The sequence below is a fragment of the Podarcis tiliguerta genome, assembly GCF_965153285.1.
Source record: "Podarcis tiliguerta genome assembly, chromosome: 11".
NCBI classification, from domain to species: Eukaryota; Metazoa; Chordata; class Lepidosauria; order Squamata; family Lacertidae; genus Podarcis; species Podarcis tiliguerta.
The window spans coordinates 43,275,857-43,332,806 of record NC_139544.1 but is presented as its reverse complement, the minus strand read 5'-3'; the positions used below and the strand labels follow the sequence as shown (position 1 = coordinate 43,332,806).

Below are 56,950 nucleotides of genomic sequence, written 5' to 3'. Positions count from 1 at the left end.
GATTGTGTCTCCCCAGCCAAAAAACAACAACAACCCAAAAATCCCCACCCCTGTTCAATGAACTCTAAGCATGCACAGTGGTTATATACCAGTGAACCCTCAGGTTCTTGGAAACATTTCTTTTGTTTTCATGTATATATCTGTATATTTATACAAGAATGGGAACGATAGACAAGATCAGATAGGCATTACACTACAAATCAGTGACAAAGTCATCACCAATGTATATCTATCTGTCATCTATTTCAATATAGATATACACAATTTCAAAATCTATATTCACTTCATGATTTTGACTTAGACTACCAATGTGTGTTTAGTTTAGCCCTATTCACCGGGGAATTGCTTCTAACTGATTCAGTCACTTTACAGGTTCAGTTCCTTCAGTGGGGAATGGCTATATGTCTAGAAGTACATGCTTCACAAATCAGAAGATCAATCCCTGGCATCTCCGGAAAGGGCTGGGAAAAACTCATGCCTGAAACCTTGGAGAGCCACTGCCAATCATTGTAGACAACAGTGAGCTACACTGATCAATGGTCTGACTTGATAGAAGCCAGTTTCCAATTTTCCTACTGCTGTAATATCTGTACACAGGAAATCTGTGATGTGCGAATTATGTAGGTTCTGTTAGGATATTTCTGTTCCACCTTAAAAGGGAGCAGGAGGTTTGTGTCACAGCCTGTGCATTTCCTGTTTCACGGGATGTTTCTGTTGTGTCTTTGTTTCCGTCTCTCTGCCGGAACATTGAAGCAGGCAGTCATGTTTTTCTTTGTTCTGATCAACACAGAAATAAAGTTGTAAATATGCTCTCCTGAGTGCATCTTTCGCTGTGTGCATTATCTGCTAATAGAGCGTGCACGGCTCTGGAATGTGGCAAGCTATTTCTGGAGCTCGTGTCGCTAATTGCTGATATTGCGTGTCTACGGGAGATCGATGGACGTCCGGAGACAACGTGGAGTCATGATGGACTTTGTCTCCCTGGCAGTATCCCAACAGGTTCATCCCATGCCAACCTTCTCTGGAAGCTTGTGGTCCCTAGAAATATATCAAGGATTCCTCAATAATAAAATCAAGGGTGGCAGACAAGCTATCTTGAAAACCAGCTTGCTCAAAATGGCTGATCTTTGCAATATGCAAGGGCATACTGAGCATATTAGATGTACATGCACACCCCCCCCATTCATTTGGAGTGACAATATATTTGTTGTTCTAAATAAATATATCCCAGTTTCTGTTTTTTCATACCATTTGCTTGCAAAGTGAAGCAGAAACTCAGTGTCGGTTCACACAAGCACTTTCAGCAGTAGCTGACTTTGGGCTCTCAAATTTCAGTGGTTTCAGTGGCAATGCCCACCCCCACCTCTCACCTTCCATTTTACATCATTTTGGAGTGCTCCCTGTGATGCCCTCTTGCCTCGACACCCAGTGCGAGCAAATCGCTTCTGCTTTCAAGGTTGTGGTTGCAGTGTGCAATGTTGATTGATTTTGTTCCATGGATTGCATTGCTGCCAGTGGCAAATTTTGAAGTTCAGGGGCTCATCTTGACAGCCCCCATCACTATGCCCCCAAGAAGTGTCCAAAAATACAGCCAGCTGTGTTGATGCATTGTTATACACACACACACAAAGGAGGAAGAAGCGGTGGTACATTGATTAATGCACAATTTATTAGAACCAGCAATCTATGCATGGTGTCCTGGGAATAAGCTCCCTTGAACATAGCGATGCTTGCTTCTGACTGCATAGGCTCAACTTGTAAAACATACTAATGTTTAACAAAAGAACTTCAACCAGTTCATCTCAGAATGCATCATACCAGATGCCAAGATAGCTGGAATGCTAAGATCAAAAGCGGCGCTCTGGCCTCTGGTCACAGTTGGAAACAAGACTAGCAATTCCGAACTGGAAAAACAGTAGAGAAATTCCAGGGAGGAGAATCTTGGAAATATATGTAAACTGATAGAATATTTACAGCAGCGCTTATCAATCTGACACCCATGGGTGTCATGGCGCATGCAAAAGCATGGTTGTCAGTGGCTCCACCGCCTGTCAATCAGCGTGCTCAGCCTTCATGAGGCATTTTTGCGAGGGGGTTTCCCCTTTAAGCTGCTTCTTGGGAGAAAAGCAATGACAAACCTAGACAGCATCTTAAAAAGCAGAGACATCACCTTGCCAACAAAGGTCCGTATAGTTAAAGCTATGGTTTTCCCAGCAGTGATGTATGGGAAAGTGAGAGCTGGACCATAAAGAAGGCTGATCGCCGAAGAATTGATGCTTTTGAATTATGGTGCTGGAGGAGACTCTTGAGAGTCCCATGGACTGCAAGAAGATCAAAGCTATCCATTCTGAAGGAAATCAGCCCTGAGTGCTCACTGGAAGAACAGGTCCTGAAGCTGAGGCTCCAATACTCTGGCCACCTCATTTTTAGAGAAGACTCCCTGGAAAAGACCCTGATGTTGGGAAAGATGGAGGGCACAAGGAGAAGGGGATGACAGAGGATGAGATGGTTGGACAGTGTTCTCTTTTATTTATTTATTTTTATTTTATTTTTTTAAATAATTTTTATTAACAGGCCAATCACATCACATTGTTCAAATCACATTAGTTCCAGATTATACAGCCAAATTTTAAAATTTTTGGGGGTACCCATACATCAAGCTCCGCACGAGTCCAAAATTCCAGATGACTCCAGACATCACTTATTTGCTGCTTTTATTAAACAGTTCCATCCAGTTCGATTCGGATAGATCTTTATTACTTTCTTTCTCTTCTTGTTGTTATCATTTATTCCTTTCTTTGCGATCTCTGATGATTTTCACAAACAGATTGAAGATTTGGCGTCTCTGTGTGGGTTTTGTGCTCTTCCAAGCTCATATTATTCAGGAACGACCTCTGTTAAATACTTCCATAAACAAAGTTAATCTTCGGTCGGTCCATTATTTTTCCTCAGGCTAGCCCAATAAATCAGACAAATCAGGGGGCTCTGTCAGGTCAAACTTGCATTCCAACCTTCCTTCTCTTTCAAGTAGTCCTGAATCTCCTCCCCCTGTTTCTGTTCTCCTGCCAGCCTGTCTTGGGGAGACACCATATTTTTTTAACTGCGTCATAGGAATTTCCCTCCTTCTTGCCATTCGATCTTCTCATATTGTAATCATTTCCCCCACACAGTTTTAAAGTTCTGTTTATGGTTATTAAAACGTGACGATCTTATTTCTTTCTAGGGTGGAGGATTATTATAGTCATATCATGCAAAGGAAATAGAGAGAGTTTTTTCCTCCACCCCCCCCCCTTCGTTCCACCATTCTCATGGTGGTAATTCATCAAAAGATTTACTTATCCATCCGTCACTCCCGATCACAGAGATGCATTAATCAGCAGACTTTATCGTCGAGCTTCACTTGATATATGTGCTTCAGCCTTCTTTCCGATCCGTTATTTCCAATTAGTTCCAATTATAATTCCAAGCTGAAGCAACCAGCACGCGCTGATTGGAATCGGCGCCGGGAAGATCTGATCCCATCGAGGGCTTGTGCCAAGTATTCCACACCCCCGTCTCTCGGATCAGGGGGTGCATTATGAACACCGCTGGCAGGGCAGTCCCCCCCATACCCTTGGGGGGGCCAGGAAGGCTGCCAACTTCCCATAGCAGCCCTTTAATACCTCGTATGGGTCAGAGAGATGTTATTGTCGGCCATCTTCCAACGCGCCACCTAGTGGCCCCCCGGTTGGACAGTGTTCTCGAAGCTACGGACATGAGTTTGACCAAACTGCAGGAGGCAGTGGAAGACAGGAGTGCCTGGCGTGCTTTGGTCCATGGGGTCATGAAGAGTCAGACACGACTAAACGACTAAACAACAACAGCTCCTGCAAACCTTGGCATTACAGAAGCTCTTATACATGTCTGATGCCATTTGGGCTACAAAGGTGACAATCACAGTCTGCACACAGGAAACAGAGGGTATGATGCTTGTTCATTACTCACATTTCAGCCTAATTTTGTTTCTTACAATCTGAGTGTGGTCTGAAAGAAACCATCTTCAGACTGGGACCCAGCACTAAAAAACTAACAGCAGTCAGCAAGATCGTACAATGAGTGCATTTCCATGTAAGTGGGGCTCATGAATAATTTCAGCTGGCTTCTGTGTGATTCATCAGTGATTCTTATCCAATACGTAGCGAGAGATAGCATCTTTAAGCAAGCAAAATGCTATCTATCCCCAAAGTCCAGCTTCCAAAGCAAGGGCAGCTAAAAATAAACTCAGTAGAAGTCAGAACCATTCCCACTATTGTATCTGAATTACACAATCTGTCTGGGTGAGGAGCTGTTTCGGTGTGTATTGTGTATTTTATGACTGGAGTCAGTGTGTAGCAGTTGTGAGACTCCTGGGGAATTGGCTCAAAGCCACTACTATTTTTGATATTAAAGAAATTGATGCAGTAGCTAATCCGGACACTGGTAAGATCTTACAGCTCAGCCATTGTATACACAGGTGCACAGACTACACTTGTTGAGTGCTATACAAGGATAAGTGTACAAGCATACAACTCAACTATTTGTCTACACGTGTGGACAGATTGCACACCTTAAATGTAACATGTGAACACCCCTCAGATAAATTATGTTTTTGATGATCTGCTTTATGGATAGTTTTATGATTATCCCAATTATGGTTATTTTTTTCAGGTCCTCCACATTTCTTCGTTTCCACAACATCCTACATTTCTACACAATTGGAGATTGACTCTCCCTACTCCACAGTCCAGTTAACTTAGTTCTGATCAGAGCGCTTCAGTTCACTGTAGGAATGTCTTGCCCTAATGAGATGGGAGACTTCTCTCCCTAGACTGCTGCAAAGACTGCTGATTAAGCCCAGCAGTCACTTTCCCCAGTTAGTACAAAAAGAAGTGCACTTTCCCCCTGATATCAGCAACTTCTTTAACACAGCTGTATGGATGTGGTCAGCTCAACTCCTTTTTATTTAACTACTTCCTGCCTGACAACAGGGATAATGTATGCCTTGTTAGATACAAAGAGAAGTGAATTGTCAATGTGTCCAACTCCCGCTTGCCAGTTTTGCTGCACTGCCTTTAAGAACATAAATACCTGTTTATTAAACCCATTTAGGCTTCAGTCCTATACACACTTGATTGTAATATACAGTTACTGACTCGCACTTGTGTGCATGAAAGGATTAACTGGAGCGCTGAGCTCAAGTTGCCAGTGGGTGTGGCTTAGCCCCCCTTCTTTTCTCTTCAGGCTTTCTGAAACAAGTGACCTGAATCTCTCTAAAATGTAGTTTTATAGTCTGCATTTTTGCTAACCCAAATATTGCATGGTCCTTTTTGTAAAGAAACCACGTTCTTTCTTTTAAGTCATTTGGAAACATTTTTCATCTTTATTTTACTGCCAGCAAATGGAGATTTGTTTGATGTAACTTCTGGAAACTCTGTGAGTAACATCTTCACTTTTTTGTAAAACTCAGTGTCTGTGATTTATTCTAGCCTAAGTATTTTTGTATGAAACGTTTGTTTAAAGGTGGATGTGGGCAGTTGACAATCTATCTAAGTTTGAATGTGTTTGGAGCAATCACTGCTGTGCTTAATTCTGTTACAAAAGAGTAAGGATCTGTCTCCCAAACCTCTTTCTCCAAAACATTTTTCTGAGAGCAAACCCCCATTGGACTAAGTGGTGGCGCTTCCAGGCTGCCATTATTTTTTAGGTGGGATTCAATTGCACACTGGAGCAGTTTGCACAAGTAACACTGTTTGTGAGGTTTTGCACACCAAACCTGGCTCCCCAAAAGATCAGACCCTTTGAGATAAGGAAACTGGCATGGCAATGTACTGTATAGCGTAGGCTAGCATTTGCCTTGATGCAACATCACCTAGCCTCTCCATGATCAAATCATAGTGAATACTGACATTATTATGTAGCTGGCATCATCTGACCTCCTTGCAAACAAATCAGAATGAATGCTCAATAAACAGGCCATCTGGAAGCACCATGGGACTCCCCGCTCCCCCCTTGAGTAGGCACATCTTGGATTATGCTGTTAGTCATCCAGTTTCATCTTAGTGTCGTATGTGTTGGTTTAGCACACTTACACTGCAAATAATGTTGTTATGTAACTCCATTTCCTGCATCATTTTCTCTTCTTTCATTTTTCAAGAATGCAGACAGTGCAGTGAAGAGAAAGGAAGCTTTAGGACCGAGTTCTTCTGCATCAGGCAATTATGGTGGCAGGAATGTTCAATCTATCAAGAATAACGTGCCACTTTTGTCACTATTAAGCTTGCTCATGTTTAGGTGTATGCCAGGTGGTGCACCATAAGAGAGGTGGTGATTTAAAGTGTTTTGATTGATGCTCAGACCCTTAATGGTAGGAGTGGCTAACCTGTGACGTTCTAGACACTGTTGGACCATGACACCTCTCTCCCCTGTCCATTTGTCATGCTGCCTGGGGCTGCTTGTGAGTTAGAGTCCAATAACAACTGGGGAGTTATAGGTTCCTCCTAGATTTAGACCTTCACCTTCCCTTCTCTTCCCTCGTCTCCTCCCACCCCAGTGAAGGATCCTGCTCCTGCAGGTGTGCTATGTCTGCACAAATGGGTGTCCAGATTATTTGGAGACCCTACATATCCACAGGTGCTCTCAAGTAGTGACTATATTCCAGACATTTGCATTCACTGTAGAGACCGTAGGCATGGACATAGCCCCCCAACTCTTGCTCCTACTCATGATTGCCCTGCATGTGAGTAATGCATAAACAGGTAATTGTTATGGCAGAGTAATTTGTGGGAATGGTGCAATGGTAACACAGCAGATTCAACAGTGCAAATATTTGGCATTCTTTTCTACTGCAACCTGTTGGCTGGCTCTGATGTTACCTGTTGATCCACCAGTTCCCTGCAGCAGATGGGCAGATGATTTAATTTATGTTGGTTTTTTAAAAGTTATTGTCACCTTGGTGGAAGCTCAGTAGTTTTAAAAGGAATTCTGAGCCTCACGCTGGTCTGAGCACCTGCTCAGAAGCAGACTGTGTTACGTCACCAACTGGGAAATAGCGTCCGTGCAACAGCCTCGGTAAACATTGCTGCAACAGTGGGACCACAGACGTGTGACCCAGACATTTTATGGAAGAATAATTCCATAAAATCACAGGCATGTGCTTGTTGTTTTTTGGTTGTTTGTTTGTTTACTGAATTTGTCATCTGTTGCATTTTACCTTAGTTTATTTTACTATGCAGTTTGGTAATTTGGCTGGTAAAGCAGTACAGTCATACCTTGGTTCTCAAACGCCTTGTGACTTGAACATTTTGGCTCCTGAACGCCTAAAGCGAGTGTTCCGGTTTGCAAACGTTTTTTGGAAGCTGAATGTCCGACACAGCTTCTGTGGCTTCTGATTGAGTGCAGGAAGCTCCTGCAGCCAATCAAAAGCCGTGCTTGGTTTCTGAAGGTTTTTGGAAGTTGGGTGGACTTCCAGAATGGATTCCGTTTGATAACCAAGGTACGACTGTATGTTGTAATGGATAGAAGACTAAGACTAGGACCTGGAAGATCAGGGTTCAAATCCTCACTCAGTTGTGATACTCACTGGGTGGCCCTGGGCCAGTCAATGTTTCTCAGCCTAACCTACCTCACAGGGTTGTTGTGAGGATAAAAGGGGGAGACAAGGGCCATATCTCAGTGGTAGGACATCTGCCTTGCATGCTGAAGGTCCGAAGTTTAATCCCGATATCTCCAGGTGGGGCTGGAGAGACTCCTGCATGAAACCCTAGAGAGCAGCGGCTAGTCAGGATAGACAATACTGAGAAAGATGAATCAATGGTCTGACTCAGTATAAGGCAACTTCATATGCTCCAGGGAAAAGGTGGCATTGTTGTTGTTGTTGTTTAGTTGTTTAGTCGTGTCCGACTCTTCATGACCCCATGGACCAGAGCACGCCAGGCACTTCTGTCTTCCACTGCCTCCCGCAGTTTAGTCAAACACATGCTGGTAGCTTCGAGAACACTGTCCAACCATCTCATCCTCTGTCGTCCCCTTCTTCTTGTGCCCTCAATCTTTCCCAACATCAGGGTCTTTTCCAGGGAGTCTTCTCTTCTCATGAGGTGGCCAAAGTATTGGAGCCTCAGCTTCACAATCTGTCCTTCCAGTGAGCACTCAGGGCTGATTTCCTTAAGAATGGAGAGGTTTGATCTTCTTGCAGTCCATGGGACTCTCAAGAGTCTCCTCCAGCACCGTAATTCAAAAGCATCAATTCCTCGGCGATCAGCCTTCTTTATGGTCCAGCTCTCACTTCCATACATCACTACTGGGAAAACCATAGCTTTTACTATACGGACCTTTGTTGGCAAGGTGAAGTCTCTACTTTTTAAGATGCTTTTAAGATGGCATATAAATGTATTAAATAAATAAATCTGCAAATAAGTAAGTAAATTCTCCTCCCCCCTCCACCGTGAAAAGGCTGTTTCCTTCAACGCTTTACAAACGCTGAAGTAGGTTCACATAAATCAGTGTGCCAGCATTTTAAAAAAGAACAACTGGCAACCTTACTTACCAGAGTTCAGTGCATAGATCAGTTTTATCGCACGGTTGATGTAGGCCAGAGCAGATTGCCAAATACAGTGTATATGGCTGAATCAGTGGGCAATATAAATCTCACTTGTAACGTAATACAAATAGGCAGCGGAGTGGTGACTGATCGCCCTCCTGGGGCAGAAACAACGCTGTTTCTGAAGCAGATGCTGTGGGAGAATTTCTCTTTGGAAATCCATGCCCAAAGGCTGGGCATGAGGCACCCTGCATGCCACAAACTAAGATCCTCACTCTATCTAAACACATGTAAATGAAAGAGACCTGTTCTTTGGCAAGTTCGAAGTGTAGACACATTTGCTTGACTGCGGTGGGATTTGTGAGAGAAAGTCCGGCCACTTTGACATAATCCTTTAACGTGGAATTAAGAAAAATGTGCTGCCTCAAAGCTTTCGCAGCTCAGAGCTGTCACACAGTCCTAACACAGACCTAAGAATTTCCTCCCTCTGACCACATTTCAAGGTAGGAATAATGAATAGATCATGGTATTGAATGTAGGCTATATTACATGAAATGGTTAAGATACCTGGGGTTTGGGGTGACTTCTTGTTTACCTTGTGACAATGGACATGCCAGGTTCTCAAATTTGTGGGCTTGTTACTGCTGAGCCAAAGCAGAGAGCAACACAACTAGGGCTTAGCAGAATTGGGGTGGGGTGGGGTGATTACTTTTTTCAAGCATGTTTGGTGGGATTGAAAAGCACCCTTTCCTTTGAGGGCTCACATACAATAATCATTGTCACAATAATCATTGGATCTTAAATTAATATACAGTGGTGCCCCACAAGACGAATGCCTCGCAAGACGGAAAACCCGCTAGACAAAAGGGTTTTCCGTTTTGGAGGTGCTTCGCAGGACGAATTTCTCTATGGGCTTGCTTCGCAAGATGAAAATGTATTGCGATTCCTGGGGGTTTTTTTCCGCTCCCCACCCCCTTTTTCTAAGGCACCAAACTGCTAATAGCCTTTTAGCAGCTAATCTGCTAATCCCTTAAGCCTTTAATAGCCACTAATAGCCGCTAAACCGCTAACAGCGCTAATCCGCTAATCCACTAATGGGCTTGATTCGCAAGACGAAAAAACCGCTAGACGAAGAGACTCACGGAACGGATTCTTTTTGTCTTGCGAGGCACCACTGTATATGTATATTAATTACATCACTCCCCAAGCAAAAGCATTTTCTTAAACTTGAAAAATCTGCTCACAAAGCCGTCTTTTTTATCATGTGACTGCCAGCTGGCTAGTATTGTATAGAAGATGCACATGTAGTAGCCTGGAGGAAGGGGGAAAATGCTGCCAAAGCAGGAACTGAGTGGGGAAACACTGATAGCATACAGAAACATCATTGCAATATAAGGGCTCCAAAAGAAGTATATCAACCCCCGCTCCCTGCACTTGGCTTAGATCAGAGAGACCCAGGTTCCAATCCCTTAATATAAGAAGAACCTGTTGGATCAGGCCAATCTATAGTCCAGCATCTGGTTCTCACAGTGGCCAACCAGATAGGAAGCCTGAAAGCAGGACCTACTCCTGCTGTTTCCAGCAAATGGTACTCAGAAAGACACTGTCTCCGGCCAGGGAGGCAATAGATAGTCATTGCTGCACAGTGACCAAGCTTACTGGGTTATCTTGACCCAGCCACTATCTCTCAGTATAACATACCTTGTAGGGTATGGGCACCAAATTGTGCATCCTGATTTAGAATAAAGGTAAGATATATTAGTAGATTTCTTAAAATGAGTATTCAGGAGGTTTTTGTTGTGTGCGGACTTCTTTCTTTCTTTCTTTCTTTCTTTCTTTCTTTCTTTCTTTTTCTTTCTTTCTTTCTTAACACAACCTCCATGATGCGCATGGTAAGGTAAAGGTAAAGGTACCCCTGCCCGTACGGGCCAGTCTTGACAGACTCTAGGGTTGTGCGCCCATCTCACTCAAGAGGCCGGGGGCCAGCGCTGTCCGGAGACACTTCCGGGTCACGTGGCCAGCGTGACATTGCTGCTCTGGTGAGCCAGAGCCGCACACGGAAATGCCGTTTACCTTCCCACTAGTAAGCGGTCCCTATTTATCTACTTGCACCCGGGAGTGCTTTCGAACTGCTAGGTTGGCAGGCGCTGGGATCGAACAACGGGAGCGCACCCCGCCGTGGGGATTTGAACCACAGACCTTTCGATCGGCAAGCCCTAGGCGCTGAGGCTTTTACCCACAGCGCCACCCGCGTCCCCTTGATGGTTTCTTTCTTAACACAACCTCCATGATGCACATGGTATCTGATGCCAATTTTTACATTTGTGCCCAAGCAAAGTGAAACAAGAATCAGCAGAGGTCCAAAAGGGCATGCCAGAATGTTTATTTAAAATGTTCACTGCAAAGCCAAAAAACACATAAATTGTACCACTTTCCGAGCTCATAAGGAAAACATTGCAAACGTCAAATATCAACAGCAAGGGCGGGGGGACTTCATCTAGCTTCAGATTCAGCTTTGCTGAAGAATATATTTGCTTCAAAATATGTTTTCATTGAATTTCTGCATAGCATTATAAAAACACACGCAGAAGTATTTAAGGTACAAGTTTCAAAAGTGAGGAAAGAGAGAAAACAAACAACATTTGTTCTTCGGTTACTTTTAATAGATATGCTATGTTGATGAAAAGTCTGTTTACCGGAAGGCAAACACAATATGTTTTAGCCAGTGCTGGATTTACGTATAAGGTAAACAAGCTATATCTTAGGGCCCCATTCTCTTGGGAGCCCCAAAAAAATTTAAAGGGGGGAAAAACTGGATGTACATTTCCAAAATATAAGATAAAAAACAAATAAAATAAAACCTACATACAGCAACAGTGTTTTGTGTTGTGCAGGCTCCTATGATGTAAGTAATGGGCCCCCAATCATTTTAAGTTAGAGCTTAATAATTATTTCACTGTTAATAAACAAGTGTGGTGTAGTGGTTAAGAGCGGTAGTCTTGTAATCTGGGGAACCGGGTTCGCGTCTCCGCTCCTCCACATGCAGCTACTGGGTGACCTTGGGCCAGTCACACTTCTCTGAAGTCACTCAGCCCCACTCACCTCACAGAGTGTTTGTTGTGGGGGAGGAAGGGAAAGGAGAATGTTAGCCGCTTTGAGACTCCTTCGGGTAATGATAAAGCGGGATATCAAATCCAAACTCTTCTTCTTCTTCTTCTTAATTGTATTTCAGCTCAGCAATTACTTTGATAAAATACATATTTTGTTGCGTGTCGAGGTCCCCAATCCACCCCCCAAATAACTCACAACAGACACGTAATTTTTGTTTAAGATTTTTGGCATGATTTTGGCCACAACTTTATTCAAATACAAACTGTGAGTGGTTGTTTAGGCATTGGTTAAGACTATCTGTCCCCCCGCCTGGGGACAGAACTGACTTCCGGGCACCACCGAAAGACAGTGCGGGGGAAAGCAAGTCGGGGAGGAATTGGAGCTGAGACACAGACCCTCAACTCTCACCCGCCTGCTCCCCGAAGGGATTGGACGAAAAGATGGCAAGCCCCAGGATTCCTTTAACGGAATTCCCTTTCCGCAGCAACCATGGAGGGGCAGGCACAGCCTATCCTAACCCCTCCTCCACCAATTTATAACCAATGCCTAACCACAACCTTACAAGTTGTGACGATTTGCTATGCAGTAGGCAAAAACCACCCAGCCAGCCAATTTGCCAGGTGGAAAAATTCCTACCAGGCCCCTGCTCAAAGGCAGACGACCCCATGACAGGCAATAGCAAGGTCAACGCAACAACCCCTTACTCTAGGGCGGGTGGGTGGGTGATCCGTTGCACGCAGCAAAAGAGAAAGTACAAGGCTGCGTGCAGAGTATTAAAACCTTTTACCCCTCCCACCAAAATTGCAACATAACTTTTACCCCAGCAACCCAGTGAACCAATCACTGCCCCAGGCCATCTTTAGAGACCCTGCCTGGTAACAGAGGGGTGGCTCAGTAGACCCCACCGCAACACGTGCTCTCCCTGAAGGAGAACACGCTTTATGTGCAAATGGCTTTTGATACCTATTAGGTCCATAAAGTACCATATACCATATTCACCACAAAAAAGCGACAGTTTGTTGTTGACAAAGGACAGCTGGACAAATAAAGGGCCCCATTATCTTCAGTAGCTTAGGACCTCATCAAACCTAAATCCGGCCCTGGTTTTAGCCCATGTTAGAAGTGAAACATTAAAATGAGAGGGATAAATTTTCTGACTTTAAGTGGTCTGCCAAGAACCTCCACAATTTTGAAGTGCTAGATGGCAGGTGGGAAACTGGGGAACCACTGTCCTACACCATGCTGGTTCATCTAAGAAAGGGAGCCCTCCAGCTCTTGCTGGATTACTACTCCCTGACCTTTGGGCCATGGTGGCTGGGGCTGCTAGGAGTTGCAGTCCAACAAGATCTGATGGACCACAGATTCCAGATCCCTCACTTAACAGATTAATTTCTGCCTCCCCACCCCACCACCACCAATGGCAAAATGTGACATGGATTACACCTAAGGAGCCTTTCTGCACTCCTAAATATGGTAAATGGCAGCAGAGACATGGTCTCTAATGTGATAACTTATGCCCTAAAACTACTCATCCTAAAGTTCCCTTCCATTTTATTAATATCAGCGCTCACAGAGCATAAAAGCTCCTTCGTGCTATGTATGAGAAATGGGGGATAATAACAAAATGTCATCTTGCTTTTGAAGGGCCCATATATTTCTTTCAAACAGAATGAGAGGCATAAGCTGCAACTGCAGATAATAAAAGTCTGCCGCCCTTGGGTGTTTGCAGAAGAATTTATTATCAGAGGGAAATTGGTACCTTGTCAGCTGATGGTGATGGCAGCCAAGCTGTTGTGGAATGTGAGTTTCTTTGGAAGCAATCAAATTCCATCAGGATTTTCCCTCTTAACTAATTAAAGACTTTGTTTTGGTTCCTGTTAACTGTAAGAAGACTGATTTGATGACCCAGTTGCTCTTAAGGGTAGAAGAGAGATAGTTGGAGAACAGCCTTTATCAAAGGTGGCGTGGCCTTGGAGAAACGTGCTAATTGGAAAGAACATTTGGCAAACCCTCACCATGATCAAGGGACGCGGATGGCACTGTGGGTAAAAGCCTCAGCGCCTAGGGCTTGCCGATCGAAAGGTCGGCGGTTCGAATCCCCGCGGCGGGGTGCGCTCCCGTTGTTCGGTCCCAGCGCCTGCCAACCTAGCAGTTCGAAAGCACTCCCGGGTGCAAGTAGATAAATAGGGACCGCTTACTAGCGGGAAGGTAAACGGCGTTTCCGTGTGCGACTCTGGCTCGCCAGAGCAGCGATGTCACGCTGGCCACGTGACCCGGAAGTGTCTCCGGACAGCGCTGGCCCCCGGCCTCTTGAGTGAGATGGGCGCACAACCCTAGAGTCTGTCAAGACTGGCCCGTATGGGCAGGGGTATCTTTACCTTTACCTTTACACCATGATCAACTCCCACCTGGAAACCTATGTCCCCACTGTGGAAGAACATGTGGATCCAGAATTGGCCTCCACAGTCCCCTATAGACACACCGTTAAGACTGTGTTCATGGAAGACAATCTTACTCGACCATGAGTGATCACCAAAGAAGATAATGAAACATGTGGCCCACTTTTACATGTCTATTAACTGAAGAGGGTTATAAACAGATAACGGACCCCTGACAGTTAAGTCCAGTCGTGAACGACTCTGGGGTTGCGGCTCTCATCTCGCTTTACTGGCCGAGGGAGCCGGCGTTTGTCCGCAGACAGTTTTTCTGAGTCATGTGGCCAGAATGACTAAGCCGCTTCTGGTGAAACCAGAGCAGCGCATAGAAATGCCGCTTACCTTCCCGCCGAAACGGTACCTATTTATCTACTTGCACTTTGATGTGCTTTCGAGCTGATAGGTTGGCAGTCTAGGACTGAGCAACGGGAGCTCACCCCGTCGCGGGGATTCAAACTGCTGACCTTCTGATCGGCAAGCCTTAGGCTCTGTGGTTTAGGTCACAGCGCCAGCTGCGTCCCAGAAGAGGGCTATACCATATGTTAACCATGGGGTATGTGTGGAATAGATTCTACCGCATATATCTAACCACAGAAATGGGTGACTGAGGTATCAGAGAGCAGGTAATCAACAACAGGTTTTGTTTTGTTTTTGTTCTTAAATCAAACTTTCCTCCCCACAGTCTCCTCCTCTCCAGAGTTTTCTCCCAAGCAATTGGTGACTGTGTCAGCACATCACCAATCTTTCCTCCTCCCTTTTTATGCCTCTTCTGGTTCTGAGAGGCAATGGGGGAATTGGAGCATGTCACAGCAGGTGGGGGAGACACCTGTGACTTTTCACTAGCCTGGCTCATCTCTGCCTCTAGGCCTTTCTCCTCCCACCCTTCTGCTTCTGCCTCTGATTCTGGACTACTCTCTGCCACAGACTCTCCCTGCACACTAAGCCCTGTTACTTCCTCAGCTTCTGATACCTTCTCCTCACAGTCTTCTCCTTCTGACCAGTCATTGTTGTCCCACCACCACTGCCTGGGTTCTGAACCTTCTTCCATTGGTGGTTCCCTAGCTGGTTCCTCCCACTATTCCTTTGTGTCCAACCAGTCCATGACACATGCACATGATTCCACTTGACTGAGAATCTTAAGCCAATGGGGGTTCTCATTTGTAAGGAAGGGTTGAGCATCTGACCACCAGACTCCATGCCAAGGGGGGACATCAGTGTTTTGGAGAGTGGCCTTTAGGAGTGATTCATATGGTATTCATATGCATTTGGTATCCATATAGAGAAGGGGAAAGCTGGGACAATTTCTGAGTCAGGAAAGGTACCACGTTGTCCTGTGAGCCTTGTTCAATTGAATTCCATTTATTCAACTGATGCTGCACTTAACAGTCCCAAAGCAATTTACAAGGACAACAGCATACAAAATATACCATCAAAATCCACTAAAAAGAAACAAATATACTAAAAGCATTCATCCACAAAAATCACCCAACAACAACATAGCTTCGAGTCTAAACAATGTGCAGGCCTGCCACAGAATGATGACTTTGCCCCACATCATTCTAATGTGCAGAATAACTTCAGTTCTTATGAAATTCCTGTTCTTTTAGCATCCTAAATACAGCCCAAACCCTCCAAACACTTTCTGTAAAAAAGAATTCCCACCTACTACATAAATGTGACGCATTTATGTAAATACCAAATACAAATGGCAAATAATGGGGCCATTGGGCCTAATTTAGCAATGTTTTGAAACCCTGCGGTGCTTTATCCTCAAGCAAAAATAATTTCTTATTATGTTCCTTGTACTGTTCCAATAACTGTCTCTGCTTGGAGAGTTGAAGCAGCAGGAATTAGACTTGCAGAATGCGAAGATTTACTGCCCCCAGGCGTCCATGCAGGGATTTATTAGATTAAAAGAGACAATTTCCTTTTTGGTTGCCCAAGGGGAAAACAAAACAAAACAAAACAAAACAAAATATCCCCTTAAAAAACTGTTCCTTTGCCATCCTTTGCTTTTATTTGAGGCATCTAAATCTGTTTAACTTTGTTTTTAAATGTGTGGCACAGATGGCATAATTAAGAATCACGTTGCTACTCTGTTCTTTGACATTTAGAAAAGGCACCTTCTCCATTGTTTTGGCACTGGCAAATCTTCTGAATAGAGATCTTTATCCCAGTTGGTATAGACATATTACCAAGCCTTGTGGTCAGTGCGCACATAAAGCTGTTGTCTTGCTGCTTCATCCCACCCGAGAGGAAATTCCTTCTTTGCCAAATGATTAAACAACTTCATTGGAAGCAGCATTAACCATGGTTTAAATCATGTGGCCACCCAGATGGTGCTGGACTACTTGCCTATCATATTTGGCCATTGGCTATGCTTGCTGGGGCTGATGGGAGTTGGAGTTCAACAATGTTTGGAGGGCCAAGGGCCGAGGTTCTCCAACCCTGGTTTAAACAAACCAGGGTTTCCTTTTCACATGGTTGGAAATTCATTTCGAACCACGGCTTTCGTGGTTTCAAATCGTGGTTTCGTTCGTTTCAAATCAAGGCTTAATGTGGGGAACTGTCCAGCTGATGGGTGCTGAATTTAAACCTGCTTTCTATAAGGAAATCATCTGCACAGCCAATCCAGCTGTTTCTCTGCCAGCCCCACACTTGATGTGGCATATAATGTCAAGTGTGGGGCAGGTGGGCCTGGTTTGGTGAAAAATGACCTTGGATGAAACAGAGAAGGAAAACGTCGCCCTTGTTTCACCACATGCTTTTCTTCTCCACCCCCACTTTCGTGTTCCATTTCACACACACACCCCTTGCTTCACCACACCATTTCTTCTCCCCATTTCATGGCATCTTCCTTTCCTTGCCTCTATTAAACCACAAACACACAAGAGTCCTGTTCAGGTACCACACTGTGCGTGCATCTGCCTTCTGATAGGCAGGCTCCCAGCTTTGCAAGAGAGCAGCTTCAGTCTCCAGCCATGGTGCAAAGGTGACAGAGAGCTCTGTCGGAAAGAGGAGTCTTGTTTGTGGGGTGATGAAGAAGAGGAGTGAGATGAGCCCTCTCCCACCACCATAGTACCTCTTTTCCATTCAAAGGCGCATTTCAGTCCTTCAAACATACTCAAAGAGGGTGCAAGGCAGAAGTGCAGAGCCTTGGCTGAGAGGCCTGGAGACTGCATTTGGTCCCTAAGAATGATATTCCCTATCCAAGCACAAACTACAATTCCCATGACTCCCAACAGAGGGACATCATTTTCTGATTCACCTCAGGCAGCAAAATGTCTTGGGCCGGCCCTGCACTGAACCATCGTTCAGTGTTCAAGGGCATCCCAAGTACAGATGAATGTGGTGTCTGGCCAGCTCAGATACGACTTTCTGTCAGTGGGGGGAAGGAGAGAACTTGCTTACTCTCTCACCCTTGTAATCCAGTCACCAAACACTAATAGGAATAGGGGATACAGACTGAAATGTCTCATGCAATCCTTCTAATAACACTTTTGAACCAACATTATGATACGCAGCAGAGGCCTTTTGAGGTATAAGTCACCGGAGCTCATTATAATCAATGAAAGTGGTATGTACCATGATAAGGTCACCAGAAGGCCTTTAATCATCGTCCAAATTCTTTTTCCTCGGGAACCAAACAATGACCCAAAGTCAATGAAGATGATCTAAGCCGGCAAGTAACTCCAGATTCCTTTCAATAAATCACCCTCCTGTAATTGCCAGTGAGAGCGACAAAATATTAATTGGCTTATCAGGGTGGGCAGACACAGAAGAGCCATCCAAAACATTTGCATGCAAGATTCTAGGCTGCTTTGCAAAGGGACATTGTTCAGAGCTTCTGGGCAAATGGGATAAGACAGCAGAAATTAAAGTGATTTCTTTAGTTAAGTCAGCTGAAAGAGGTGGCTTACAGGATGAGCATAAATTCCTATCCTGCCTTCAGGTCTGTCAGCTAAAATTAATGGCTCACTCGAAAATGACAAAGGCCTGTTGTGGGTCGCTTGCCATCAGACAGAAGAAAAGTCTTATAAGTTTACGGAGAATGTTTGTGTGTGCAGTGTATACTTCATAAATCTGTGGCTAGACTATTGAAAAGGACTGTGCAAAGGTTGATCATAGACACTCAGCAAAGACAAAGCAGGATTTGATTTTTTAAAAAAGATAACAGAAAAGTTTTCATTTATGCAACCAAATTTTTGCCCTCTAAAACAGTCAGCATCTTTTAAACTCAAAAGAACTAGGTTCTCTTCAGTGCTGGTTGAAAACCCTTTAAAAGATAAAGGGACCCCTGACCGGTAAAGGTCCAGTCGTGACCGACTCTGGGGTTGCGTCACTCATCTCGCTTTATTGGCCAAGGGAGCTGGCATTTGTCTGCAGACAGCTTCCGGGTCATGTGGCCAGCATGACTAAGCTGCTTCTGGCGAACCAGAGCAGCACACAAAAACGCCGTTTACCTTCCCTCTGGAGTGGTACCTATTTATCTCCTTGCACTTTGTCGTGCTTTCAAACTGCTAGGTTGGCAGGAGCAGGGACCGAGCAACGGGAGCTCGCCCAGTCACAGGGATTCGAACCACCAACCTTCTGATCAGCAAGTCCTAGGCTCTGTGGTTTAACCCACAGTGCCACCTGTGTCCCATTATATATATGCTAAATGCCTGGTGTGATGTCTGCAGAAATCTGAATTAGTTTTCAGAGAGAAAATGCCCATCAATTTTTTTTGTAAAGGAAAATCCCCGCCCCCGCCACCTCCATCAGCCTAAAACACTAATTAGCAGTAATATGTTAATAACAAGGCTGCAGTGCTCAGTAGATCAAGGCTATAGCTAGCACAATCACTTGGGAGCAGGGGTGACTTGGTGGAGATTTTGGGTGCTCCCTGAAAATGTTTGCTGCTATTTTTAACCAAGGCTGAAAGTTAAGTTGCAGTTGATCCCAACCTAATCTGCTGTGATCTTTGCCTAGGACAAGGGTGGGGAAGTTCAAGACTTCTGTGCCTGGCCATTGGGATTCTCCCCATACCACTCCTTTTCTCCCCAAACTATATCCCTCACTGCCTTTGTGTCACATACTTCTTCACTGTTTTGGGGATATATTCATTATATTTCTTTTGGCAATTTATATGCCGCTTAATCGCAGTCACCTCTAAGCAGTGTACAAGTAAGTCAACACAAAAGTTAAAAACCAGGTAGAACTATAAAATCAGAATAAAGTCGTGCTGGAATAATAAAACAAAATTCCCCCTGTAGGCAGTGAGAGGGGGCCATGCTAGTAGCTTATTTTCAATGCATCCTGATTCAATGATGCCCCTATTTCTGTGCCTTAAAAACAAATCAACAAAACCCAAAAGAGAAGGGGTACCTGCCGCCTAGCATGTAGAGTCCATTGCTTCCACTACATCCAGTATCCTTCTCCCAGGATCACAAATCAACAACACTGGTAAGGCAGTAAGGCTTCACCCTTAGGAGAGCAAACACCCCAAAAAGTCAATTCGTTTGCGCTTTGAGACCCCAAGCCCTTCCCCTCTAAATAACTTCACACTGACACATAATTTTTGTTTAAGTTACTGGGCAAAATTTAGGCCACAACTTTATTAATTACAGCAAAGTGAGCGGTATTGGCTTAGGCATTGGCAGCAGACTATAACTGACTCCTGCCTCTCTGGCTGGTAGTCTGAAAGGTTAAACACCAAACGAGGGAGCAACATCGATGAAGATCAACTGAAGTTTATCCTGGGGTTCCTGTGGTCCTGGCATGGTCCTCAAGCAGACTTTAGATGAGATCCACGACCCCCAGATTCTATAGGCCCCGGGAATCACGCCACTCGCCCTGATTGGCCAAAACAGCCTTGCGTGATCCCAGGGCCTTACGGTTAAGGCTTGGGCCACACCTAGCAACAACCCACCCCACGGGCCCGAGCGCAACCAGGACCCTCATTAAGGAGGATCCCATTTGAGTAATCCTCCACTTTGCCCATTCCACTTTTGGATATGACACAGACATGAATGAGAACACACAGAGTCATTTATTTACAGACCAACTCAATTGAAGTGACTTAAAAGCCTGATTTTTTTTTGTTTTGTTTAAATTAAAAATCCAGCCAGCATGCATGTTCACCTCTGGTTATAATATTTATAGACATTCATTGCAGTTATCTATTTTTGACACTTCTTGATTTTTTTTTTAGTGTAGCAGCATTCCCTGCCTGTTGATATCAGGCAGCTGCTTTCACTGTACTCTTTTCTCCAAATATTACAGTGGAACCTCAGGTTAAGAACTTAATTTGTTCTGGAAGTCTGTTCTTAACCTGAAACTGTTCTTAACCTGAGGCACCACTTTAGCTAATGGGGCCTCCTATGCCGCCACTGCGCGATTTCTGTTCTCATCCTGAAGCAAAGTTCTTAACCTGAGGTACTATTTCTGGGTTAGCGGAGTCTGTAACCTGAAGCGTCTGTAACCCGAGGTACCACTGTATTGTTTAGACAAGCCTACCCAGATGTTTAGAATGCTGGTGTGAGTTTTAATCTGTTCTTAGTCTATTCTTACGTTAGCTTTTTGAAACTCTTAAATTATTTGTTGTTAATTTTTCTTAATAATTGATTATTTTCTTGATAATTTTATCCTTTTATCTTTTTGTAAACTGCTTTGAGCTTTTCTTTTTCAAAAAACCAACCAACCAACCAAGCAAGCAGTGTATAAATTTTATGAAATATAGAAACATACTTACTTCCCTTTCTTTTAAAAGGAAACCATTCAAGCCTGAGAAAGAGGGAGCACTCCAAATCATGGTAGGAGACCGACATCCTCTGGTCAATGAGGAAATTGCACAGCATTTTGAAATCTCTATACCTGCGTCATAATATACAGTACCAGTCATAAACAGTAGAGGCTGAATTCAACTACCTGATTCTGACAGGTTTACAATTGTTAGCTGCGATCAATGGAAATAAATGCACGCAATTCCCTTCCTATGAATGCTCTTTAAAATATTGAACATTCAAAAGCTCCAAAGGTGTCACAGCTCACAAACAAACAGCAATTCCCCAAACCTATGGGTTGGGAGGATTAGCAGACATCAGCTGAACCAGTAATAAATCATCAACACGCAGATGGTTCAATGCTAATTGTATTCTTTCTAACTAGTAAATAAAGTGCCCAAACACATTCATTGCACAGCCTTTCCTACAAGGGAAATAGAATTAAGCACTTACAAGATTGCTAGCAAAGTAGAACGGATGACTCCCATGGCTGGATGTTTCAGAAGTGGCTGGGAACCAGCTCTCCATGTGCTCCCCCCACCTTTTATACCCTCAGTATTGCACCAATTATTATTATTAATTTTATGCCAAAACCTGGCAAAACCATTGGCTAGTAACATTATTAAAAGGTAAAGGTATCCCTGCCCGTACGGGCCAGTCTTGCCAGACTCTAGGGTTGTGCACTCATCTCACTCTAGAGGCCAGGACCCAGCGCTGTCCGCAGACACTTCCGGGTCACGTGGCCAGCGTGACAAGCTGCATCTGGCGAGCCAGCGCAGCACATGGAAACACCGTTTACCTTCCCAACAGTAAGCGGTCCCTATTTATCTACTTGCACCCGGGGTGCTTTCAAACTGCTAGGTTGGCAGGCGCTGGGACCGAGCGACGGGAGCGCACCCCGCCGTGGGGATTCGAACCGCCGGCCTTTCAATCGGCAAGTCCTAGGCGCTGAGGCTTTTACCCACAGCGCCACCCGCGTCCCTAGTAACATTATTACCCTTGTCCCAAATGACAACAGATTGTTTCAGGGGGTTTTCAGCACTACATCCTGTTTTCGCTGACTTGTCTTAACCACAAAGCCACCTGAAACTTGTTGACATCACCTTTGTAATTGCAGGATGCTCTCTCACTCTTTGAACCTGTCCTGTTTTCTGTTCCACTAACCTGACAGTTACAGTTAAAATGTTCCTGAAAGCCTCTCTTATGTCAGGCATCCTGAATTAGCATATACAGAGGTTTAATACTCTAGAATAGCCCCTATATTCATGTAGCAAAAAGGGATACCCTACCGCTGCTGCTTTGCCACCCCATTGCCACCATAGCCTCCCTTACCTGGATTGCAGCAGCTGTGACAACAGTGGCTTTGTCTCAGGGCCCGCACAACACATGGTGCCACATGAGGAAGGCAGACCACCTCACCTCTTCTTACTCCAGCTGTTAATGGTAGCAGCCCTGGCAGGCTCAGCCCAGTGTTTTGAGGAAAGGGTCAGGATAGGATAGAGTGAGGGAAGCAGTGGCTGTATTGCGAGAGGGACCATAGCAGTGGGAGGGGTGGCAGCACTGGGGTCTGTAGAAAGGGAAATGCAAAACCCTCCCTCTCCCAATTTGCCACCTGATCCACATGGCTCAAGGTTATTCATGGTTGGGACAGCTCCCCATCCCACCCGATCCTGCATAGTTCCATTGGGGCAAAAAACAAATGAATTTCCTTTCTCCCAAACTTCCAGCTAATGTGTGTGTTACTTTAAACCACATGAGGGCACTGTTTGTCTAGTAACCTAGCCTGCTCTTGATGGTAGCTATTGTCTGCAACTCTAAAACCTGGCCCATTTTGTTGTTCTCTCCCAACTTGTTGAGATAAGGTGTCTACTATTTTCTCTCTCATCTCTAGTCATCCTGTAAATGGCTCCTGCCAAGATAGTGAAACAGACTCCCATGACAGGTGATGGACTATCCTTCACTGAAGGTTTTTAAGCAGAGGTTGGATGGCCGTCTGTCAAGTATGATATAGTTGAGACTGGTGCATTGAAGGGGGTTGGACTAAATGACCTTCAAGGTGCCTTCCAACCAGTCTGATTCTATGCTCTTGCATGAATAAAGCCTCTGAACTCTAGAAATTGTAATTGATCATTTCAATCTCACTCACCCAAGCTGCAAGCTCTCCTAACAGGTATTGCCCTTACTGTGAAGTAATTTTGGAAAGCCGTAACAGTTTGTACGACAGTGCTTTATAAAGTACAACTGGGGCCTTAGATTGGTTTCATGTTGATGCCAGTGGCATGCCGATGGAGGCAGATGTATGAACAGCCCAAGTGAAAAACCATGGTGAATTGTAATGGCCAGTTTTTATTTTGAAAAATTCAGACACTATTTCACAGTGTTTCCTGCCTTTCACTTGGCACACTTGTTGTAGCCATTTCATTAGGCTCATCCAGTTTCTTTGTCTTTTATCACACTCAAGGGAAAACAGAGGTTTATGTAACTCCAGACCTGCCAATCTGGAAAAATGCCCAGTGGTATTCTTTTCCTAGTAGCTAAAGTTTCCAACAAAGAAAATAGGGAACTCAAGGTTGTAAAAAGGTAGGATTTCACTTCAGAATCCAGTTCCTAAATCTGCAGGAGAATAAGGTTTCTTTTGTAGTTTTATATTTCATCCTTTATTATAGATTATCTTTCACATTTTTGGATTAGATCTTATACAATGAGACCTGCAGCAAGATTTAACAACATGGGAGTCCTTCTGTTCACTTTGCCATCCATTAATGGCAAAGTGAACATATACAGGCAGAAAATTGGGGTATAGATTTTTAAATCCTTATATACATTTTGGTCAACATAACCAATAAGATGATTTTTTTCTTCTAATATAACTGCTCCTCAGATAGTTAACCTAAGAGAGGATGGGGAGGTTGTAGCAACAATAATTTTGACCAAAGACATTTGTATCAATCGATGTTTAGGGATCTATCCATCTGTTTGGTTCACCTTTTCAGTTGTATAGTGTGTTTTTACTTAAGTTTTAAACTGCTGTAGATTAACCCCAAAATCATTAAACTCATTTCCTTGTTTGTTTTTTTAAAAAAACTTCATCCGATGGGGATATCAATTTTCTCCTGCTGACAACACAATCAACTGCTTGCTTGTCCAGCATGACTTGTAAATGAAATATTATTCTTTTCCTGTTTGCTTTTTCTTTCACACTTCAGATTCCTCTCAAAGGTCAAAACAGCCATTTCTACTTCGTTGTTCTCTGTTCAGCTTCTACAAAAGCTTCTCTCAAGATCCATGGAATGGGGAATATAAATCAAATGATGTTTCTCCACTTATAGCTAGATTACATAATTTATTTGAAATGTCACCCACATTTGCCAATTGTTTTAACTATTATTTCACTTTACAGTGGTACCTCGGGTTACACACACTTCAGATTACAGACTCCACTAACCGAGAAATAGTACCTCGGGTTAAGAACTTTGCTTCAGGCTGAGAACAGAAATCATGCGGCAGCAGCGCAGCGGCGGCAGGAGGTCCCATTAGCTAAAGTGGTGCTTCAGGTTAAGACAGATTCAGGTTAAGAATGGACCTTTGGAATGAATTAAGTTCTTAACCCGAGGTACCACTGTATTTGGAATCTATATCAATTTGATAAAGAGAAGAAACTGGGGTGTGGGGTCTTTTGGAACCTATACATGTAATAAACCCAGAAAAGTTTGTTCTTGATGCCAATGTGCTCAAGTAGCCTTTTGTGGCAGCGTTCATTGGGGAGGAAAGAGAGAGAGATAGCAAAGTTTTCTTTAAGGATTTCCTACCAAGGCTTTGGGTGCACATCAACCCTGGCATATGGATGAAGCTCTGTAAATCATTCTCCTTCATGTACATGGTTCCTTTGCAAGAAATGGGTATTACAAGTACCTACATAGCAAGGGGCTTACAATCTAAAGCCTGCAGAAGACATGGCCAGGTGTGGTAGACAGGGGAAGTATAAGTGTTTACTATTTAAATTACACATACTTTAACTTAGCTACAATGGGAGGAACTCAACACAGCTTTGCGCAGATCACTCCAACAACACAAGCATTGTTGCTTGCCTGATAGAACCAACTGCCCTCTCCTCATCCCCTCATCCATTATCCCTCTTACCCCCCTACCCTGAACCAATTGGGTGGGTGCAAGGGGGCACATGCAGTTGAGAGAGGGGAAAGATGATGGGAGAGAGACCCATTGCATTAACAGGAGTCCCTCTGTGGGATTCCGCTGGCAGGACCTGAATAAGATACAGTAGTACCTCCGGTTACAAACTTAATTGGTTCTGGAGGTCCATTCGTAACTGGAAACTGCTCGTAACATGAGGTGCACTTTCGCTAATGGTGCCTCCCGCTGCTGCCACACCACCAGAGCTCGACTTCCGCTCACATCCCAGGGCAAAGTTCGCAACAAGGGGCATCTACTTCCAGGTTAGCAGAGTGCATAACCCAAAGCATTCGTAAGGGGGGGCAGTATGTAACACAAGGTGCCACTGTATAGGGTGCCCGGGGGCATCAGGGGAGAGACTCTGCATGTTGCCACCTTTCCTTGTACATTTCTTGCACATACTCTGCGCTTGCACTCATTGCACTTCTAATCCCTTGCTGGATTGTTTACAGAGTTTGTGGAATTTCTGACAGTTTAAGAGTTGATGTTTATATACAGCCACTTAACTGACTCGTTTTCACAAAAGAGTTTTACTTATTTTATTAAGAAATTATCAGAGCAATCTTGTACATGACTAGTCAAAAGTAAACCCATTAAGTTAAATGAGCCTACTCCTCAGTAAGCCAGTATACAATTACAAAATTTAATCTTCTGCACTAAAAGTGCCGTTCTTTGGCTTCTGGTTCCGGTTCCAGTTCCCCTTAATGGAGGCAGCTCCCACGACAGCAGGAGATCATTGGCAAAGGAAAAACAAGGATGATTGAGGGTAATTATCCTTGCAAATTCCTCCCAGGGACTGGGGACGGGCTTCACTCGCAGATCATCTCGGTACCTGGCTCTTGCTCCAGCATGGAATGTGGGAGGCAGGGAGGGGCTGAGTGCAAAAGCACTTTGCCTTCTGAAAACCATTAAGCAGCAGAGGTTCTGCTGTTATTTAGAGCTTAATTTGGACTGAAGTACTGGCGTGTGCTAGAAGAGATGAGATGAGAGATGAGATCATAAACTGTGGAACTGAACCAGCTGCAAGGTCGTTAAGGTTTGAACTTGACAGAAGACTTCATTCGGTGCAAAAGACTGTGTGAGGGAGGGGAGCCTACCGTTTCTTAAAGTTTTCTTCTCTACATTTATGATTTGGCAACACTCCTTTGAATGTTAGTTTAAATCATATATGTAGAAGCGAGAAGGGATGAGACTGGATTATAGATATGGAATATAACAAACGGAACTGTGTAAAAATATCGTTCTGTTGTCAAAATATTTTTGTTTCCGGCATATCTGGTGAGATAATTTCTCTTTCACACACACATACCCACAGAGATGTACAGAAATCACAAGTCTTTAATAATCCTTGTATCATGAGTTTTAAGGCATCAAATAAATATCCTGGAACTCTCCAGAGACCATTACCCATTTTGCTCCTTAATGCTCATCAAAACCAATGACTTTACATTTCATAGTACAGATAGACTTTTAAAGACATTTATGCATCCTTTATAATATTGTCTGCTTCCACTTTGGTCCTTAATGAAATAAAAGTTCAATTCACATTATACCCACAGAATACAGAAAGAGAAAACACTGACTTAACCTCTGAAGGAGCTTGAAGAACTGAAGTTGCACACATATTGCGATTGTACAGGTTTAGATAATCAGCCTCTTATTTCCCTTCCTATAATGCTCAATATATACCCTGACAAGCCTTGAACAATTATACTACACTGGGCAACATGATGGAAGGTTCTGGATTGTTTGAATGTACAGAGATGACATAGCTACTGGGCTCAGGGCCATGCTGGTGGTCCCACCTGCAGGTGTCCATCATTGGCACAGGGTCTACATCAAGAATGCCTCTGCTCCTTATGCATAGCCTCCTTCAAGAAAGGCAATCCATGCAAACTGGATGGTGGAGTATGGTGGTGGAGTCAGAAGCATGCCTAATGCTGAAGGGGGCAGGCTCTACACAGTCCTAATTCTGGTACTCAGGTGAAGGATGCTATTGTCACTTAAGAAATCTCAACTATGGCTTGATTGTGTCAGTGTCCATGTGAGTTTGAACACCCTGAAGATTTGATGGAGGCTGATAACCTTACTTGTTCAGGTTTAGTGATAATTTTCTTACTACAAAATCCTTGGGAACATCAAAAGACAGACAAAATGTAACCAGTATCAGCCCAATTTTCAGAGTGGGCATTTGTGCAACAGCTTAAAAGATTAATTTCAGGATTCAGAAATATGTAGCTACACATCCAAGAAATGGGAGATAATTGCCTTAAAAAAATATTTTAGAAATGTCTCGGTTCTTTTGTTTTTCTTAATACAGAGATTTGTGGTAATTTTACAATTCTTTGGTGAGGTCATAAATCAGTAACATAACCATAATTACCAGAACTTATTGCCTTGGCTGTCCAGCACTTATGTAAAGCATACCTCTATTGCCAGACAGACGAACTCAGGACCCTGGAATTACTACATGAAAATATTTGAAAACAATACTATTGGTTAAAATATCACAACTAAAAAAATCTAAAGACAGGGGCTGTTATTTGATGTCTAGTTTCCAAGCCCTTCAATTATTATCTGAACATATAAAATGATTTCTCCAAGTATTTTTTCTCTAAAAAGAAAAGGGCGATTCTTGAGATTCTAAGAGCAGCATTTGGGTCTACACAAAATTTTTTGAGCGGCTAAAATGTTGCCATCTTGACTCAATTTGTGCAAACCTGCTCTGGGTTAAAAGGGGTGAAGAGATAACATACTATCAGTAGAATTCTAAATACAAACAGTATACCTGCTATATCTTTTCTTCATGGCTGGTATGGATTAGGTCTGTTGCTGCACTGCTTTCCTAACACAACAATCAGCTGAAGCCTTGAGTAACTTCTACAGTGAATGCTGAGCCTCATATACAAAAAAGCATCTCATATATATTTAAGACTCACAGCTGAAAGTTAAGGTCAGGTTACTGTAGCCAAGAGGCCCAAACTGGTAAAACTGATTATAACTGCATACAGCAACATGGGTTCAGACTGTACTTGTATAACATCAGCATCATTTCATACATTCATTACTAAAAAGGCATTTTAAAGCACTATTTTTACATATACAGTATCTAGAAAGACCATAATCAGAAGCCAAGTAGTTATGATTCCATTGTCTGCATCTTCCTGAAGTTTTCCAGTGTGTCAGATTTCCAATAGGTTTCTTTCATCTAAACAGAACAGAATACATATAACTATATGTAGAATTACCAAACGATCTAAGATGGGGTTATATTATTAATTATTATATTATTCTGTATTTTGTGTTTTTATCTTGTATTTTTATGCTGTGAATCACTCTGAAATCTACAGGTGAAGGACAGCATACAAATTTAAATACTGGTTAATCCTCATTACTTTTTAAATCTGTAGTATCACCAGCCAAGATTACGCAGTCATGGTATCCCTACCCAGAATTTTGGTGTGATACACTAAGATGAGTGGTCTATCACCATCTACGTCCCTTGTTCCTGCAGTCTTAAGCAAGCGCCAGAGCCAGAAGCATTATAGAACTTTGGTTGGCCACAATGCATGGCTGGTGAACTGTGTCAGTTTGATAGGTCTGAAGCTGTGTAGGCCTCCAGTAAGGGGACAATTCACCAGCCCCACAGCAGCAGTGCTCTTGCACAGCCCCCATTCATTTCGATGCAAAGTTTCTTTGGTAGCTACCTGAGCCTCATGGTGACTTCTCTTAAAACTTCCTGTTTCTAGGACATACCATAAACAATCTTTTGCAATAATATAGTATCAATCCTTCCCCTCCCCTTCTTTGAAAGCATTTTCTACTCATTTCAGTGAAGGTGGGTGAAGCTGTACATTTGGGAATTGGAAGGCGGCCCTGAAACAAGACAGCAGTACTTATTACTCAATTTCGTGATAGTCCCCAAAGCTTTCAAGTGGACTTTGAACTTACCGCCCTTCCACAAGGAACTTAAACCTTTCTTTGCCTGGTACTATTTTCCACACCATTGCTGTCTTCGGTTTTCCTGTACAGAAGAAGTGACATTAACGTAAGGCTGTAAACATTGCGAATCATTGTTTTACCTATGTTTGGAGCTGCCCTTTTCTCTGGATAGACTTTTCTGTTGTCACCTTTCATGTGGGTAACCTTCACTAACAACCAGAGAAGAGCACGCCGCCCCAGAAGAACACCATAACAAGGGGAGGACCAACATGGTTCCACCCATCGGCCAGTGAATGTACAGCTCCCATGTTTTTTTCCCTCTTCCCCTCTTTATTTGTTCATTGGTTTTTTGAAACACATCTATTAGGGAGCATGAGCTTGCAGTCAGTTCTTTTTTTAAACTATTATTTTTAATTGATTTTTACAAATAATTTCCAAAAATCATATAACATATTTTCTTATCTTATACAATATTTTGGACTTCCATCAACTGCATCTGAATTTTTTTTAATCTTTATCACTTAATCTACATTTCTTAATTTCTCTATTACTTTTAATTATCCTTAACTAATAGCTCTCTTCATAATCTTCTCTGCAATATTTTGCATAATCCTCCTTACAAAACTTCTTGCAGTCCTACAAGCGTAATCTGTTTGCTACAATTGCTTTTCAAATAATTCAAATATTTACTCCAGTCCTCTGACAATCTCTGGTCCCGCAGGTTTCAGATTCTTCCTGTCATCTTATCTAATTCTGCAGAGCTTGCAGTCAATTCTATATACCAATTGCGCTGCATGTTGAAGTTATTGTCAGGAAAAAATACTAGCTTAATAGCATGTAGGGAACCTCTGGCCTTCCAGGTGTTGCCAAGCTACAACTTCCATCATCCTTTGCCATTGGCTATGCTTGCTAGGACTGATGGGGGTTATAGTACCATCTAGGAGGAAACACACCCAATGTAGGTATCTTCCCCTGGTATCTCCAACTAAAAATATCAGCTAGAAAGTGATGGGATGCTGTACTGGAGACTCTGGGAAGCCACTAGATGGACAAATAATCTGAGCAGATATAAGTCACCTTCCTATGTCCTGTCTCCACTGTTGTAGGCACTCTGCCTTTGAATGTTGGCTGTTGAGAATTACAGGTGGGGAGAATTCTGCTGCACTTAAGTTCTGCTTTGTGGGCTTCCCATGGGCATCTAGAGACAACTATGAGAGTTCTGAACTAAATAGACCTTTGGCATGATCCAGGACAGCCCTTCTTATGTACAGACTTTTTGCCTGGGAATTTGAGAGCAACTGTCATGGTGGGGTGGTGGGGACTAAATAATTTGGAATTCCTACATTTTATTACAAACTAGCATCAATTAAGAACAGAACTTTTCTCTTCTTGAAAATGCCACTATTAATGGGTGCAATCCAACACCTACCAAACTCAATAGCCAAGGCTGCTTAAATTTTCACCACACACTATTTAAGCATAATAAAAACGTATAATAAAATTGCTACTTACAGGGTCTCCGTCTGTTCAAATTCTTTTTCAACTTCTTCTGTGAGACAAAGAGAATCCAGTGATTATTTCACATATCCATCGTTGCATTAACAGGAGCATAAGAACAGGTGTGCCATGTTAAATCAGCAAGCCAGTGCATTAAGGTCTAAGTGGTTCTCACTGGCACAATGTAAACATACTGGGAGTCACAGCCACAGCTGAGGCAGAGCAAACCTTACTGATCATTCAGCAATTACCGAATGCTAATTATTTTGTCCACTTTGGAAAATGCCCAGATATGCACAAGGTGAATCCTACAAATAAAGGAAGATAATACAGTGGTACCTCAGGTTACATACGCTTCAGGTTACAGACTCCGCTAACCCAGAAATAGTACCTCGGGTTAAGAACTTTGCTTCAGGATAAGAACAGAAATCGTGCTCCGGCAGCGCGGCGGCCCCATTAGCTAAAGTGGTGCTTCAGGTTAAAAATAGTTTCAGGTTAAGAACGGACCTCCGGAACGAATTAAGTACTTAACCAGAGGTACCACTGTATTTGCCTACATAATGCTGTGACTTATCTAAAGTGGGAAAACACATCCTCTAATCGGGGTTCCCACCTGAATAAAATATTGAGAGGGCAGGTAAGCCCTGCTCCACATAACTGATCACATGACATGGCACTCACACACCATTTGAATGGCAATGCCCATCAACTGGGAGGGAGGACGAGCGAAAGGACCTTGGCCCCTAGGAGTTGGCTCTTATGTCCTCTAAACACTAGAAAATACCATCCAATTTGATTTATGTCATTTCTTTCTCTAAGGCAAGCTTGGCTAGCCTGTGGCCCCTTTTCAGATAATCTTACATTGCAGATTACTGGTTAATCCAGCCTTTCCCAATGTGGTGTCTTCCAGAGATTTTATACTACAAGTCCCATTATCTCCAGTCAGCATGGCCTATCATCAGCGATGATGGAAGCTGTAGTCCAGTAACATCTGTTTGGCACCACGTTGGGGTATACTGGGTTTTACCGAAGAATTATAGTGAACCCTGGAAATCCAGTTTGTGTAGTGTAGGGGTGTGTGGCAATATATTTTGCAACTGTAGTAAAAATCATTTCGTTGGGACAGATTGGGGGAGGGCCTATGGAAAGGAAAGGCCTCTGTATAGTAGAGAGCCCATTACAAAAAGTAATAAAAGGAACACATTACCAAAAAGTGTGCTCCTCCTATATCTTACCAACTTGAAGTTCTTTCTTTTTGGTGCACGCTTCATAGGCAAAAATAACAGCAACAAAAAGGACAACTTCAGCGGCTATTGCAAGAAATGGCTTGAGGGGTGTCATATAGGTGAGAACTTTGAGAGACACTTCGCCTTTTCTTGCGCCTAGAGGAAACATGGCTTCACATGAGTAAACCCCAGTATCTTCCTCAGAGAGACCCATGATCTTCAGTTTTGTCACGTTGGCATGCTCTTGGGTAATGGTGTACTTTTCTGGCATCAGAGTAGTATTAATAGCCACCTGGTACAAAAAGAAGTTCACAAGCGTTAGCAGGGTGACACAAAATGGACTCATGTTAGCACTAGAAGTTCAGAATGCAGGAATTTAAATATGGTAATGGAATACTCTCCTAACAGGGAAACTAAATATGCAATGGAAAAGCAGAAATGGAAAAGGAAATGCCGCAATTCACAAGTACTTGATTGACAGCCTAGTTTGGGCCAGGGGTTTGAATGCAAGCTTATGTTTTCCTTGGGCAAATGTTCTTCTACCCAGGACACAGTCTACTACTTAGTCTACAAACTTAAACCTTGGGGACTAGATTCTAGTAAAGGTGTTAGGCAGTGCTTTTTTCTGGGGGTACTCAAGGGTTTACAGTACCAACACCTTTTTTCCCCTAGAAGAAAAGCACTGGTGGTAGGAATCTGTTAAGGTACCTCAATAAACCTACAATGCCCAAAGTTCTTTAGGGCAGGGTTCTCAGAAACTTCCTATCCCCAGGACCCAGCAGTGAAATATAGGGCAGCCCACCAGTCCCACAAAATGGCAGCATAAACAGTTTCCCATTACCAGCATCACATGATTTCTATTCACCAATCAAAGGATCACAGCAATCTTAATAAATGGAATCCAATGACATTATCCTGAACCAATCAAAATCTTTTCGCTCTTCAGATCATGCAATATCATGTGAGTATGTATAATCATTTTTCAGTGTCTTTCTTTACTAAGACTTTGACTCATTTCCCTATTCATTAAATGCTTCCCAATATCCTCTTTCTTCTGTCTACAAAACAATTCAAGATCAATCAAAATTGCCATGCCTAGATGGCTCTCTTTTCATGCATACATTGGCCACGATAGATTTTATTCTTTGCAGTGCTCTGTACAGTAAAAGGTAAGCAGCCATAGGCGCTTTCAGTTAAGCTAGGTCATAGGCTCAAAAGAAAATGAAATCCTCAAAATGATACAGTTTTATGAAAGTATTTTCTGCATCATGAGTATCCCTGTGTCCAACGTTTATCCCATTTCTAGACTGCATTTGAAGAGAGCTTTCTATAAAAGTACTGAATGACATGTGTTTGTCCTTTATCAAGCAGAACTTCACCTGTTCACTTCCATTCTTTGTATACCAAACCCAGGAAGATGGGTTGTATTGGTGGGTTTCACTGCCAACCAAACACGCCAGGACCACAAAATCGCCTACGTAACTGATTATGCGCTCCGATTTTCCATGCGGTTCAGGCACTAAGGAAAAAACAAAACACACTTGTGATACTTCAGGCAGCTTTTTTTAAGACCACTTGTGAAAGGATGAATCCAAGGATCTACAACACATATGAATAACTCCATACCCTCCAACATTTCTCTGATGAAAATAGGGATGTCCTAAGATAAAGCGGGACATTCTGGGATCAAATCAGAAACTGGGATGTCTTCTGTAAATCCAGAACTGTCCCTGGAAAATAGGGGCACTTGGAGGGTCTGCTACTTCCTTATCTTTACTATTGTTACAGAAGGGGCCTCTGCCAATCCTAGACATTGCTAATTTCTCCCAGATGGATGTATGAACCAGAGCAAGGAAAAGATAACCGGCCTCAAAAGAGCCAAATACAAGCAATCCATTCAATGTCCTTCCTGCATTTCCTTTCTTCGTGTAAATAGGGGTTCAGCCAACTGAGAAGCAGAGCGCTGTTAAAACATATTGCTTTAATCTCTCCGATAAATTAGAGCTCAGCATATAAAGCACGAAACCAAATGTATCTGATTAGCATCACTGCTTCTCAGTCTGATTAATGTTCTTCAGCAGAGCGTGATCTCTTTTGTCATGCTGCTCTGTTTTAATGAAAGTTTTCCTTCTTAGATAGCACGCACTGTTTCGCTGCTCAGAATAAGCGATGACGACTGAGTCTGCGGAGGCGTCAGCCAAAAGGGGGTGGGGTGGGGAGGAGAGTGAACATGACATGGACACAGCCTCCCATTGTGTTTTGAAATGGTGCCTTACTGGGGCAGCACAAAGCTTTCAACAGCCATATGCATTACTTCAACTATGAGGCTCACAATTAACTTTTCTTCGGTCTCTGCCCCCTCTGCCCCCATTCCATGCTTTAAAACAGCATCAATATGTTCAATGTTGTTGTTTTTTAAAGAAGTTTGCCTCCACTGATTTTAAAATAAGAAATGAAATACACAGAGCATGTATCCTCCACATTTTAAACTCACTAAAATCAAAGCACTGTCTTGACTACAGAATACATACATTCCAAGAGTTTAAAGCCAAAATCTGGGACGCCATCTTCCCAGATGCCATCTTCCCATTTTTTTATCATGAAGCATGCCAGCCATTTTGGTTGTCATAATTTCACACCACAATTCCCCACCCCCAAAGCGCTATTTTTCAAGTACAGTGGTACCAAATGCATGTTTTTTGACCCCCACGCAAGATCGCCCCCCCAAGCACTTTTGTGCTGCAAAATTGGACAAGATCCCAGCAACGAAAATGGCTGCTAGTCTCTCGCAATAAAAAATGAGATGTCCCAGTTTATCTGGAACACTTGTAGGCTATGCAGAATATGGTACCATTTATATCTGCTGCCCAGATTCAATTCACATTTGAGAACAAGTACAGTTTTGTTGCAAAAAAGGTGATATATTTTTAAAGTAAAGTTAAGCTCAACATCTGCAACCATATATATTTCTGGCTGGCTGCCACATGACTATACAGTAAAATGATTTATTATTTTTTTTAAAGAAAGCTTGTTTGCCATTCTCTGGGCAATCATTTGGAAGGGAAAACAGGCTGTAGTGTCCTCAACTTTGGCCCTGAGCTCCAGGACTAGCTGCACCATTGTATTTTGCAAGTTAGCTGAAGCTAAATGGGAGACCACTGGAAACCATATAAAAAGCCAGTTTCAATTCACTTGATAATAAAAGACTCACCAGCAGAATCCTATACATATCTACTCAGAAGACACACTGAATACAATAGAAACTACCCCCGCAAGGAGGCATGTCTAAAATTGCAGCCTAAGGCTGCAGTTGACTACGGTAGACCTCTGAGGAAGCATGTATAGGATAGGGAAATACATTCCATACTCATGATACAAACAAAGCTTCCACAATAAGGACGATGAACAAAGACTGCAGAGCCTCTGAAGTGTAGGTGGGTTCCCATGAAGCAAGACACAGTGATAACAGCAAGAACCTTTGTTGAACTAACAGAACTGGACAATAAGGGCAAAGCAACTGCTTATAGACATTTCTAGAGGCCTGGGCCACTCCCACTCCCACCGTGATTGGCTGTCTAAACTCCCAAGCTGTGAATCGTAACTCAGAGTTTAAGGGTCGATGGCCCAAATCCTGAAATGTTCTGTGATTGGATATCATGTATCAAATCAGAACACAGGGGCTCAGAATCTATAGTCCAGACTCAAGCTCAGGCACACACAGACTAATGAATACATAACAGTCTCCATGACTCACAGGTAGTCAAAATGGTGGCCTCCAGAGTTTTTGGACTGCAACTCCTTCAACCACAGCTAGTGTGGCCAGGAATGATGAAAATTGTAGTCCAGCAGAAATTGTTGAAAATTGTAGTCCAGCAGATCTGGAGCACACTGATAGGTGCCTCAGTTCTACATGAAGTGGCCAAATCTGCCAGCACCATGTAAACTGGTTTCTTCTGGGAATGACCAGAGACTTCGCTACATTTGTCACAATACAATGGTACTTCAGGTTAAGTACTTAATTCATTCCGGAGGTCCGTTCTTAACCTGAAACTGTTCTTTTTTCCCCTTCCTTTTTTTAATTCAAAATTATAACAAGACATATTATCCAAAAACATATCCTTATTCCCCCCCCCATTTTTCCTCCCCCCAGAACCCACCCCCACCCCCCGACTTCCCTCAGTTCCAGTCTTTGGTTTCTCTAATATTGCTATTTTCTGCATGTTACAAACCTGAAACTGTTCTTAACCTGAAGCACCACTTTAGCTAATGGGGCCTCCTGCTGCTGCCGCGCCGCTGGAGCCCAATTTCTGTTCTTATCCTGAAGCAAAGTTCTTAACCTGAAGCACTATTTCTGGGTTAGCGTAGTGTGTCACCTGAAGTGTATGTAACCTGAGGTACCTCTGTACGTTTTGCATGCATTATAAACATCCACACCAATTGGTGTCAGAGAGCAAAAAGGAGTTTATATGGATTGTTACATAGGCTCCCCCCCTTTTGTTGTAACAATTTAACTTCTGACTTATTTATCACTTTTGAACCTTTGTCTAGATCCACCCCAGCAAATGAAGGATGCATTATTGGATATTATCTAGTTCAGAAATTGTCTTGGTGCTACAGCAGCATTGAAAAAAATATTTCAAAAAACAGTATTACTGAAACCCAATGAATGGGTGTCCTTTGGTCACAAGTTAAATGCAAAACCTGACTCTGCAATAATGAAATTCTAATCCTGCAAAACAGCTGCTTTTTAAGATGGTTTGGCTGCTGCTTTTCCACAACTATCCACGCAACTAGCAAATTGAAGGTTAATTTATTAAGAGTCCAAGTGAAAGTTCTTCAAAACATACTTGCTCTCAATACTGAAATAGTTATGGCCTATACAAAGGCAGCACATCGTTAATATTTAATTGGCATCCATCACTGTGTCCCATCCGTTCTATATTTAGCCCCATCTTAATCATTCAGCAACTTGCATCTTCAGTAAAATATCATCTTACATCAAGGTACCTTTCTTACAATCCCATTTCAGTAAAAAGGGAAAGCATCAGTAAAAACTGTTGCAAATCCTGGGCAGCTTTGAAGGAGAGGGCAGGGGAAACAAAGTTAAAACAAAAACAAAACAAAAACTCAGGACATTAGATAGAACTTCAACTCCAGGAACAAATATATAAATTTAAAAACACAAAACTATGTCCACCCCCCCCAAAAAAAAAACCCCACACAAACCACACAATAAAAAAGTTGAAAATATTACATTCAGTGCTGCACTCACTTATGCATCTTAAGGATAAAATGTTGCTTGCTCCAAGTGGTATGCTTACTTATAGAACTTGCTACTATTATTATTATTGTTATTGTTTGATTGCATATTTTAATTACGTGTGTTCATATTTTAGTGTTTTTGAGTCATTGGTTTTTATACAGTGGTACCTCGGGTTACAGACGCTTCTGGTTACAGACTCCGCTAACCCAGAAATAGTACTTTGGGTTAAGAACTTTGCTTCAGGGTGAGAACAGAAATCGTGCTCCGGCGGTGCGGCAGCAGCGGGAGGCCCCATCAGCTAAAGTGGTGCTTCAGGTTAAGAACAGTTTCAGGTTAAGAACGGACCTCCAGGACGAATTAAGTTCTAAACCTGAGGTACCACTGTACTTGTAAACTGCTGTAAAAGTTTAAGTGTGTCAGTGGTGTGAAAAGCCAATGTCACATAATGGGTAATGCAGATGGGGCCAGTCACTGTCTCTCAGCCTAATCTATTTCACAGGTTTGCAAGGATAGAAAGTGTGAAAGGGCTTTATGCATCCTGAGCCCCTTGGCAGATAGACGGGGTACCTATTACAGAAAGAATAAATGCCTACTGCAATGCACAATGAATGAAGCCCATTTCTGTTTTCCTTTACAGTAGTTCTGCATACAGATAGTTTCTGGTGCAACTTTTTTTGCATGTAAGACTCATGCTGTTCTCATTTCAACTAGTTTACATCACTACAAGCTGCTTTCACCTTGGGAGAGAGAGCGCCTAAGTACTGCATACATTTAATTCCCCATGAAATCAAACCAATATTTTTGGTTTGGGGGCAAAACAATGTGACCAACCCTGAATATAAGTACAGTGGTACCTCAGGTTACAAACTCCACTAACCTGGAAGTAGTATCTCAGGTTACAAACTTTGCCTCAGGATGAGAACGGAAATCACGTGCCAGCCGCACGGCGGCAGCAGAAGGTCCCATTAGCGAAAGCGCGCCTCAGGTTAAGAATGGTTTCGGGTTAAGAACGGACCTCCGGAACATATTAAGTTCGTAACCCGAGGTACCACTGTAAATCAACATACCATACCCTCAGATTGTTGAGGATTCTTCTCATAGAATCATAGAGTTGGAAGAGACCACAAGGGCCATCGAGTCCAACCCCCTGCCAAGCAGGAAACACCATCAGAGCACTCCTGACATATGGTTGTCAAGCCTCTGCTTAAAGACCTCCAAAGAAGGAGACTCCACCACACTCCTTGGCAGCAAATTCCACTATCGAACAGCTCTTACTGTCAGGAAGTTCTTCCTAATGTTTAGGTGGAATCTTATTTCTTGTAGTTTGGATCCATTGCTCCGTGTCCGCTTCTCTGGAGCAGCAGAAAACAACCTTTCTCCCTCCTCTATGTGACATCCTTTTATATATTTGAACATGGCTATCATATCACCCCTTAACCTCCTCTTCTCCAGGCTAAACATGCCCAGCTCCCTTAGCCGTTCCTCATAAGGCATCGTTTCCAGGCCTTTGACCATTTTGGTTGCCCTCCTCTGGACACGTTCCAGTTTGTCAGTGTCCTTCTTGGTGTTCTGCCTCCACCATCTTTTCCCTTCAGTTATGGTCCTAGTGCTCTTCAATGCTCAGCCCACAATGTACCAAAGCCCACTTCCACAGGCATTCACATTTGCTTTATAAGTCCAATTACAAGATAGAGTTGGAGAGGAAGGCAATGGAACCTTTCCATGAGATCTCTTTATTGCTAACTCTATATCAGCAAAGCATCATAAACAGGGATGGGTGAAACCCAACGAGTATTTTGGAGGGAAGAAAACGCTGAACTCCCTCCCCCAATTTGGCTCCACGGGATTTTATTGCTATTAGCACAAATGCTCATTGAAACAGATAGCTGGGCAATAAAACCCTGTGGTTAGGTTATGTCACTATGAATAAATAGGATCACAAAAGAAGCAACCATTTCATGATCTTACCTTGCAAATGAAATGTAGAATTAACTTCTTCAGGTTTGGTTTTATAAACACAAGTATAGTTTCCAAGTTGGTCTCTTGTTGTGACATTTACCCTTAACAGAAGAAGCATTATATAATTGATGTTATATGACTATTTTTTTTAAAAAAAAAAATAAATAAAAAGGAGTGATAAGAAGCTGGAATTAACTTCACAAAGCAAAAACTGAAAGTAGAAGAGAGTGAAGGCAAAATTGCTAAAACAAGGATATTCCAGATTCATGGAAGACTGCAAACTGTAGCACATAAAACAGATCAATTGATGGGCAGTGCATCTTGTGTGAACAAACCACCACAGATAAAATACTGCAGATGGAACTTCCAGTGAATATTTACCCATTAGGTGAAACTTAAGTTACCCATTATGTGGCCACCAACAAAAATGACATGTGTTGAGATCTCCACCTCTCAAATTTAAAATCAGGGATGGGTTCTGAAGATGTTAAAGGTAAAGGTAAAGGGACCCCTGACCATTAGGGTCCAGTTGTGACCGACCGGGGTTGCGGCGCTCATCTCGCTTTATTGGCCGAGGAAGCTGGCGTTTGTCTGCAGACAGCTTCCAGGTCATGTGGCCAGCATGACTAAGCCGCTTCCGGTGAACCAGAGGCAGCGCACGGAAGCGCCGTTTACCTTCCCGCTGGAGCGGTACCTATTTATCTATTTGCACTTTGACGTGCTTTCGAACTGCTAGGTTGGCAGGAGCAAGGGCCGAGCAACGGGAGCTCACCCCATTGCGGGGATTCGAACCGCTGACCTTCTGATCAGCAAGTCCTAGGCTCTGTGGTTTAACCCACAGCGCCACCCGGGTCCCTTCTGAAGATGTTACTAGACCACAAATCTCTTCATCCCCAACGACTGGCCGTGCCAACTCAGTGATAGGAGTTGAACTCCAACATCACCTGGTAGATCACATGCCTCCCACCTGGGGCACATCTGTCTTTATGACACCATGTAAATGCTGCTACACATTGTGAATGGAAGGGAAAAACTTGACACAAGGATGCCCTTTGTAGTAGCCATCCTGTGGCTCTCATAGTTAAGCTCTCCTCTTCACTGCAAATGCAATGTTTTATATCAATCATTTTTCATACCCTGCAGAAGATCATCAACTGGGGTGGGGGAGCAAAGCCAGTACACCTGTCTGCATCAAACCTTCTTTCCTTACAAATACTGTAATACACTAGGCAAATCAGAAAGGCCACTCACTCATGTCGACTGCACCAGCTGTTCCTGCTTTCATTCTTGAAGATTCTGTCATTTTTTATTGTTTCGTTCTCCTTCTTCCAAACAACCTCAATTTCTTCCACATTCACAGAAGGCTTAAGAACCAAACTGCACAACAGTTCAAGCTCAGCTGGATTCTGTAAAATGATGATTTTAAGCACTGAATCTTTGGGGGAATCTATGGGAAATAAAAAGAAAGTTATGTGCTTAATAGAAAGTACTTTAATATGAAATTACATAACTTCTTTAAAAACAACAACAGACTATTGGTTGCACATACACCAGTTTAAATCCAGATTAATTTTGCAATGAGGACATTAGAAAAGCCCTACCATTCTGCAATTCTACCAAACACACTTAAAACTGTCATTTCCATCAATTTCAGGGACTTGCTTAGACGTAAATACTCCCAGTGCATTGATAAGTCAGGCATTTGCATCATCAAGTGTCACAGGTGAGTGCTAGTCAGTAATCACAGTCCAAATTTGAAATTAACACTTTATTGGCAAAAACACAATCTTAACAGACTTGATTAATGAACAAAGCAGCTTATTCCTGGTGGTTTTACTCCATGAAAATCAGTTGCTGCGACTGAAAGTCCCCACCCTCTTCACTGCCATCTAAGTCCCCTCCTCCCCAGGAATTTTTTTTCCAAGCAATCTAAGACTGTGCCTTTGTGCAGCCAACCTCTCCTCTGTCCTGTTCATGCCTTTTCTGGTTCTGGGAGTCAAGAGGGGAGGGGAGTTTGTCACAGCAGGAGGGAGAGACAACCATGTCTCTTTGCCAGCCTGACTCATCTCTGCCTCTTGGTCTCCCTCCTTCCACTCTCCTGCTTCAGCTTCTGCCTCCAATTCTGGACTTCTCTCTGCTACAGGCTCTCCCAACTCACTAGGTCTTCAGCTTCCAACACTTCCTTTTCCCTCTAACCACTCATCGTTGTCCCCCCACTACTCCCTGGGCTCTAAGCCTTCTTCCCTTGGTTCCCCTGCTGGTTCCTCCCACCATTCCTCAGCATCCAACCAGTCCATGACAACTAGACAGAGAAGCCTTTTGGTGTGAGGTCTACAAAATATCAGCTCCTGGGAATCACAGGTGGGCAAAGCACTGTGGCAATCATGACCAGCTTGCAGGCTTCCCAAAGGTGTCTGGTTGGCCACCGTGAGAACAGGATTCTGGACGAGATGGGCCTTTAGCCTGATCCAGCAGGCTCTTATGTCCTTAGTGAATCACAGTTCCACTGGGTTAAGTTCAACTAATTTTCCTCCATATAAATTCTGTGAAATACCTCCGTAATAACTCAGTATTTATTTTATGTGAAGCAATTTATCCCTGACTGTTCAGCCTAAAAAAAGGTTACTCAAGCAGCTTAAATATCATTGGTAAGAGGGTCCGTGCCCAGCATGACCAAAAAGGAGCGCTAAAATAACTCTGTCTCTTTTTCGACAGAAAGGGAGACACTTGACAAACTGGTTTAAGAATGTATCCCTATGGAGCAACTCAGAAAAGGGTAGCAGCAAAACCATAGGGCTTGGTCTGATATAAAAATGAAATACTCTGTGGGTAACCTCAGACACACATGGTTCACTGTAGTTTCCTGCACAGCGACCTATAAGCTGTACTTTGTATTCTGGACTTAAATAGTCAGACATGTTTGGTTTCTATCTGCATACTTTTTGATGTAAAATTATTTAATGGCAAAAATTCAAGTAATAATATTTATTAGCTGCGTACCCCACACAGCCCAAAGGAGCCTATGAAGTCCATAAAGCATCATCATCAAGACTGTCCATCTCAGCCCAGCCTTAAATACAAGCAGTTTCCACCCCTCCACCCCCTCAATTTGTTCTCTAGCTTTTAGCTACTCTAGAAAATTTTGATCCGATGTTTTGAAATTTATCTCCATGGCCATGATAGCTGGACTCTTACTTGTGGTTCCCTGCCCCCACTCCCACGCAAAAGAAACCAAATTAGCATGACCTCTCTACTACCAATCAATGTTCAAGATTAAGAGGAGAAAACATACCCTTCATGGTTAAATTATACTTCTTGAAAGGCAGGATTGGCGCTTGTGTAACGGAACGTGGAGCTGCCAAAAAGAAAAGTTGAGACTAGGTTTATTTTCATATCGAGCAGAACAAGATACAGCAGAAGATTAATTTGCTCTTTTAACATTCTTTAATTGAATCAAAAAATATAAGGACCACAGGAGCAGAAGTACATTTCATAAAGAACATTGGGCTGCCACTAAAAACAGCCTTGTGCTCAGAGCTTCTCCTTATCCTCCTAGTTCATTTTCTGATACCCTTATGCTCTATATATTTTCCTCCACACATTGGCCATTGACCATGACTGTGCTGGCTGCAGATATAATCCAAAACATCTGGAGGATGCCAGGTTGCAGAAAGCTGAGTTATGCAGAGTTGGAGGAAGACCAAGAAGACTCAGTGGAAGGTAGATCTTTTATGCCACTCCGTGATGCTTAGAGGAAGGGTAGGACAGAAATGCACTTTGTAATGAACATAGGAAGCTGCCTTATTCTGAGCAGACCACTGGTCCCAATTGGTCTACTCTGCCTGCAACTCTCCAGGGTCTCAGTTAGAGGCCTTTGCAATCAGCAACTCCTAGTTTACAGGAGTTGCTGTGTCTTGGAATTGACTCTTAAGAAGTCTTCATCTGAAGTGAACAGTGCCCTAAAAGCACATTTTTAATCACAAAATCGTTTACAAGCTGTCACTGCAGATTTGACTTCTCTTCTACAAACCATGGGCCACACTAAACTACAGACTATGAGCCAAACTCAATGTAAGGTCACATGCATTACAGTAGGGTGAAATGCATTACCACATTGAACAGGCAATTAAAAAACACAACCAAAATGCACACCTAAGTAGTTGCCATGAGGAAGAGGAAAAGTAATATCGAAACTATGGCAAGACAAAGGGGGAGATCTTAAAGCAGACATGCACACAGACATAAACTCACAATGCTGTGGGGGGGGGGATCCCTCTCTCCAGCACTTATTCCCAGTGTAGCCCAAGGATTGTTCCTCCCAATGCAAATAGCATGGGGGGGGGTGACTCTTGGATATCAGGAAAGGGTTAAGTGCCCCCTGCCTGCCTGCCATTGTCTTGACCCTTGCAGAAGAATGGGCACATTAAGTGCAGGAATACTTTTAAAGTAATGTTTTCCTTGGCCCTGTGTAGCTGTGATCATGGTCTGAGATATTTAGGAAGAATACATTCCAGAGACCAAGCCTAGGTTGCTGAAAATCAGAACCACCCTAATATTCTTTCAAAACATTTTGGAGCATGAAAAAGTCTTCCGACACTGCAGGGGTCTGGCTCCTTTTCATTTTTATATAAGATGCAAGTTGCTGGGGGGAGGTGTGTGTGTGTGTGTGTGTGTGTGTGTGTGTGTGTGTGTGTGTGTTTTAAAAGCTCCTCCCTTCCTGTGGATGAGAGAAAATGTTTTGGAGCAAGGGCTGCGTTTTATTTTAAGGAGTTGTTTCAAAGGCAGCTGTTTGTTGGGACGCCTTGGCTGATGGTTCTGGAGGGGAAGATTGCTGAATGGAGTTTCAGAGCATCAAAAGAAGAGACCTGCTGGGTCAGAGGCAAGGGACCACTTCAGCCCAGCATCCTGTTTCCGCCATTGGCCAATCAGATGCTTCCCAGAAGCCCACAAAACAGTGCAAGAGGGCAGCAGCCCACCAAACACCCACTACAGGAAACCTGTACAGGAAGTTGAGAAATAAACAGCGGAACTTCCCCAAAATGTAACCGTGGGCTAGGTGACACAATGAGCACAAATCAGATCATCTAGCATTTCCTGGGCTGGGCCCCTTTGGCCTGATAAGCAACTGAAACAGCTTGATATCTGACATGCAACCGAATGGCAGCGGCTAGTGTCCATTGGGACTGGGAGGGTGGAAGACAGGGAGCCTGATGTCAGGTAGAACCAGCAACAGGTGGAGCCAACTAGTTCTAGTTGTGCTCCTATCCTCCTAACTCAGCCGCGTTCAACAAACGGCAATGCTGATATTAAAATGAGAGACAGTGCCACCTTCTGGAATGCTTGTAAGTAAGGCAGGCAGGCATGGGCTCAGGTAGGAGTAGCCTCCAGTTCAACCAGACCAGTTTTGTTTTGTTTTTTAAATACACTGTTTCCTGTTGGCCATACTGCCAAGACTTAGGCTGCACATACTGTATACTCAGTCATTTTTTTTTTCTTCTTCTTCTGGGGGTTCTCAACAGTACAGACATATCTCGGGTTGAAGTTGCTTCAGGTTGACCACTTTCGGGTTGCACTCTGCGGCGACCCGGAAGTACAGTGGTACCTCAGGTTACATACGCTTCAGTTTACATACGCTTCAGGTTACAGACTCCGCTATCCCAGAAATAGTGCTTCAGGTTAAGAACTTTGCTTCAGGATAAGAACAGAAATTGTGCTCTGGCAGCGCAATGGCAGCAGGAGGCCCCATTAGCTAAAGTGGTACCTCAGGTTAAGAACAGTTTCAGGTTAAGAACGGACCTCCGGAACAAATTAAGTACTTAACCCGAGGTACCACTATAACGGAATGGGTTACTTCCGGGATTTGCCGCTCGCGCATGCTCAGACAGTCAAAATGACTTCATGCGCTTGTGCAGAAGCAGCGAATCATGGCCCACGCATGCCTAGACACAGGTTGCATTTGCTTCAGGATGCGAACGGGGCTCCGGAATGGATCCCATTCGTATCCAGAGGTACACTGTACACAGTACCAACACCTTTTTTTTCCTAGAAGAAAAGCACTGCGTGTATTTACGGCACATTACTTCCCCCAAAGAATTCTGGGAACTGTAGTTTACTGCGTGCAGAGCCATCATTCTACACTTCCTGGAATTATTTTTTTTTGGGGGGGGGGGACATCATGTACTTTAAGTTTATGGTGCATATCGCAGATCTGCACCATATATCCAAGCACAACCAACACATGTATAAAGCACATGAGTCCCCTCAAGAATTGTGGAAACTGTAGTTTGTTAAGAACACTGGGATTGGCAGACCTGTGTGGGTAAATTGCAGTCTCCATGACTTTTGGGGGGAAGTCATGTGCTTTATATGTGCGGTGCAAATGTGCCTGTAGGTGTCTGAGGCTGCTGAAACTGCCCCCCCCCATGCCACCTGGGTTCTCTAGTAGGGGGTAAGAGGTGCAGAAGCTAGGGTCTGATTCATGTCCATGCCAGCAGGAATCCAGGTAATAAATCTGGTTTTTCTGCATTTATTAAGAGAGGAGGAGGAGAGGGTGGGAATGTGCCTAGCCCCAGCTTAAAGGATGCGTGAACTGCAGCCTTGAGAATTTTGCTACGTGCCTCTTTTTAAGTTACAAGGGGCTGAAACACTTGTTGTTTCTGTTTTGCCTACACAATCTTATCAGTGGAGCTTCCAGGTACACTTGCCCGGGCTGAAGAATGCAACTCAATCAATACATGACAAGGTACAGGCTTCTCCTGGAATGAGTGACAAGAAGACTCCTACAGGGCAAAAGTAAAACACAAGGTGTTCCTCAGCTTTATCTTCCTCCTCTCAATAACTGGAATATTTTAGAGTGCAAACTCCCTCAGCACAAGATTAATCTTGTGCTGTCATCACTATTGGTAGAAACAGCAGACATGAGAAAATAGCCCTACTGGAAAATAATAATAGGTTGTTACCTGAAGTGGAAGTCCCCTTAGAGAAAATTCCATTGCTGGAAGTTGTTTCCTGGTTGGGATTTTGTGCTGTCGAAGTATCAGCTACATACAATAAAAAAAGAAGAGGGAAAAATATTTATTCTTTTTATGGTTCAGTTTCGAGATTCTTGTTTTAATTTTATTTATTTTAAAAAATGTTTCTGGATCCTGAGAATGGAGCGGACCCTTCATCCAAACACAGTGAGGAAACGTCCGAATCCTTTGACAACAAGTTATGAAGAGGGCACCTGTCTTTCATTCCGTGTACAGGGAAAAGCAAACCAGACTGGAAATGAAAGCTTACAGAGACAGGAGAGCATCCTATATCTCACCTGTGGGCAGCAGGCTAGCTTAGGGACACAGGCTAGGCCATGTGGACCACACAGGTCAGCCTTCCCCATACCCTTGACCTCCATCATCTCCTTCATGCAACAAAGCTTCATGGAAATTCCAATTCAAGTCATTCCAAAAGAAGATATTGAAGTACTCCAAATCATTTGCCCATGAACGTGGACTTCCACTACACTACTGGCCACACTCTGTCTAATGGTAGGGCAGGGGCTCTGGTAATGAATACTGGATATTATTATTTTTTACGCGGGTGGCGCTGTGGTCTAAACCACTGAGCCTTGGGCTTGCGGATCAGGTGGTTGGCAGTTCAAATCCCTGCGGCGGGGTGAACTCCCGTTGCTCGGTCCCAGCTCCTGCCAACATAGCAGTTCGAAAGCACACCAAAAAAGTGCAAATAGATAAATAGGTACCGCTCCGACGGGAAGGTAAAAGGCATTTCTGTGCGCTGCTCTTGTTTTGATGTTCCGTTGCACCAGAAGCGGCTTAATCATGCTGGCCACACGACCCAGAAAACTGTCTATGGACAAACGCCGGCTCCCTTGGCTCATCTGTGAAGCGAGATGAGCTCCACAACCAGTCGTCTGCGCCTGGACTCAGCTGTCAGGGGTCCTTTACCTTTTTAAATACCTGTTTAGGGATGCATTTCCTGACCCACTTTGTTTGATAAACTTTTTTGTTTAATAAAACTTTTCTCATTTGTTGATCAGATCCTGCCTGGGACTCTAAATCATTACATTTTCCACTCACACAAGTCCCCCACTAGATAATCTGTGGTAAATTGTAGAAATTCGTGTAATTGGTATACCGTGAGGTGGGTGCACTATATTTATTTGGGGACATTTAGTGGGAGTGGATCCACTGCATTATTAATTTGTAGTATTAAGTGGTGGGTCCGCTATATTTTAATGGCTTTTGGGGGGGGGGCTGGTGCTTTTCCTGGGGAAACCTGTGTTTAACCATTGAATTGGAGCAAACAGCAATTGGGTTTTCCAGATAAAAGTGCCACACTCTGACACAGAACTTTTAAAGTGCAAACCTGTGCCTGAAAGTGTGGTATAAAGGTAATCTGGATGAGCCCCAAGTCCTTCAAGGAAGTGTAGAGGAAATAAACTCACTGTAGTTTTACAAAATTCTAACAAAGAACCTGGTGGTCCATATATATTATCGTAATTTTGCCGGGTGAATCTGAAAGAAGCTTAGGCTGAATGTACAATGCACAAAATTAAGGAAGTGGCTTCAAAAGCAAATATAAGTCATATCAAGTCCTGACTGATTCAGACCACATCCTGGGTTCTGGACAGGTCAGTCTCCTGCTATTCTCTCTAGCGGCTGGCTTTTTCTGACAACTTCATTCCAGAGATTTGAAAGCCGCTTTGCAAGAGCTAAAGCACTTTAAGTGAATGATTAATGGTTATGACTAGCGATTATGGCTGAAAATGATAAAGGAGGACTTCCTCCCTGTTAAATCAAGTCTATAGCATAAAAAGATGTTACTTTCTTGGGCTCCATGATCACTGCAGATGGTGACAGCAGTCACAAAATTAAAAGATGCCTGCTTCTTGGGAGAAAAGCAATGACAAACCTAGACAGCATCTTAAAAAGCAGAGACATCACCTTGCCAACAAAGATCCATATAGTTAAAGCCATGGTTTTCCCAGTAGTGATGTATGGAAGTGAGAGCTGGACCATAAAGAAGGCTGATCGCTGAAGAATTGATGCTTTTGAATTATGGTGCTGGAGGAGACTCTTGAGAGTCCCATGGACTGCAAGAAGATCAAACTGATCCATTCTTAAGGAAATCAGTCCTGAGTACTCACTGGAAGGACAGATCCTGAAGCTGAGGCTCCAATACTTTGGCCACCTCATGAGAAGAGAAGACTCCCTGGAAAAGACTCCCTGATGTTGGGAAAGATGGAGGGCACAAGGAGAAGGGGACAACAAGGGATAAGATGGTTGGACAGTGTTCTCGAACATGAGTTTGACCAAACTGTGGGAGGCAGCGGAAGACAGGAGTGCCTGGCGTGCTCTGGTCCATGGAGTCACGAAGAGTTGGACACGACTAAACGACTAAACAACAACAACATGGCATAAAAACAAACAAAAAGAAAACCCAGACCTGAAAGACTATTTCTGGGCAGTTCTACATTTCCTGAGGACTGTACAAAAAGGAGACAACTGTCACAAGTGCCTTGCTTTAGAGGGATGAGAGTACGGGTAACTTCTTAAGCTTCTTTCTTTCTATGCAGCACATGCCCTGCTACCACTAACAACACTTTGTCCATGGAGAAATAAGTATCAACCCTTAAGTCAAAAATTGGTATCTCTGAATAGACAGCATCAAGTTCACAAGCTACTTCCTGGGACTACTATGCATGGGTGCCATCCTTTTACACCCTTCATGAGCACCCACCCTTGACTCGGTTCTCTGTTTCTACAGGCATCTAGAAGGCTCAATAGCTAAAAGACAGCCTAATTTGTTGTTGTTTATTAAATTTATTGGTCTCTGGATCATGGTGCCCTCCAGATGTTGGAACTTCCATAATTCCTGACCATGGGCAGTGTATGGCTGGGTCTGATGAGCACTGCAGTCCAACAGCTTCTCAAGAGCACAGGATTCACTACCCCAACATAGAGTATACAGGGTCAGCCTAGGATTGGAAAGATGCAAATTCAAATCCCAGTTAATACCATAGATACCCTCTTGGATGCCCTGATATTCACGCACACCTTTCCACCCCAGAGCTGTTTCAATACATTTTGCTGTCTATAGAGAAGATGACGAACTAACAGCCATACTTCAACACTGCCAGCAAAATAGTGTCTTCCTACAACATCCAAGGGTAAGAGGCTAGCTCAGGGGTCAGCAAACTTTTTCAGCAGGGCGCCTGTCCACTGTCCCTCAGACCTTGTGGGGGCCGGACTATATTTTGAAAAAAAGAAGAATGAATTCCTATGCCCCACAAATAACCCAGAGATGCATTTTAAATAAAAGGACACATTCTACTCATGTAAGAACACGCTCATTCCTGGACTGTCCACGGGCTAGATTTAGAAGGCAATTGGACAGGATCCGGCCCCCAGGCCTTAGTTTGCCTACCCATGGTCTAGTTGATGGGGAAGAAGGTAAGACAAGGTGCACAGGGCTTAGTCCTCCAAAACTTAGCAGGTGCTCCACACTCCCTGCCCTGTTCTACCTCTCTTCATACTCTTCCATCACATTTCGGGTCATTTTTTGACATGCTGTTAAAATATATTTCGTAAAAGACAGGTCTGGGGAAAATGTATGAGTATAATGTAAAGGGTAAATGTGTGTTGTTTCCGTTTCCTCATTGGTTGCTAAATGACTAACAAACCATTGTACAGTGGTACCTCTGGTTAAGAACTTAATTCGTTCTGGAGGTCCATTCTTAACCTGAAACTGTTCTTAACCTGAGGTACCACTTTAGCTAATGGGGCCTCCCGCTGCCGCTGTGCCGCCACCGCACAACTTCTGTTCTCATCCTGAAGCAAAGTTCTTAACCCGAGGTACTACTTCCAGGTTAGCAGAGTCTGTAACCTGAAGCGTCTGTAACCTGAAGCGTCTGTAACCCAAGGTACCACTGTACTGGTTTTTGGAAGGGGGAATCTGTGTACTAGCAGGGTTTAGACATCAACCTTGCAAAGTCACACAGTAAATGAAACAATTCACCTCTTGCCATTAGGATGGAGGTTCTTCTCCCTCTAATGTCTCCTGCCTCTGTTGTTGTCCTAAGCAACCTGCAAAGAACAGTTTGTGCCCACGCCAGACCAATGAGATCATTTCAGTTATGTCCCCCAAGTGGAAGGATGACAGTGTCTTATCTGAGATCATCATAGCCAATAATGCCTTTGTCAATAATGGACTGAGAAATTAATCAGCCTGGTGCTCTTTGCTGCAATGATTCATGCCTGCTTGCTTCTAAGGAAACAGGCTGCCTCTGCTAGCTGTAGATCAATTGGGGACTGGATTCTTTTTTCAGAGGAAGCTCCCTTAAAATGAGTCTATTCTTTTTTAAAAAAGTAATTTGCTTTTGTGACAAGAACAAGATAATGTATAACATCCAGAACATGAGGATAACACATAGTTCAGAGGCGCATCTGTTTTACTATAAAGCATTTGTTGTTCTTATGACCAGAATTCTCCTTTTGGGTTGACAGTGTCATCTTGTACAGTCATGCCACAGGAAGCCATGCGTTGCTGGTGGTTGCCAGTTCTGTTCCTTCCACACTATGTATTTTATTTAAAAATGCCATGTCACTTGAAACTTCCCTTTTGCCTATTAAAAATCACCACTGTCTTTCACCTTGTGTCTCACTTTTCCCCCATCAATGCTGGTGCCATTCGGATAGCAAGTTGACTCAAATCTTTCCACCTTCTAGGTACTGTCAAGCCTGCAAATAATATAAAACTATTGCTCTATCTGGTTCAGTATTGTCTATACACAGACTGGCAGCATCTCTCCAGGGGTTCAGGCAGTACTTTTTTCTAAAAAAATGTTTAGGGGTACTCTCATTTCCTACTCATATTGAAATACTGCCCCTCAATGAGGCCAAACTTAGATTCACAAAATGTTTAGGGGTATGCGTACCCCTGTGCCCCCCCCCCCAGAAAAAATGCACTGGTTTCAGGCAAGGATATTCCCAGGTATACCACAGATATGTACTACATATCTCTGTATATGTATGCTGTAGATCGGGGTAGGCAACCTAAGGCCCAGGGGCCAGATGCGGCCCAATTGCCTTCTAAATCTGGCCCGCAGACGGTCCAGGAATCAGCGTGTTTTTACATGAGTAGAATGTGTCCTTTTATTTAAAATGCATCTCTGGGTTATTTGTGGGGCATAGGAATTCATTCATTTTTTCCTTCAAAATATAGTCCGGCCCCCCATATGGTCTGAGGGACGGTGGACCGGTCCATGGCTGAAAAAGGTTGCCGACTCCTGCTATAGATCGAACCTATCTTAACTAGTCCTCATGTCCCCTTTTCTTCATAACCACATCCCCTTTCTTGATGATAGTACATTATGAAGGGAAATGGTTGAGGGGTGTATGTGTGCCACAGTTGCACACATCTGCACACAGCCACCCACTGTGTTCCGTTAAAAGTATACCTAAAATACTGAAGTTCTATAAGCTATGGAACTACTTCAGTTGAAAACATACAAGGCCTCAAGTCTGACTTTATTCTCTGCAACAGTACTGTAGTAATATTTATGGGAACAGAGTACCTCGCAGAACAGTGTCTGAAGTTGCAGTTCTAGACCCTTGCCTGGGAGTAAGCCATATGTAGGATTGCACTGCACAAGACAGTTAGGATTGGTGCTACATAAAGCAGAGATGAAGAGTGAAGAACCTGAGCATAGGAGCCAACTCTTAGGGGTCGTGGGGGCCTCCCCCAAAGTTGATGAGCATTGCCATACAATGGTGTGCATGCACCACATTATGTGATCAATTATGCAGGCATACCCTCCAACGTTTCTCAGATGAAAAGAGGGACGTCCCATTCCATAATGATCATTTTACTAATTATACCCCATGCATCTTACCTGGTTGGCCCAGCCACTCTGGGCAGCTTCCAACATATATAAAAACATAATAAAACATTAAACTTTTTATAAAAAAGAACAACTTCACTATACAGGATTGCTTCAGATGCCTTGGGAGTTGGCTAACTCCATACCCTCCAGCATTTCTCCAATGTAAATAGGGACATCCTAAGGAAAAGTGGGTCATTCCAGGATCAAATCAGAAACCAGGACATCTTCTCTAAATCAGGGATGTCCCTGGAAAATAGGGACACTTGGACGATGGGGCTTACCTGGGCCTCCAAATATTTTATTCAAGTTGGCAGCCCTGAACCTGAGTTGTATATTCTCTCTTTCCATATCACTGCTGCTTTGCAGTCATCCCCACAACAGCCATGTGAGAGAAATCCATTAATCATCCCAGAGCTATGTACAGCATTTTAAATGCCTGAGCCTAAAATTTAACTGCTGCTGCTCTCCACCAGTCTTGATTCTGACCTCCTCCTTTGAGGATATGCTTCAAGTTCAAATGGTTCCAGGTTTAAATTCCACAGTATTATCTCTAGGTAGGCCCAGGAGAGATCCATGTCTACAACCCTGGTGACATGGGTTGCCATCCAGTTTGCACAATACTGGGCCAGATGGAGGTCAATGGTCTGACTGAGTACTGTATACAGCATCTTCCTATATTGCCCATCTTCAGATGGACCTCATCAAGCAGAGAAGTTACTCCAAGAAGGCACTAAGCATATAAATTTCAGGCAATCTTTCTGTAGGGTGGCATCACTTTGCCCAAAACAGTTCTATTCTAGAACTCCACCAGAAAGTCTAGCCGAAGTTCACACTGTGGAAGAGATACTTGCTTGCTCCACCACTGCAGGGTATTGGACAGAAATGAAGTATTCACGGAGTCAATTTTATATCGCTGAAGCTATGATATACAGCTGATAAGCAGACTGACAAAATCCAGAAAAGGCCAAGTGAGGCCCACCATTTCCATGAGGGATGATGCTCCATCTAAGCAAGTTCTGGTCAATCTTTGACCTTCCAGATGTTACTGAGCTACAACTTCCATCATCCCTGGACACTGGTTATGTTTGCTGGGTCTGGTGGGAGTTGCAGTTCATCAAAAACTAGAAGGCCAAAGGCTCACCACACCTGATTGTCTGGTGTGTTGCTGTTGCTCACTCAGAGGGAGAGGTGGTGTGGATGTCAGCATGGTGCAAACCCACTGGCAGAGCCAATCCAACATTTCTGCCAGTGCATGTGCACTGTGCCAATCGCCTTCCACCTCACCCCTCTACTTTCCAGTAAGCAACTGTAACCTACTTGCCAGGAAGCCTAGTGGCTTCGCCCCACCTGATGACCTACTTCTGCATCTGCAAAACTCCAAAACATCAAACCTGGAATTTCCACACAGCCATCATGACTCATAACCAACGAGAGACCACTCATTCATTAGTCTCCTTTTTAAACTACTCTGCATACTAACTGAGAAATCTTTCTCCACACATGGACAATTTAGGTAGCCAAAACTGCAACATCCATATACAAAAGGATCAGCAGGCTTGGTTTGAAGGGGCACAGGAGTGAGGAGAACTCTAAGGAGAGGAATCCAAACAGTCCAATAAGGATTAAGGATACAAAATGCTGACTGCCTTTTGCAGGAGCAGAAAACAAGAGAAGATGAAATGGAAGTATCCTCAAGGATGTTGCTGGCTGGTTGGATGGTGGGAACCCTGAACAGGCACATTCCACACTATGCCATTTTGTTGTAGGACCCTGTCTAAGTTAGCAGCCACCCCCATTGTGTGGCAGTGAATTCCATACATTAAATTATACTCCATGGCATGAAGTAATTTGTGTCTCCTAAATTGGAAGCCAAATGGTTTTACTTGATGACTCCAAGTTCACTATGCTGAAAAATCCTTTTCTCATAGTGAAGGGCCATTCCTGCTCTCCATTTAAAATTGTCCCTTTGTTTCTCTGTTTAAGATAAAACGTAGATTGTGGATGAGCTTCTGAACAGCTTTGCTACTACAAAATACAAAGGTACTTGCTTAATTTTGGGGCTAGACAACAGCAACTACTCAGTGCTGGTGGATGTGAACTGCAACTCTGCGGGGATCAAGAATTCTGAAGCTGAAACTAGGTCCATCCACTGTGTTACTTTGAAGCAACACAGCTTCAAAGTAACAAATGTGAGATAAAACTACTCAATATCTTTCTAACCCTTCTGATCCCAGCAGTACAGTGGTACCTCAGGTTACATACGCTTCAGGTTACAGACTCCGCTAACCCGGAAATATTACCTCGGGTTAAGAACTTTGCTTCAGGATGAGAACAAAAATCATGCAGCAGCGGCAGCATTAGGCCCCATTAGCTAAAGTGGTGATTCAGGTTAAGAAAAGGTTCAGGTTAAGAACAGACCTCCAGAACAAATTAAGTACTTAACCCGAAGTACCACTGTACTGTGATACAACCTGTTGGCCTCTTCAGCAGTAAATAGATCAGAGGCATGTGTGACCCCACCCCATCTCAGAAATCTTGAATATGATTGGTTGTATCCAGACTAAGTGAGTGGCGCTTAGTTGCTACTGAAATCAGCTTAAGGCTGCATTCAAACATTCCCCCTCCCTCGAAGAATTATGAGCACTGTAGTTTTTTTAAGGGTTGTTTGGGGTGATCTACACTACCCAGAATTCTTTGAGCAAAAGAAAGTGCTTTGAATGCTTTAATGTGCATGGATTGTACACAGCCAGAGTCTCAATGATTCTAACAAGACTTTGGTGTAACGAGTGTGAGTTTGGACTCCGGAGGATCCAGCCCTACGCCTAGCAATTCAAAATCTGGTTGTTTTTCTAGTTGGAAACTGCTGTCTGTTGTACATGGATTATACTACAATTTTTAAGAAAAGGAACAGGGGGTAAGGATATTTTTCAATAATAACTTTATAAACCCCATGAATTCTAATGGAATTCAGTCTATGAAAGAGGTCTGCTGCTTTATTTCATATCCTCACTGTGTGATTTGGTAAAACTCTCTCAAACTTTCAAACAGGAAGCACAGACACCATTTCCTCTGCATTTACTGTGGCGCAAACTGCGGGGAGGGGAGAATCGTCAGATATCGTGCCAAACAGGGCTTTAATGCAGCGTGCACAAAACAGGACTTCAAAGTGCTAAAATAGCTTTAAATGTGTAGTGAAGTTTGGGATCTGGAGCCAGAGACTAGAGTCCTACCTGCACATTTAAAGCAGAGTTGTTAAGGAGAGCCTATTCCATTCACAGATCTTCAATTCTCAGTTCCCTGGGAAGACGGGCCTACTTTTAAACCACCCTGAGAACTGCAACTGTGGCAAAGGAAATAAGGGTCTCCTAACAACTCATAGCACCCCTAACCTCCCAGGATTCTTTGGGGGAAAGCCATGGCTGATTATAGTAGTGCGATACCACTTTAATTGTATGGTGCAGATGGGTCCCTAGGGCAATGTCAGCAGGATCTAGGAACCCTCTTCTGTTGTGAGACTTGCACAAATCTGTGAGTTTGTTGGGTCTTCGGTGAGAGCCAGCACTGGTGACAGTGAGAGACAGGATGCTGAGAGCTGTTTGTGTGGGGGGGGGGAGGGGGCAGTTTGAGATGGAAGTTCCATCTCTGTGTATTCACATTCCTGGCTTTATTGTGCATTTTTGTAACCGTTGTTTCAGTTTACTGCAGACTGCTTAGGGACAGTTTAATATCTGAAGTGCTATGGGAATGGTGTAGATAAATAAATATTTGAGGCAACAGGTGGGGGGGGGACTGCTGTTGCGCTCATGTCCTGCTTGGGGGGGGCGCTTCCTACAGGCATCTGGTTGGCCACTGGGAAAACAGGATGGGCCTGATCCAGCAAGGCTCTTATGTCCTTGTGTTTTTACAACTGTGTGTGCGCGCACATGGTGGTGGTTATAGTGGAGTCAAAGAGCAATGACATGCAAGTAGCACATCATTCACACAGCAGCAAACAGACACAAAACAAAGGACAGTGATCATTCACAGCTGAAACAATGGGCCATCATCCTGGCATTATTAAGTTAATTCCATGGGTAATGTTGCTCCAACAACACGGATCTCCAGTCCTAGGGACTATTGTCTGCCTCCACTTTACCACTTGCTGGAATCTTAACTTCTCTCTCCCCTGCTAATTTCCCCCCTCCTCCCCTTATTAAACTAGGAAGGCAATCAATGGCTTTTACAAAAGAGGACACGAAGGATTCTACAACCAGGAGAATGCAGAGTTTGGAAACGCCTTAGACGCGTGTCTTTTTAATCTTAATAGTCATAAGGTAGGAATTAACCTTTCAGGGGGCGGGGGAGCCTGGTTAGTATGCCGCAAAGTGAAGATTCGGGCAGAACATCACTTGACCAAAGCAACCCCCTCCTGCCAAATAAACTCGGGCTGGGGTAAATAAATAAAATGTTTAAAATTAAAATGCCTTGAACCATCTAACCCCACCCCCCTCGGTTTGGAGAAAATAGTCGTCGTCGTTTTATTTATTTTTTTGCCTTGAAGCAAACCTTCTCAAGGTGACTGTTCACCTTGGGATGAGAAACGCAGCAACGACCATCCTTTTTTCTGGACGTTTGCCTAGGTTGCCAGCCGCCCGCAGAAAACACCGCGGAAATTCATAGCGATTATTAATATCCTTACCTGCGGGAGTGCTGCTGCTGCTCCCGACGTCCAAAACACCCCAAACAACCAGGAGGAGGAGGAGGAGGCGAACGGAGTGCAACGCCACGGAGGCGCTCATGCTTGCTTGCAGCCGGCAGAAGCTTCTGCAATAGCACTGCAGTGAAGTCTGGCTGCTTGCTCCGTTGCGCCCCGCCTGGCCGCTCCAGCAAGCAGCGCCTCGTTCTTTGAGAAGGGTGTTGCCCTGGTGCTGTACTAATAACGGGAGACTGACGTCAAGAGGAGCAACCAACCAGCGAATCGTCGGGCAGGTGCGAAAGGGAAAGTGTGGCCATCGCGCAGCTGTTTAGAACCGCCGAATCTTTCTATGAATGAATTAATGACTAGGGAGTGGTTAGACTCCCTATGTTCCAATCCTATGCATCCTTACTCAAAAGTAAGCACAACAGCACAACAACAATTCCAGGT

General features: G+C 43.5%; 1 protein-coding gene across 3 annotated transcripts; it reads right to left on the bottom strand.

The window, feature by feature from the left end:
- Positions 1-26,375: 26,375 nt before the first annotated feature.
- On the bottom strand, positions 26,376-56,709 carry EMB (embigin). Of its 3 annotated transcripts, none has more exons than XM_083403140.1 (10): positions 56,504-56,709; positions 45,902-45,982; positions 42,235-42,297; positions 40,194-40,389; positions 38,952-39,043; positions 33,100-33,239; positions 31,730-32,012; positions 30,510-30,546; positions 29,007-29,079; positions 26,376-28,263 (listed from the first exon to the last, which is right to left on the bottom strand). In XM_083403140.1, exons 1-9 carry the CDS (start codon positions 56,601-56,603, stop codon positions 29,025-29,027), a joined length of 1,047 nt encoding a protein of 348 aa, XP_083259266.1. In that variant the 5' UTR covers positions 56,604-56,709; the 3' UTR covers positions 26,376-28,263; positions 29,007-29,024. The 3 variants fall into 3 exon arrangements, with proteins under 3 accessions (XP_083259266.1, XP_083259267.1, XP_083259268.1); XM_083403141.1 differs by having other exon boundaries at positions 30,510-30,543; positions 56,504-56,705; XM_083403142.1 differs by lacking the exon at positions 45,902-45,982 and having other exon boundaries at positions 56,504-56,705.
- Positions 56,710-56,950: the final 241 nt, after the last annotated feature.

Excerpts from the sequence above, each read along its gene's own strand:
- EMB (XM_083403140.1), bottom strand. The coding sequence starts at position 56,603 with ATGAGCGCCTCCGTGGCGTTGCACTCCGTTCGCCTCCTCCTCCTCCTC. Across the intron at positions 42,298-45,901 it reads TAAGGGGACTTCCACTTCAG|CTCCACGTTCCGTTACACAA; the intron begins GTAACAACCTAT and ends TCTTTTTGGCAG. Across the intron at positions 33,240-38,951 it reads TTCTACATTTCATTTGCAAG|TGCCTGAACCGCATGGAAAA; the intron begins GTAAGATCATGA and ends TTTTTTCCTTAG.